At 37.7% G+C, this 71,256-nt stretch overlaps 3 protein-coding genes, 1 long non-coding RNA gene and 1 pseudogene across 5 annotated transcripts; all 5 read right to left on the reverse strand.

Moving 5' to 3' along the window:
- Positions 1–8,789: 8,789 nt before the first annotated feature.
- Positions 8,790–15,064, reverse strand: LOC137025299 (zinc finger protein 569-like). Its single transcript, XM_067393305.1, has 2 exons — positions 14,930–15,064; positions 8,790–10,413 (listed from the first exon to the last, which is right to left on the reverse strand). Exons 1-2 carry the CDS (start codon positions 15,012–15,014, stop codon positions 8,903–8,905), a joined length of 1,596 nt encoding a protein of 531 aa, XP_067249406.1. The 5' UTR covers positions 15,015–15,064; the 3' UTR covers positions 8,790–8,902.
- A 4,294-nt stretch (positions 15,065–19,358) lies between these two features.
- LOC137025013 (tripartite motif-containing protein 16-like protein) lies at positions 19,359–34,520 on the reverse strand (annotated as a pseudogene).
- A 150-nt stretch (positions 34,521–34,670) lies between these two features.
- Positions 34,671–44,383, reverse strand: LOC137025014 (tripartite motif-containing protein 16-like). 2 transcript variants are annotated; one of them, XM_067393021.1, is made up of 7 exons: positions 44,347–44,383; positions 43,384–44,249; positions 42,852–42,947; positions 42,532–42,765; positions 41,628–41,787; positions 41,427–41,474; positions 34,671–40,283 (listed from the first exon to the last, which is right to left on the reverse strand). In XM_067393021.1, exons 2-7 carry the CDS (start codon positions 43,954–43,956, stop codon positions 39,751–39,753), a joined length of 1,644 nt encoding a protein of 547 aa, XP_067249122.1. In that variant the 5' UTR covers positions 43,957–44,249; positions 44,347–44,383; the 3' UTR covers positions 34,671–39,750. The 2 variants fall into 2 exon arrangements, with proteins under 2 accessions (XP_067249122.1, XP_067249123.1); XM_067393022.1 differs by having other exon boundaries at positions 42,532–42,753; positions 43,384–44,356.
- Positions 44,384–50,407: 6,024 nt separating this feature from the next.
- On the reverse strand, positions 50,408–58,404 carry LOC137025038 (gastrula zinc finger protein XlCGF57.1-like). Its single transcript, XM_067393057.1, has 3 exons — positions 58,376–58,404; positions 56,135–56,289; positions 50,408–54,120 (listed from the first exon to the last, which is right to left on the reverse strand). Exons 2-3 carry the CDS (start codon positions 56,217–56,219, stop codon positions 53,405–53,407), a joined length of 801 nt encoding a protein of 266 aa, XP_067249158.1. The 5' UTR covers positions 56,220–56,289; positions 58,376–58,404; the 3' UTR covers positions 50,408–53,404.
- A 3,767-nt stretch (positions 58,405–62,171) lies between these two features.
- On the reverse strand, positions 62,172–68,141 carry LOC137025055 (uncharacterized). The gene is made up of 4 exons (XR_010895823.1): positions 68,091–68,141; positions 64,745–64,872; positions 62,993–63,083; positions 62,172–62,438 (listed from the first exon to the last, which is right to left on the reverse strand). It is a non-coding gene; the product is annotated as an uncharacterized lncRNA (long non-coding RNA).
- Between the last annotated feature and the right edge of the window lie 3,115 nt (positions 68,142–71,256).

Here is a 71,256-nt window from a genome sequence, read left to right on the forward strand (position 1 = left end):
TATTCAACAACATTCAACGAGTTAGTCTGTCCACATTGGCTCGCATTCTCAAGCGAAACCAAATCAGATGAAACAACTTTATAAGGTGCCATTTGAGAGAAACTCTCAAAGAAACAAAGAGTTCAGACGAGCATATGTGGATGTAAGTACTATATTGACTGCAGTACACTACACACAACATTGTTTCCCAGTGTACTGGATAACACCATATTGAGTGATTTTTGTTCTTTGTTTTCAGGGAGTACTGGAAATGGATGCTCATGCAATCCCACATGAGTTCATCTTTATAGATGAGGCTGGGTTCAACCTAGCAAAGACCAGAAGAAGAGGGAGAAACCTCATTGGCCACAGAGCCATTATAGATGTTCCTGGCCAACGTGGTGGGAACATCACAATGTGCGCTGCCATCTCCAATATGCATGGTGTCCTCCACCGTCATGCCAAACTTGGACCATACAACACAGCCCATATTCTCACATTTCTGGACAGACTTCACAACATTCTCATACCACCAGAGCGTATGAATGATGCAGACCATCAAAGAAACCGGTACGTTGTAGTATGGGACAACGTGAGCTTTCATCGTGCAGCCCCAGTCCAAAACTGGTTTGCTGACCATCCAACATTTCTCGTGCAATACCTCCCACCATACTCACCATTTCTGAACCCCATAGAAGAATTCTTTTCGGCATGGCGGTGGAAGGTATACGACCGGCAGCCCTTTGTGCGCATGCCTCTTGTGCAGGCCATGGAAGAGGCATGTGGTGAGATTGATGTGGGTGCAATTCAGGGATGGATAAGGCACTCAAGGCGCTTCTTCCCTCGATGTCTGGCAAGGGAAGATATTGCCTGTGATGTTGACGAGGCGTTGTGGCCAGACCCGGCTGTGCGGCAAGATGCTGCCTAATTATTTTTCTTGCCTCTTTTTTTTACTGTAATATATTTTTTTTCAGAAATTTTCTTTTTCAGTTTACTGTTTTTTGAAAGAATATTTTTGTTCAGTCCCATGTAAATATACCTGCTGTGCATATGTTGCACTGACTTGTTTACTGTAGTGAAGGAAAAAAAATAAAAATGTTGCAACAGCATGTGTGTGTATCTGCAAATATTTCTGTGCATGTGAACAATCTGATACATATTTTAGTATTATGGCAAAGCATACTAAAGATGGGGGTGCTTTTCATTATGCCCAACAGTGTGTAGGTGGTTAGGCAAAAATCTGGTAATATGAATGAAGTGTGTGCCATTTCATGCAAAAGTTTGATTTTGATAATGTTATGTGTAGTTTCGGTTGCAGTGCTTCATTTTGCAGGATATATGAGGTATTTTGCAGTTTGGGTGTGTGGTTTTGTGAATTGTGTTAAGTGTTTTGATAAAACCAGACTAGTTTGAAAAATTGTGTGTTAGCAATTGGAAAAAACTGTAATAAAAACATGTTGGTTTCCATTCATTAATCGTCTGTGTTCGTTAGACTCGCTGAATCGAATCACTGAATCATTTCAACTGACTCGGAGCTTCAAAAGCTCCGTTTCTCCATCACTACTCGCCAGTGATCAAATTCGTGTTAGTTTTAAAGAGATTGGCGATAATAGGAAGATAATTGAGGCGCAATTTTTCTGTTACTCATGTTTTTATTTATCATTTATTTGAGTTTCCAAAAGCTCCGTTTCTCCATCACTACTGCGCTTTACTCACATGCTTTAACGGTTAGTTAATGGTTAAGCAGAACAACGCAACATTCAGTGATATACAATTAATTTCATAGCCCTCATTAAGCTATAAAACAGTCTGCAGTGTTTTTATCGACATAAACACAACAAACGCTATAAAACACAAACCTTTCTTCAGCCGAATCACAACAAATGCAGGAGCGTTGCGCAGCCTTATGACGTCACACCAACATACCAAAATAAAAGTGCACACCGGTCAAAATTTTGAAAGGAGCCTCTTATGCTCATCAAACCTACATTTATTTTATCAAAAATACGTAGTATAGTGAATATTATTACAATTTACAATAATGGTTTTCTATTTTAATATACCTTAAAATGTAATTTATTCCTGTGATCAAAGCTGAATTTCAGCATCATCACTCCAGTCTTCAGTGCCACATGATCCTTCAGAAATAATTCTAATATGCTGATTTTATACTAAGTTATTATCAATGTTTGAAACAGTTGTGCTGCTTAATATTTTTGGGGTAAACTGTGATCCTTTTTTTAGTATAAAACAAAATTTTTTTAAAGGGATAGTTCACCCAAAAATGAAAATTTGATGTTTATCTGCTTACCCCCTGCGCATCCAAGATGTAGGTGACTTTGTTTCTTCAGTAGAACACAAATGATGATTTTTAACACCAACTGTCAGTCAAATAATGCTAGTGGATGGGAACTTCTACTATAAGAGTAAATAAAACTTGCATAGACAAGTCCAAATTAAACCCTGCGGCTTGTGACGACACATTGATGTCCTAAGACACGAAACGATTGGTTTGTGTGATAAACCGAACAGTATTAATATCATTTTTTTAACTCTAATACACCACTATGTCCAACCGCGTTCAGCACTCATTAGTAAGGTCTGATCGCGCTCTGACAGCGGCAGTGACGTCTCGCTCTCATTGAAGTATATGCGCGAGACATCACTGCCGCTGTCAGAGCGCGATCAGACCTCACTAAGTGAATGCTGAACGCGGTTGGACATAGTGGTGTATTAGAGTTAAAAAATGATATAAATACTGTTCGGTTTCTCACACAAACCAATCGTTTCGTGTCTGAGGACATCAATGTGTCGTCACGATCCGCAGGGTTTAATTTGGACTTGTCTATGCAAGTTTTATTTACTCTTATAGTAGAAGTTCCCATTCACACGCATTATTTGAATGACAGACGGCAGTGGTTGGAGTTAAAAATCATCATTTGTGTTCTACTGAAGAAACAAAGACACCTACATCTTGGATGCGCAGGGGGTAAGCAGATAAACATCAAATTTTCATTTTTTTCCTTTGGAAATCAGGGTCCCAGAGTCTGGAGGAAGAGAGGAGAGGCACACAATCCACGTTGCTTGTGAAGAGGAAGATGCGATATGCCAGACCCAACAATGCAGAAGAGCTGAAGGCCACTATCAGAGCAACCTGGGCTCTCATAACACCTGAGCAGTGCCACAGACTGATCGACTCCATGCCACGCCGCATTGCTGCAGTAATTCAGGCAAAAGGAGCCCCAACTAAGTATTGAGTGCTGTACATGCTCATACTTTTCATGTTCATACTTTTCAGTTGGCCAAGATTTCTAAAAATCCTTTCTTGTATTGGTCTTAAGTAATATTCTAATTTTCTGAGATACTGAATTTGGATTTTCCTTAGTTGTCAGTTATAATCATCAAAATTAAAAGAAATAAACATTTGAAATATATCAGTCTGTGTGTAATGAATGACTATAATATACAAGTTTCACTTTTTGAATGGAATTAGTGAAATAAATCAACTTTTTGATGATATTCTAATTATATGACCAGCACCTGTATAATTATCGCCTCATTACCCTACAACTTACCTTAAATCTCCTCCGGTAAAAACAGATAAACTTTGTTCTTCTTTATATCCTCCTCCTTTGTCTCTGTAACAGATATCTGTTGTACATACTCCACAGCTCCTCAAGCATTGACCGAAATAATACAAGTAAACACATTTTCTTTTCAAATCACTTTCCATTTTGGGATATCGCATTAAAAAAAAGTGCTGGATGGAAACGCCAAGATTAGTCTCTAGAGGATGCAGCCAACGAAATGAATTGAAATGAAAAGGAGACAACCATTATTTTTCACATATTTGACTTTATTACAGCTCCTCTTTGCAAGCACTATTTTTTTACTATGGTAATACAATCAATAATCTATCACAATATCATAGGCAATTGTCCTAAGAGGCGGTGAACAGTTTTACAAAAACAAGAGCTCATAAAAGCGACAGAAAACACTACATAAATACTGTAATGTTAGTTAGCAGGCTAGCAGAGAACTAAAAATAATAAGACCTACTTATAAGTTGTAATCCATAAAAAAATGATTATCCCAACAAAATGGGAATGGCTACATCTTTCAGAAGCTTTTGTGTGAAGCCTGCATTGTACTCTCTTAAGTTCTGGAAGCTGTCCTCCATAAAATTCAGCGCATAACTCGTCCCACACTGTTTGTCACAGACCCATGAATGGGGCGTCAAATCGTGTGGCCTTTTGAGGAGAGTGGGCTAAGCAACCACCCCAATCACCTAGGAACCACCCAGAACAAACAAGCACTGGCCTAGCAACAACTCAGCAATGACACAGAACACCCTAGCAACCACTCAGAACAACCTAGCAACTGAATGCTGAGTTTTGCAAGCACCACTCACATTTCCTTCAGGAAATGTACATTCTATGCCAGTTCCCAACATGGAGGACTGGAGGGCCATCACTGACCAGTTCCATGTGTGCTGGAATTTTACCAATTGTCTTGGTGGCATCGATGGGAAACATGTGGTCTTACAAGCACATACAAATTCTTGTTCCCTGTTTTTAAACTACAAATCCACCTACTCAATGGTTTTCTTGACTATTGTCGATGACGACTATATGTTTAGGGTTGTAGATGTTGGGGGATATCTCAACATCAGTGACAGTGGGAACCTCTGGTATTCAGCATTTGGAAAATGTGCTCAGAGATGGAATGCTTGATTTACCACCAGATGCTGCTGTCCCAGGAGCAGAGCAATCTGTTTGTGAGGGATGAGGGTTTCATGCTGATGACAAACCTCTTGCGGCCATACCCTGGACATCACATCCCACCAAAGAGATGGGTGTTCAATTACCATCTCAGCCAGGCTAGGCTGATAGTTGAGTTAGCCTTTGGCATCCTCTCTGCTCTTTGACACAGCTGTATATCCGCCATCGCAACAAGTCCAGAGGTTTCAGTACGTGTTGAACAACTTCCTGTGCAGCCATCCAACATACTGTGCTTTTTTTAAACAGGAGGGTGCAGTGCCATGAAGGCCGAGTACATAGAGTATGCCAAAGATCTTTGCAGCGCCACAAAACCCAAAAGCTCTTTTAAGAGCTACCATATTTGTCTTAAAAGTATACATTCCAATTATGTCATTAAAATGTTTATGTTTTATATTTCATTATCATCCATGTGTCATGATAATACTACTAGTGTTGACATGAGTGGAATATCATGAGATAAGTAAAAACAGCATCCATAGGTAAACACTTAAGTGTTTATATTAATGTAGACATACTACTGCATGAAATCACAACCATAAAAACCTTAGTGTTATATGATACTGACATTCTATATTATATAATACTGATATTCTATATGAGAAAACAGTACAGCCACAAGATTATTTTAATATTTGTATTTATGTAGTGATTTGTGTGCAATAATGAGTGTAAAACGTTAAATGTAGATTGGGATGTGTAGAAAAAGAGAATAATGACAACAACAACAACAAAAAAATAATAATCATAGAAGACCCTCAGCAGCCTCCTGTTCAGTCTGAAAGACCAGCTGATGAATTTCAAAATGCAGCCTTGCCCTCCTTAACACAGAAACTCTGTGAATCGAGGGCAAGAGGCTTTGAAAGAAGATCTCGTCTTCATCTGCTGCTGGTGTTGGTGAAGGTGGTGGTGGACGTGGGAGTGTGGTCAGCTGTGTCAGTGGCTCGATTGCTGCCAATAGTCCTCTCTCAAAAGAAGACATATCTTGTCCCTTTCTCTTCGTCAACAGTTTCCTCCTGCTCTGTCTGTCTGCCTGCCTGTCGCATTGCCCTCCTCATCTCTTCTGCCTCTGCTTGGAGGGACTTGCTGGATGATGGCCTGGCTCTGATGGAGAACTGATGGACAGAAGAGGTGCTATCTATCTATCCATCTATCCATCCATCTGTACTGTAACCAAGAGCACTTGTTTTGCTTTATTAAGAAAGTTGTTTAAGTAGACACCACACTTGTCCTACACCTTCCCTATTCTACTTATAGAAGGAACGCGGCGCCAGTTCCATTTTTTTCCGTAAGTTTCATAGGGAAGGTGTAGGACATTTAGCGTAAGCTTTTTAAAGAATGCGGAATCGCATTCTGGTTGAAACACTTGTGATGCGATCATTTGTGTAAAGCATATACATTTTCATTTTTCTAAAGAAAATGACCGATCGTTTCACTAGATCAGACCCTTATTCCTCGTCTGTTATCGTTTAAAGCCCTTTGAAGCTGCACTGAAACTGTCATTTTGACCTTCAACCGTTTGGAGGCCATTGAAGTCCACTATAACGAGAATAATCCTGGAATGTTTTTATCAAAAACCTTAATTTCTTTTCGACTGAAGAAAGAACGACATGGACATCTTGGATGACATGGGGGTGAGTGAATTATCAGGAAAATTTTATTTGAATGTGGACTAATCCTTTAAAGGTGCCCACAAACGTTTTTTTACAAGATGTAATATAAGTCTAAGGTGTCTCCTGAATATGTCTGTGAAGTTTCAGATCAAAATACCCCATAGATTTTTTTTAATTAATTTTTTTAACTGCCTATTTTGGGGCATCATTAACTATGCACTGATTTCACTCGACGCCGCCCCTTTAAGACGCGAGCTTCCTGCCACACGAGCTGTCAACTATATTACAGCGCATTTACAAAGTTCACACAGCTAATATAACCCTCAAATGGATCTTTACAAGATGTTCGTCATGCATGCTGTATGCATGCTTCGAATTATGTGAGTAAAGTATTTATTTTGATGTTAAAAGTTTAATTCTGAGTGAATCTGAGGCTGGGCTCCGTGGCTAACGGCTAATCCTACACTGTTGGAGAGATTTATAAAGAATGAAGTTGTGTTTATACATTATACAGACTGCAAGTGTTTAAAAAATGAAAATAACGACAGTCTTGTCTCCGTGAATACAGTAAGAAACGATGGTAACTTTTACCTCATTTAACAGTACATTTTCAACATGCTAACGAAACATTTAGAAAGACAATTTACAAATATCACTAAAAATATCATGATATCATGGATCATGTCAGTTATTATTGCTCCATCTGCCATTTTTCGCTGTTGTTCTTGCTTGCCTAGTCTGATGATTCGGCTGTGTGCAGATCCAGACGTTAACTGGCTGCCCTTGTGTAATGCCTTTGATAATTGTTGGGAACGTGGGCTGGCATTATGCAAATATTGGGGGCGTACACCCCGACTGTTACGTAACAGTCGGTGTTATGTTGAGATTCGCCTGTTCTTCGGAGGTCTTTTAAACAAATGAGATTTATATAAGAAGGAGGAAACAATGGAGTTTGAGACTCACTGTATGTCTTTTCCATGTACTGAACTCTTGTTATTTAACTATGCTGAGGTAAATTCAATTTTTGAGTCAAGGGCACCTTTAACACTGACACCCTGTGTGATTGCACCGTAACCCATAGGTTTGCTTTTTCTTCGTTTTGGTAGCCAGTATTCAATTCTCTAAGAAATCACATCTGTAGATATACCACCATCACCTATTATTAACCTTTTTTGGCTGCCCACTCATTACTGGTTGATTAATTTGTAACTCTTTATTTTTTTGCTTATTATTATTAGTAATTTAACCCTCTTTTTCATTGTCTTATTTTGTAATGTGACCTCGACCAATTAAACAGGCTAAATTAATCAGAAAAGATTTCCATGTGAAAGAAGGCAGAGCTTCCGCACACACCTACCTGTTACGTAATCGCCACGGACCAATGGTAGTACAAAGGTGTTTATCGGCCAGAGCAAACTTTTACTGAATGTTTGCTTTTGCAAGCTGTTTTGAACTCCCAAAACGAACTCCAAATGAAATTCGTTTCGGCTTGATTTTGTTCTAACTAACATCACATCAGTTCACTTGATTTCGCTTGTATATCTAGGCCTTTAGAGTAAATTAAACACCACTTTAGGGCTGCAACAAATTATTATTTTGATAATCTAGTGATTATTGGAACGATTAATCGACTAATCGTCGGTTACACTGATTAATCAGTATGCTTTGTTTGATTATTCAACTAGCAATTAGTTAAAATATTGAGTTATACTTTAATAAATAAAACAAGGAAATCTCTTCATCTTTTGAAAGTGTATTTTTAATGAATTTGTTAAAAAAAAATGTTAAAATGACTGGTACTGTGTTTTATTAATTCTGGGAACTTTTTAATAAGTAAAAATGTGCAATATGTGCAATATTATGCATATTCTTTTGAAAATGCTCCTCTCTAGGGAAAAAAAAATCTTTTTTCTTCTTTTTTTATAACTATCGAGTTTATGGTCATTGAATGGCTTTCCGGAAGTAAATGCAACATTTTGTGACATTTGAAAAAGCTGTTTTAATGACGTTTATCTTCGGTAGAAACTCTGATTAAGTAATAACATTAGAAATGGATTAATTTCAGTAAGTTGTACTGTATGTTTCTACATACTTTATGATGTTCATTCATGTTTATTTCGTGCTGTAATAGCAGAGAGGAAGAGACAATAGGTTCACTACCCGCTTGACCTGAGGTGCTACAGTGATCTGTCACACCACATTAAAGAGAGCCAAAACCACATGTATTGTTTGAATCCCATAGTATAATTGACAGAATTTAAAAGCTGAGACTTTGCTCCTGATGGCACTGGGGATATTCACCAAGATTGCTGCTAAGGTATTTTGAACTTTTAACCTCTAATAAAGAATGAAAAAGAACACTGCCTGAGTCTATCAGGATGCTAATGTGAACCTCAAGGTCTCTTTATTTCTGCACGTCTTTCCACAATAATGGCAAATTAAAGCCTTCTTTCTGGTGTGAGGTATTACATTATTCATAAGGTGAATTCTGTCAGTGAAACTCATTCCACACTGATGACATAAGAGCTCTTTTCATACATGAATCTTCATGTGGTACTTAAGGGTTACTTTATTTCTGTAAGTCTTTCCACAGTGACAGCATTTAAAAGGCTTCTCTCCAGTGTGGACTCTCATGTGCCTGTGAAGGGCTCCTTTATGGATGAAACTTTTTCCACATTGTTTGCAGCTAAAGGGTTTCACTCCAGAGTGAATTCTCAAGTGGACTTTAAGGTATTCCTTTTGACTGAAACTCTTTCCACACTGTTGGCAATTGTAAGGCTTCTGTTCGGTGTGAATTTGTATGTGTCTGTCAAAGCTTTCTTTCCTATTGAAACTCTTTCCACACTGTTGGCAGGTAAAAGGCTTCTCTCCAGTGTGAACTCCCATGTGCCTGTTAAGGGTTCCTTGATGGCTGAAACTTTTTCCACACTGTTTACAGCTAAAGGGCTTTTCTCCAGTGTGGATTCTCATGTGGTATTTAAAGTGTCCTATTTGACTGAATCTCTTTCCACATTGAACGCACTTATAGGGTCTCTCTCCGGTGTGAATTCTCAAGTGGAGTATAAGGTGTCCTTTCTGACTGAAACTCTTTTCACACTGAGTGCACTTGTAAGGCTTCTCTCCGGTGTGAATTCTCATGTGTCTGTTCAGACTTGTTCTTTGAGCAAATCTGTTTCCACACTGCTGGCAGATGAAAGGGCTCTCTCCAGTGTGAACTCTCTTGCGGACTTTTAAGTTCCCGTCTTGAACAATAGCCTTTCCATGCTGAGGGTGTGTATAAGGCTTCTCTCCAGTGTGAGTTCTCAAGTGCCCTTGAAGGAGTACTCTTTGGATAAAACTTTTTCCACACTGTTTGCAGGAGTAGGGTTTCTCTCCAGTGTGAATTCTGAAGTGGATTTTAAAGTGCCCTTTTTGACGGAAACTCTTTCCACACTGAGGGCAAGTGTAAGGCTTCTGTTTGGTGTGAATTTTTATGTGTGTGTTAAAGCTTCCTCTCCTACTGAAACTCTTTCCACACTGTTGGCAGGTGTGAGGCTTCTCTCCAGTGTGAATTCTTATGTGGGCGTTAAGGTTTCCTTTTTTACTGAAACTCTTTCCACACTGTTGGCAGGTAAATTGACTCTTAGACCCAGTATTTTGAGCTGCTTTTTGTGAGGAAGTATTTTCAGTCTGTGCACAACTCAACGATTTTTTTCTAGAGTGAATTTTCAAGTGGATATTAAAGTGTCCTTTTTGACTGAAACTCTTTCCACACTGAGGGCAAGTGTAAGGTTTCTGTCCAGTGTGTATTTTCATGTGCCTGTTAAAGCTTCCTTTCCTATTGAAACTATTTCCACACTGTTGGCAGGTGTGAGGTTTCTCTCCAGTGTGAACTCTCATGTGGACGTTAAGGTTTCCTTTTTTATTGAAACTCTTTCCACACTGTTGGCAGCTGAAGTGACTCCTAGACCCAGTCTTTTGAGCTCTTTTTTGTGAGGAAGTCTTTTCAGTCTGTGAGCAACTGAAAGATTTTTCTACAGTCTCCTCTTTCACTGCCATCAGGTCTAAAAAAGAGAAGTTAACCACACTGTAATGGCACAAAGCATCAAACATCAAAACCATTATACATGTAAAGCATCAAAACCAACACACAACAAGGCCGCAGTTACACTGCATGGTTCAAGGACCCATTTTTTCCTCTCATGTAGCACAGATCGGATATGACCCACGAACGTGTAAGGAGGAAAAAAAGCGCAAGAATTCCAATATTCTCTGATCGGCTTCAGGTCTCATTCATTTGTGGAAATAAATCTGGTATGAATCGAATACGTGCATTAGCGTCTGCCATGTAAGCAGACAGATTGAATATTTCCCTGTCAATGCAAGTCGTACATCATTGAAAAAGTGACTTTTTTGAAATACCTCATGGTACAGATATATCTATAACAAATGAAACATCTAATTGACTAGCAAAGTATTATTTTTGTTCGTTTGTGTTAAATAAAGGGCAATCTGGCACTGAAATGTGTTGCTTTTGAAATCATGCATGCTTGTTGTCTCTGTTATCGGTGATGGCGGCTCGTACACAGACGCACGCTTTAGTCCAGTTGTGAAGACTATCCCTATTCGTTCCAGTGAAAACAAAAAAATAAAATACAACATGTCCTTGCCCTTGATATAGAATCATTAATGAATGCATTTGGCTTTAAAGGTCCTGTTTTTCGTGTTTTTTTGAAGCTTTGATTGTGTTTATAGTGTGCAATATAACATGTGTTCATGTTTCGCGTGTAAAAAAACACAGTATTTTTCACATAATTTACTTGTCTGTATACCGCTATTTCCACTGTCATAAAAACAGGCTGATGACTTCCTTGTTCTATGAAGTCCCTCCTTCAGAAATACGTAACGAGTTCTGATTGTGCCAGCGGTTCCTGTGTTGTGATTCGACAGCAGCTTAGCTTACCGGTTGTGGTCCATAAACAACACCTTCTCCAGACAAAGAGGGAACTGCTCCATCTTTCAAGAATAATCTTTGTGTGAATCCGGCATTAAACTGATTAAGATTGAGGAAGCTGTCCTCAGCAAAATTTGCTGCAATTTTCGGGAACCGAGTTAAACATAAATTGTAACCATTGATCTCTAAGTACAGCGTCCCTGGGAAGGCCAAACAAAGGTGATTAAACTGCAGGATGAAAACAACAGCGTTTCGACGAAATGGCGACAAACACACTCTACAAACGCAACTCTTGCTCTTCTCCGTGGGAGCGCAACAAGACCACGCCCCTTTTTTGTGTATTCCTGTGGGCGGAGGTTAGTCAAAAAACTGTTTTAGTGACGTCATTAAAGAAGGAAGTAGAGGGATGTAGTCCAAACTGGCCGTTCGATGTAGGCGACTTCTGTTAAATAAAATATCTTGCTTGGCATTGAACTTTGAGCTTTAACATTTTACAGATTTTATTTATACTCTAACAACAACATTACACACTAACTAAAGTTTGAAACATGGGATCACAAAGAACGGGACCTTTAAGGAGTAAAAAAAAAACTATATGAAGGCGGATTTGACCCCAGAGCCTCTGACATGCTTAACAAAAGTTCTACCACCGGACTAGGTATTATTCTAGGTGCAAGTTGGTATTATTCCTCTTGCATGCATCTGTTTACATAACTGTTGTGAAGAAATTTGTAGTATATTATTATTTTGATTTAAGGATGAAACTGATGCATTAAAATGCTTCTGTGAATTCAATGTCAATAAATTAAACTCAGTGTACTATTGAAATTGATTTCTTGATATCACAATGCCTTTTTTTCTTTCACTAAGTGTTGTGTAAATACTGATATTGGATACGGGTCACTTTTAAAAGATATAAGCAGGTCATCAAAAATATATAGGTTATATAGTAAAAATAAAAAAAGGAATTGGCTATCAAGATTTGCAGTGTAAATTCGGCTCTAGATCATTGTTTCTCAACTCCAGTCCTCGGGACCCACTGCTCTGCACATTTTGTATGTCTCTCTTATCTGACACACTCAATTCAGTTCATGCAGACTCTCATAATGAGCTGATGATCTAAATCAGGTGTGTTAAATAAGGGATACATACAAAATGTGCAGAGCAGTGGGTCCCGAGGACTGGAGTTGAGAAACAATGATCTAGAGCCGAATTTACACTGCAAATTATTATAAATCTATTATAAGAGGTGTTACATGTGATCTGAGTAGCTTTTTCAATATTGAATCATGAAACAACAAAGAGCTATCCTTAACTACAACTGGAGTCTTATGGATTTATGCATGAATAACAGCAGCCTTAAATACATGTTTGCTGGTTAATGCATTAATTAAAATTAAAGGATTAGTTCACTTTCATATAAAATTTTCCTGATAATTTTCTCACCCCCATGTCATCCGAGATGTTCATGTCTTTCTTTCTTCAATCGAAAAGAAATTAAGGTTTTTGATGAAAACATTCCAGGATTATTCTCCTTATTGTGGACTTTTCCAAACGGTTGAAGGTCAAAATTACAGTTTCAGTGCAGCTTCAAAGGGCTTTAAACGATACCAAACGAGGAATAAGTGTCTTATCTAGTGAAATGATCGGTCATTAAAAAAAAAAAAATAGAATAGGGAAGGCCTAGGACATACAGCATAAGCTTTTTGAAGAATACATAAAGAGAATAATCCTGGAATGTTTTCATCAAAAACCTACATTTCTTTTTGACTGAAGAAAGAAAGACATGAACATCTTGGATGACATGGGGGTGAGTAAATTATCAGGAAAATTGTATTTAAAGGTGAACTAATCCTTTAATGGGCAAACCAATCAAACTCCATGTTTGATTAGACCGATCTATGTACTTTTTACACTATAATCACCTTTAATTCAAAGTTAGGGTATTTCTTATTTTTACAGACTACCCCCATTGTTAATTAAAGGGATAGTTCAGCCAAAAATGAAAATTTGATGTCTATCTGCTTACCCCCTGCGCATCCAAGATGTAGGTGACTTTGTTTCTTCAGTCGAACACAAATGATGATTTTTAACTGCAATCGTTGCAGTCTGTCAATTTTATAATGCCAGTGGATGGGAACTCGAAGAATAAGAGTCTAAAACACTTCCATAGACAAATCCAAATTAAACCCTGCGGCTCGTGACACTGATGTTCTAAGACACGAAACGATCGGTTTGTGCGAGAAACCGAACAGAATTTATATAATTTTTCACCTCTAAAACACCATTATGTTTATCGCGCTCTGACAATGGCAGTGATGTCTCGCGCATATACGTCAATGAGTGTCAGACACCACTGCCGTTGTCAGACCGCGATCAGACATCACTAAACGAGTGCTGAACGCAGTTGGTCATAGTGGTGTTTTAGAGGTAAAAAATGATATAAATACTGTTCGGTTTCTCACACAAACCGATCGTTTGGATGCGTTGGGGGTAAACGGATACATATCAAATTTTCATTTTTTGGTGAACTATCCCTTTAAAAGTGCCATAGAATGGAAAATTGTATTGTATTGGAAATTTTTGGCATTTTCGCAGATTTGTGTGAATGTGGATAATTTTGACAATGGTGTTGTCTGTATGCTGAAAACTCAAAGGAAAAACGTATCCATTTTAAGCATATTGTTGTCGTGTAAACGTACCCTCACTCAATGAACTTGATTATCTCGGATTGGCTATTGTGAACTGAACTGCAACTACAGATGGAACAGCTATCAATTTATTTTAAATGCATGTTTTGATTTTCTGTAACATGCTTTGATTTACGATGGGCAGCACAATCCACTCCACCTCGGCATGCTGTAAATATTTTATTCATACAGTGAAGACTATAACGTTTTATTTTTAGATTTGATTATTCAAGTTTTACTTGAACACTGCTGTTAAATATACCTATTTTACCTTAAAATATTAAAGCAGTTTATATCATTTGCATCTTTCTTGGATTGCATTTGTCCATGCTGGTGTCCTCATTACCATTTGCAATAAAATAAACATTTATTTTAATTTTTTTTTCTTTGAATCATGTGATTTCAAAGGAGGATGTGATTTAGTGCAAGAATATGAATGCAGTATTGAAACAAAATGTATTTTTTGTACAAAATAAGCACAACTTACATGAATATTTCATGTTCCAAGTTAAGGACATTCAGCAGCATTTAAAGCACAATGTAATTTAAATAATAATATTCTTTACAAGTAAATATATTGGTTATTGAGGCACATAAAATAGAAAAGAATGGTATCAAATTTGAGGCCATAGAGTCAAACACTGAACTGGAGCCAAAACACAACAGTACAAACACTTCAAAGGGTCTCAGTTCAGGTCTTTTTAAAGAGGACACAGTGTGAAAACACTGCCTGTGTTAGATCACCTAATGAGGGTTACACATTCTGACTACTGAGGTTAAGTTCAGTTGTGTATGCACATCCTTTGGATTACTTTAAATAATCATGTGTAACTCTTTCCTCGCAGGTTTTTTTTTTTTAGGTTGCCAGTCAGCGACAAAATTTTTGATCATTTTCAGGATTAAATGACTGAGCTCAGCTTTGAGAATGAAACCAACCTATTTGTTCCTCAGTATCTTCTTGTTTCAGACTGAATACTTCTGCAATCTTGATGTCTTCACTCTCCTGTTTAATAAACTCCATCTTTATAATAGTGTGTCACATGGATCTCAGTCGCTTCACCAGGAGTTGTTTGTCCTGTTTAAGATGAGAATAATTAACAGAAAGAAAAATAAATCCACACTAAATCTCTGGGTGTGTCTCAATCAGCTCTAGTTCAGTAGTTCAGTGCACTGGTGAGAGAGTCAGACTGAGAGTTAATGCACTTAAATCACCTGATTAGACTAAAAACACTTAAAAGTTACTTGCAAATAAAAATGAATAGCAGAATACTAATGATACCAACTCTTTATATGATTTACATTTGGTCTTTGATCATTTGTTAATTATATTTAATGCAACACTTTCATTATAACATTAGCAGTTGGTTTGTCTGAGTTGTGCATTTACACTGTTTTGACCAGCACGTCACGCCAGCGCGCGGTGATTCGAGCGAATCGATTCACTGAATCATTTTTGCTCCGTTTCTCCATCACTTCTCGCCAGTGACTGAACTCGTGTTTATGATAAACTCATTCACGATATAGGGGCGAAATGAGACGCACCTTTTCTGTTACGCATGAGAGGACGCGATTTACTTGACAACATTAATGTTCATTTATGTTAGATAAAGTATTACAATGTTAAATTCAACAATTAAGCAATCTTACATTGTTAGTAAAACATTAAACATACCCCAACTGTTTGTATCGTTATAAACACCGTAAAAAGCATAAAGACACAAACCTTTCTTCAGCCGAAATCATAACATATGCAGGATCGCGCGCGCAGCCGTATGACCTCATGTTGGAAGACAAAATAAAAGTCCTGGCCTCAATGTGCATCCTATATAATGTATGACATTAGTAATATTCAATACTATTTAGGGTGGATAGTATGCACACTCTGCTCTTCTTCTTCTGTTATTTAAATGGCAGTTGACAACTATAAGGTGAATTTTCCGCCACCTACTTAATTGAAGTATGGAGCACAACTTGGTTGCAGACACAAAATTTTTTAAAAATTCCTCTTCAGTTCTATAATTTGTCCCTTCTCCTAATATTTCCTTAATTGCTTACACACCTTTCCTTTAGTGTCTGAACTAATTTAAGTTGTTCTCCATTATCACTGTTTCTGAGAATCCACATTTATCACAATTACCAGTTTCCCTTCATTTAAAAAAATGCCTTTCTTACTTAAGAGTTGTCTTATTTCCAGTCCAGATATCTTAAATCAAGAAGCATTTTCCAGACAAGTAAAAATTGTCTTGTTTTCAGAAAGAAAGAGTCTAAATTAAGTGAGTTTTTGCTTAAAACAAGCAAAATAATCTGCCAATGGGGTAAACTAAATAATCTAGTTTTCGGTGTGAAAAGATAATTTTGCTTACCTCATTGGCAGATTATTTTGCTTATTTTAAAGGTGCCCTAGAATGAAAAATTGTATTTACCTTGGAATAGTTGAATAACAAGAGTTCAGTACATGGAAATGACATACAGTGAGCCTCAAACACCGTTGTTTCCTCCTTCATATGTAAATCCTGTGCGTGCAAAAGACCTCTGAAGAACAGGCGAATCTCAACATAACACCGACTGTGACGCAACAGTTGGGATCATTAATATGTACGCCCCCAATATTTGCATATGCCAGCCCATGTACAAGGCATTAGACAAGCCAGTATTAACGTCTGGATCTGCACAGGTGAATCATCAGACTAGGTAAGCAAGCAAGAACAATAGTGAAAAATGGCAGATGGAGCAATAATAACTGACAAGATCCATGATATCATGATATTTTTAGTGATATTTGTAAATTGTCTTTCTAAATGTTTCGTTAGCATGTTGCTAATGTAATGTTAAATGTGGTTAAAGTTACCATCGTTTCTTACTGTATTCACAGAGACAAGAGAGTCGTTGCTATTTTCATTTTTAACCCGAAAACGCTTGTAGTCTGTATAATTCATAAACGCATCTTCATTCTTATGGAGTCTCTCCAATAGTGTGTAGCTTTAGCCACGTTAGCCGTGCAGCACACTATCAAACTCATTCAGAATCGAATTTTAATAAACATCCACAAAATGCATGCCATACTTATGTGATCTGATATGCTGCATCACAGTTTGTAAAAATCCATTTGAGAGTTATATTGTGAACTTCTGTAGTATTTATGCAATGTTTAATTTAGTTGTGAGCTTGGGGGCGGGGAGCACGAGCATTTAAAGGTGTACACACACCAAATCAGAGCATTCTTCCTCCCACCCCAAAATAGGCAGTTAAAATGTTGGTATTATAAAAAATCTATGGGGTATTTTGAGCTGAAACTTCACAGACACATTCTGGGCACACCTTAGACTTATTTTATATCTTGTGAAGTGACCATTCTGTGGCACCTTTAAGTAAAAACTCACTTAATTTTTTCTTATTTTTTTCTGAAAACAAGACAATAATTTTTACTTGTCTAGAAAAAGCTTCTTGATTCAAGAATTGATAGATATTTGGACTGGAAACAAGACAAAAACTCTAATTAAGAATGTATGTTAAAGAACCACTCCACTTTTTTTGAAAGAAGGCTCATTTTCCAACTCCTCTAGAGTTAAACAGTTGAGTTTTACCGTTTTCGAATCCATTCAGCTGATCTCCGGGTCTGGAGGTACCACTTTTAGCATAGCTTAGCATAGTTCATTGAATCTGATTAGACCGTTAGCATCTCGCTCAAAAATGACCAAAGAGTTTCAATATTTTTCCTATTTAAATCTTGACTCTTCTGTAGTTACATCGTGTACTAAGACTGACGGAAAATGAAAAGTTGTGATTTTCTAGGCCAATATGGCCAGGAACTATACTCTCATTCTGGTGTAATAATTAAGGAACTTTGCTGCCGTATCATGAGTGCAGCAGGTGCAATGATATTACGCAGTATATAAGAGCCATTATTTGAATAATTCAATTTGATATTAAAGGTGCCCTTGATTCAAAAATTGAATTTACCTCGGCATAGTTAAATAACAAGAGTTCAGTACATGGAAAAGACATACAGTGAGTCTCAAACTCCATTGTTTCCTCCTTCTTTTATAAATCTCATTTGTTTAAAAGACTTCCGGAAAACACTCGGATTTCAACATAACACCGACTGTTACGTAACAGTCGGGGGCTCCACCCCAATATTTGCATAATGCCAGTGTTCAAATGCATTACACAAGGACAGCCAGTAATGTCTGGATCTGCACAGATGAATCATCAGACTAGGTAAGCAAGAACAACAGCGAAAAATGACAGATGGAGCAATAATAACTGACATGATCCATGATATCATGATATTTTTAGTTATATTTGTAAATTGACTTTCTAAATGTTTCGTTAGCATGTTGCTAATGTAGGCTACTGTTGGTTAAAGTTACACCGTTTATTACTGTATTCACGGAGACAAGAGCGTCGCTATTTTTAGCGTCGCTAATTATTTTTAAACACTTGCAGTCTGTATAATTCATAAACACAACTTCATTCTTTATAAATCTCTCCAACAGTGTAGCATTAGCCATTAGCCACGGAACACAGCCTCAAACTCACTCAAAATAAAACGTTGACATCCAAATATCACATAATTCGAAGCATGCATGCAGCATGCATGACGAACATCTTGTAAAGATCCATTTGAGGGTTATATTAGTTGTGTGAACTTTGTAAATGCGCTGTAATATAGTCAACAACTCATGTGGCAGGAAACACGCTCGCTCTTAAAGGGGCGGCGTCAGTGAAAATCAGTGCATTGTTAATGATGCCCCAAAATAGGCAGTTAAAAAAATTAATAAAAAAAAAACCTATGGGGTATTTTGAGCTGAAACTTCACAGACACATTCAGGAGACACCTTAGACTTATATTACATCTTTTAAAAACATGTTCAAGGGGACCTTTAAAGTTAGAAATGCATGAATAAGATACATTTTTATGTGTTTGGACATATATGTATATTCGTTAAACACCCCCATGTTTATTCTGTAATGGTTTGCTCCGTTTTATTATTGGACTGCCTTGGCGCCCTTTGTGAGAAAGAAAGAAAGACGGAGCTACACAGTTTTTTGAACGGAGTTTATTTTATTTCTGTTTTATTGTACAAGAACATTCAGTAAACCATTGAAATCTGAACGAAGACCCGAGTCAATTCTTTGCCTGAGAACAACGAAGATTATTGCTACTACACAGTATATATATAATTGTGTTCATCAGAAAGAAGAAAGTCATACACACCTAGATCCCTTGAGGGTGAGTAAAGCTTGAGGTCATTTTCATTTTAAAGTGAACTAATCATTTACCGTTTATCGTTAATATAATTATATTAATATTTATCCTGCCAGACCACCTTCTGCATTCTGTAAGTTGTAGGACGTAGCGTAAGCATTTTGAACTGCGAGAGTTTTACACTTTCTTAGTAAGTTGAATACGGAAGGTGGTGTAGGGAATTTCACAGTTAAAAACCCAAAGACCAGAAATGATGAATGAAGACCCGGAGTCAGAGTTTGAAAAAATAAATTGAAGAAAATTTTACTGAAGAATAGTTTGCAGTTTCATCAGCAGAAGCTAGCTTCAAAAACATCACAAGGAGTTCTTCGGCCACTCTGCGTACACATTCAATACAGAAGCAATTATACTCTAACAGAGTCCACTAACTACATTATTACTTTGTTTAAACGGTTCTGATTGGCTAAGAAAAAAAGACAAAATCTTCCACACAGTCATCAGGACCTGTACAGAACACTTAACAAACATTCACAGATACACATGATTCACAGCTTCTTCAAGGTTGAAGTTGGCCCAGGCTTTAACTATAAACAAGAAAGATTCCCAAAACATACTGATAAGTTGTACTTTTCTCTCAGTGAGAGATACAGACAATATTCATCATTGTTCTCTAGTGTTTAAAGACAGATATCTGACCTTAGAACTTGTTAAATATGAATATTTTTCTTACACAAATGCATCGCTTCGCTTCAGAAGGCTTTTTTTCACCCCTGGAGTCGTGTGGAGTACGTTTATGGTGGATGGATGCACTTTTTTGAGCTTCAAACTGGTGTTTTCCATGCACTGCCATTATAAAGCTTAGAAGCATCAGAGTGATTATTAATATAACTCAGATTGTATTCATCTTTTAACTTCTGTTCTCTGTGTGTTGAAGGGGTCTGGTAGTGACTTAGTCGCATTTAAGTTTGGTCAAGTCATTTTTGTAATAGTGTTCAGTGTGTTATCAAAAGGTGTGATGAAGTTATGAAATGGCCATAAGGTTTCTTGTTAGAAGAGTTTGCTGCCAATACAGTAAATGGTATCACTATACCATAGTGAGTTATAGTAATGTGGCAATCTCTACCATGGTAATCTGTGTACAGTATGGCATACATACCGACTGTAATGTAAAGTGCTGTATTTGATGCCATTTGTCTCTCTTCTTCTGATGTATTTCTGATCAATCTGATGTTATAGTCATTGACTGTTTCCCTGCCAAATTACATATCTCTCTGTCACACATACATACACACACACACACACACACACACACACACACACACACACACACACACACACTGATCTCACGGTCTATATGAGGATTCATTACACACATTTATTATTCATGTTATTTCACTGACAGAAGTTCAGCTGTAGTATTAATGTAATGAAGAGAAAATAAGAGACTCTATAACATCTCACTGTTACTGATTCATCATGAGCTCAAAGCATTATGGGTAGAATCTCTCTACAGTCTATTCTGATTCATCAACACAGTTTCACTGATCCATTATAAACATAAAACCCAGGATAGAGCGGTTGAGTGAATGTGGTCTGGACTGTGTGGATGAGGCTCATTGTGTCTCCAGAGACGCTGTAGAAGGACAGAGTTCCTGCACTGTGATCCACATACACTCCTATTCTCCTGCTGATAGACTCTACTGGGAGTTTAGTGTCTATGTTATTGTGCCAGAATGAGTAACTGGAGGAAGAGCAGAACAAACTCCAGGACTGATTATTACCTCCAAACAAACACTCAATACCCAATCCCTTCCTGCTGATGCTCTTATATGACACTGATATAAACACATTAATCCCACTCCACTCAATCTCCCAGTAACAGCGTCCACACACACTCTCTCTACACAACACCTGAAACCAGTGAGCAAATCTGTCTGGATGATCAGGATATGGCTGAAGCTCTGGGTAAGTGTAAGTAATCACTCTGTTCCTCTCAGACAGATGGAGGTGTTTATTCACTGTGTTCAGATCCAGATTGAGCTGATGGGAATCTGATGGAGATAAAACACATCAGAATCAGGATCAATCTGATCTTTTAATATTTCTGAACTCTTCATGATCAATATATCATCAGTGTCTCAGTACAGTTTATCAGATATCCTGTGAAAATCATCATTTTCATCAGTGGCTCTCAACCTTTTTTGGGCCGGTCTAATCAGTCTTCTCTGAATATTAATGTTGGTTATTATTCTGTGTTTTTAATAATTTAAAGGCCTATTATTATATTTACAACATTCAAATGTTTGAGGTCAGTGTGATTCTTTTTTTTTTTTTTACTTTAATTCAACAAGAGTCCATTGATTCATTAATGAATGTAATAATTTGATGTACAAGTTTTTAAACATTGTAGGTCTTGTATTGTTGGTGATTTTCAGTGCTGTAGATTTTGGCAATTTTGAGCTTTGTTTAAATTTCTATCTGTTTCCCCAAAGATTAAAGACACTTGATACAAAATCCTATTTAGGATAAATCCATAGTGGAATTTTTTTCCAGAAGATCTTTCAGTTTCTTACTTTTCTGAAACTCTTGAAGAGCTTTTTTTCTACTGTGATTTTACCTCTAATATTGTCTGTTTAATATCTAATATTGAATTTTTTAATTGGCTTTCAGTGAAAAATAATCATATTTATTCATTAGTTTTAGAAGATATCCTGTTTTTGAAGAACATATTGAATCCCCAGTTTAGTGTCCTGATTCACATCTTTGTTAAAGTTCATTTCATTTCATATCTTTTTATTTCATACTTCCAGTGCCAGTTCACACTTCTCTATTTTTACCTTTAGCGTTCCTTGTGTACCGGCACTTCCGACATGTGTTATATTGTGTCTGAATGCTAAACGCAGAAGTTGTTTTCACTGGAAGTTCAGCAGCTGCACTACAGAAAGCTGACAGAAACACTGAAGTAAATAGTTGTTGCTCTGGAAATGAAAAAGTCTATTCTGGTTACAATGGAGTAAACTGGCAGGTCCCACTCTGACCTGAACGGCGTTACATGTCGTGTCACCACAAAAGCACATACAACCCATTATAATCAAGACACGTATCAACTGTAAACGGATGCTACGCTCAATTTCTGACGCAATTGATCCGAGCACTTAAATGTGGTTATATTGTTACAGACGATTTTCTTTTGCAAGCAATTAAAAGTTTGTAAATCTTGTAAATCTTTGGCATTTACACGCCTTTAACAAACACCTTCCAAGAACACCTCAACATCCCCCGATGTTCTCTGAACGCCCCGTTGAGAAACACTGATTAACATGATCAACTCTAAAACTCTTCTGTCATGTTTTCTTTCTCCTTCTACAGGAAGAACATGAACACACTCAGTGAGTTTCTCTGCTTGTTTTCTTAGTGACTTACATTGTAGGAAGTCGTTCCTGGTTCTGGGAACAATGTTGGTGAAAGTGACTGTGGAAATCAACAGACATGAAGAGTGTGATTATCATGTCAAGAGAAAATGACCCCTGCATCCGTTCCTAAGACATTTCTAATATGATCTTCTACATGATATGAGATGATGGAGGATCATTTCTGAGAGCAGATGAATCTCCAGGACTTTACCTCTGTCAGAGATCTTCTTCAGCTCCTCTTTGCAGAAATCCTCCAGTTTGTCTCTCAGCTGACGGACAGATTCTCTCACAACATCAAAAGAGGAGAGAGAACTGAAGGGATCGTCATTTACGTCTGTAGATTCAGGAGGAGCTGAGAGAGACTGTAAACTCTACAGAAAACAGAAATCAAAGCTCATCACCTCCACACTTCAGCCAATAACCTGCACTACTGTCATTATATCATATTGAAGACTTCAGATGCAAAAGCCTCTAAGTGCCATCTGAAATGTTCTTCTAAAATGAGCATTTTTATCAAGCTTGTATGTTTAGGGTCAGTAATTTCACTCTAATGGCAATGAAAAGGTTTTATTTAACTTGACTATTGTTTAAAAATTACTGTATTGTTTGCTTAAAATTAACCCAAAATATGTTGGAGATTAACAATTAATAAATGTTTATTTTTTATTATTGTTGCTTCTAGTCATTATTTGTCTGATTTTTCATTTCCAACCTATTTTAATTTCATTTTAAGCCAGCCATACGATCATTTTTAACTAATAGTTGAGTTAAATAAAACTGCCCAGTATGTTGAGTAAACATTTAACCCAACCTCTGGGTTAAAACAACACAATCACAGGGTTTGTCCATTTTCAACCCAACTTGGGTTGCTTTTAACCCAGCATTTTTAGAGTGTATATATGTTAGAGGTACAAATTATTGTGCCACTTACACTGTATGTGAACTTTCTAGGAAACGCTTGATGATCAAACATCTGCCAATAACATAAATGTAACAGATCAAGAGCATCAATGGAGTCACATGACAGGGTTGAGTAGATTTGATCAGGAAAAACAGCTGAAATGCATCAAGTAGATTGACCATTATTTATAACTTTTGAGCAGTTAGTGGCTCTGAAATTCACAAGGACTCTTAGGACACGATCCCAAGGTCAGGTTTTGTGGTTTAAATACGCTAAAGCAGAGGTAAAATACAACCTCACTTCCTGTTTGAGGACTAAATATTTAAATATTAGTGAAGTTTTGAACTGTTGATGTCTGGAAGCTCAATATATCTTTCAGAAAAAAGAGATTTCCAGAGCTGAACTGCATTTGTAAGTGCATCTCTTTCAAAAGAAGAAGATCAGATGAGAGTCTGACTGATGATTATATAATAACCGAACACACAGATAAACACTTCAGTCAACGGCTCATTCTGCTCTCATGAAATGTTTCTCTGTGAGTCTCTTGCTCAAGTCCACTATGATCCTGTTCTTCTAGATCTCTGTTACCTGCAGGAAATGGATGTGATCCTGTGTGTGTGAAAGCTGCTCCAGCTCAGCGTCTCTCCTCCTCAGATCATTGATCTCCTGCTCCAGTCGCTCCAGTCGTCCTTCAGCTCGACTCACTGCAGTCTTTTCCTGATCTCTGATCCGCTGTGTGAACTCAGAGCGGCTTCTCTCAATGGAGTGGATGAGCTCAGTGAAGATCCTCTCACTGTCCTCCACTGCTGTCTGTGCAGAGCGCTGTTAGGACACACGTCACAATCACACAGTGGCTTCAGTGAGTCTGACTGAGACTTCTCAAACTTCTCTTCTTCTCCAGACTCACCTTATGAGACTCCACAGCCTCTCTCAGCTGCTGAAGATCTTTCTCTCTCTGCTGGATTCTCTGCTGGAACGACCTCTGCGTCTCCTTCAGCTGGTGCTAAAGGACAAACCAATGACAGGAGAAACATCACATAAATCACCAAGTCAACAGGTATGAATCCAGTATCAGTGAAGTGTTGAGATTGAGGGTTAAAGATCTAAGATAAGATTATAGATTCATTCATAAGTGTCAGCATTATTTAATCAAACTCTAGTTTTATAGGGATAGTTCACCCAAAAATGTAAATTCTTTTATTGTTACTCATCCAGATGTCTTTCCAAACTTGTATGATTTTCTCTTGCCAAACACAAAAGAGATGTCTGTCGGTGCGTTCCAAATGGGATATATCACCCTCCGAGGGGCACTTTGGAGTGAAAATAATCATGGCCGCCATATTGAAGGGTCGTTCCAAACCGAAGTGCTCAAAACTAACCACTTTAAAGGGCCCTTCGGAATGAAGGATTTCGAAGGGTACAACTAATGGACACTTCGGGCCCCCATGATCCTTTGTACAGGGAAGTTGTTTGACGTCACAGTCAGAATGGGTACAGGAGTGTAGCGAATTACACGTATTTAATCAATTAGCTCAAATCATGGGTAAAAAATATATAATTATATCATAACACATTATGACTAATTGTAATATAGATCGACCAAAGAGGGAATTATGCACATATACTGTGAATGAATTACAACAGATTATAATTAATTACAAATATGATTAGTTCTAGTTCACTAGTGGTTTGAGAAAGACTATCCTAGTTTGTCCAGCAAACCATCAATTTTCTCATAGACTATTATAAAAGGAAATTAGTCTCTGGCCATGAGAATAACTTCCTATTATAGCATGAAAGCATAAAGCAGTGTTGCAGAATCAAACATAGAAGTGACTTGGTTTTCTGAATGAGCAGCAGAACAATTGAGCGTGAATATAATGTATTTAATATATGAAACTACAAATACAAAGGTTATACGGCTAAATATACATAAATAATACACGTCTATAGAAAACGAAAGTAAAATCAAGAAAAACAGAGGTGATCAAAGAAATGGCAAATTACAAACAGTTAAAACCTTTGAGAGCCAGCAAGGAAACTCAGTTTACAGAGAGCTTAAAGTACAGATGAAATCAAAATCGACCCTATTTACTTTGTTAGTGCATATTACTAGTCTTGTGGTGAACAATTAATCCGTGCAAGTTAAAACACAGAAAAAAATTGTTTGACGCAGTAATCTTTAATCTAAATCTGAAATGTTACTTCTGGTCTGGAATGGCGTTCATTCTCTGATAACGTCAGTTTGACGGCTTGGGTTGAAAATGCGTAAACCACTCCGTTGCAACCGTTAGTCTGCTATGAGCGAGAGATGGAGAGGAGGAGCGCTAAAGTAAAACTCTGCCCTCTATTCAATATTCTGTTTCACTTAGAAATACATCACAACACTGGAGAAAAGAAGTTTGCAACTTCCGGTTCACGCGGACTTTAAAGCACGTGGAAAGAAGTTGTTACTTGCATAAGTTCAGGTGCTGTCTGTCTGTAGGAGATTCAGCATGCTTGGTTTGGCAATTGGTCCTTTTCCAGGAGGGCCTTCTCCAGTGGGATTGTCAAACAAGGTTTTAACCCCTTAACTGTCACCGTCCCACAGGTGGGACGTTTGCCATTACATATTTAAAACAGTAATATTCTATACTAAACCTAAACTAATCTTGACAAACTATATATCATTTGAAAGCTTAGAATCTCTAGTTTACATATTTGGTGACTGATTTCCAAAATAAATTACAGAGGAGCAGTAATTTATCAATTTGCAACAAGCATATTTTCATACTCATAAGGCATGTTCAGACCTTTATTTTGAAATTGCGATGAACATGAAAAATCATTAAAGATTGGTTGAAACATGTTTGTTTTCATGCCAAGAGTTCAAAAGACAACATCCATTCAATTTTTTGAGAAAAAAAGGTCTGAAAATATTTTTAATAGAAAAAAAAAAACACATTTATGTTTGTGGCGGCGATCTATAACCTACATACATGTTATTTTTATGTTTATTAGAGGCTGAATTCATATCAAATTCTGCCAAACTTCCCATACTACTTCTATATAGGATGTCTACTTCATAAATTGTATGAAAATAATGGAAATATATGGTTCAGATCACTCAAACCATATATGGAAATGGAGGCGCCTTTATATGGTCACCAATGGAGCTTGGTTGTCATCTAGTGAAAAAGTGTGGTACTGCGCCCAAACAAAATCTTACTGAAAGCTCATTTTTTGAGATATCAACCTGAAATTTGGAACACAACTTGTTCAGATTTTTGGCTTTGATTTCCTAGCAGCTTTAGAGTAAAACTTGTTTTGTAAAATATATATTTTATATAAAATATAAAATATTATATTTTTACATTTTACATTTTCATAAACTTAAACTTCTATAACTTTTTTTCTGTTTCACTTACATAAGTTATTTCACATCTACAATAATCTGCCAAATTTCATCTTTAAAACAAGACCAGCCTTATGTCTATACTCCAAAGTATTCTTGAATTACAACCATTTAAGTTTGGATAGTGCATTTTCTTGTCTAAAAAAAAAAAAAGTGGGGGTGACAGTTAAGGGGTTAACTTAAGAGTAAAATAACCGGAAAAGAAATTAGAGAGAGTCTGTCTCCTAGGTGATGGAGGATGACGAAGACTTGATGAAAGAGAAACTTGTGCGACGAAGAGACACGTGTCATTGTGTTTTAAGAACAACAAACCAGTCTTTGTCTCCATTTATGACCTCATTTGCATGGTTTATGAAGTGTCAGATCTGAGTACATTTTCTTCAAAGTATCATTAAAAATAGAACAATGAATTTTTGAGTAATGTGACATACATTGTCAAATAAGGCATAAAGAGAGCTTTACAAAGAGACCAAACGTGTCAGACGTCAAAGACGTAAAAGGGGAGATACAGTTTATACATATACTATCGTTTAGAATGAAACTAACACAACTACAGTCATAGCTAAGCTTATACACTAGGGATACATACATGCAACTTGAAATACAACAACGGGCACAGTCATATTTTGAGGATAAATGTACACATAGTCTCTATGTGGTGTTGTCATGTCTTGTTTTGTTTTGGTTCATGTTCATGGTTTTTGGTTCATTTTCATAGTTATGCTTTGTTTCTTTGCCATGTGTTTTGTATCATGTGATTCCATTGCCCTCATGTGTTCATGTCATGTGCTTCCCCTGTCTCATGTGTCATGTTCTGATTGGTTGTTATTGTCATGTGATTTCAGTTCTGTCTTGCCATTGATCCTTTGTCTTCATTGTTCACAGGTGTTCCTTGTTTGTCATTAGTCCCTTTGTATAAATAGCCCTCATGTTTCATTGTTCTCTTGTCTAGCTTTGTTTTATGTAACCCGCTTTTGGTGAGTGTCAGTATCTGTTTTCTAGTCACGTCACGTCTTTGTTTTTGTTCCTGTTTATGTCTGTATTTTGGGTTCTCACTACACTCACCTCCAGTAGACTCCTCCGTTACAGGTGTGTATTGGGGTTTGGCTGGTGCCTCTGACCACATGGCCCTTAGCCCCACCAGGGTGACTCTTTGAAGTCCCTGGAGCTGGTGAGGGTATTTTCTGTTTTGCTTCACTGAGGTAACAAAGATGCCAATGGGTCGATTTGGTCCCAGACTTGCCGAAGCCGATTCGTGATTTACATGCACAGTTCAGGAGGCTAAAAGCATTCTGAAAATTCTAAAGTTGGTTGGCTAAACTGATCTTGTACAGACGTTACAGGAGGCTCAGAGTTCGATTTTACCTATAAATGTATATATAGTATTTTTCTATACTACTGTAATATTTATACGAGTTAGATTTAGTGCATTATTATGATCAAAACAGCAGCTCTTTTTATCAGTCCATTCAAATGTTACAAATACATAGACACAATATACATTATGGTGCGATAAACCTAAATAAATAAATATATAAACTAACATTAAACAAAGGGCGCAGCTTGCACAATCTACTCCTCCTTGATTGTCTCGTTAAGATGACGCAGAAGTGCGTTCCAAAAAAAGAGTTGTTTTTTTTGATCCCTACACCCTTCATCCCTTCGAAGCTCTCACTCCGGAGGGTAAACCCTTTGAAGGGATTAGGGCAGTGATTCTCAAAGTGTGGTACGCAGAGGAATCACTGAATTAAATATGAATTGGCTGTGATGGGAAGTTGGAGGTGGATAAATTATGAAAAATTCAACGAAACTGCTATCGTGGCTTCAATCTGGTAAGAGAAGTGTGGATCAGGAGGAGAAAGTGTCAAGCATATGAACTGAAGAGAACAAAAGTGAACAGAGCACAGGTGCTAACAGTGGCTTTGATAGCACTAGTGATGTCACCGGAGTGTCTGCTAGCAGCAGCAAACGTTACAAAACAGTGAGAAATTATGACTCAAACGACATCAAATTTGGATTTATTTGTAGCGGGAGAGAGAACGAGCCCAGGCCGCAGTGTGTGTTATGTGGCAAAGTTCTTAGCAATGAATGTATGAAACCATCGCATCTCAAACGACATCTAACAACCAAACACACGGCACTTCAATAATAATTGGACTCAACATTTTTCATGTTTATTTAATCTTTTTACACATTTTACTCAGAAAATCATCTGAACGACGGCTTCCTTTTGTCAAGACTTGTTATTGAGTAATGTTTAGTCTGCTGGGTACAAAGTTCATACCTGTTTCTCTGTCGTCTGTGCTGCAGCTGATACAGTGTCATGTTTTTTATGTTCATCCATCGTACACAGCACACATATACACTTCTGATCAGTGCGGCAGAAAACCTCAAGGATCTTGTCGTGTTTCGGGCAGATCATCTCCTGCAGTCGTCCAGTGGCTTCAGTCAGATTGTGTCTCTTTCCTTTAAAGAAACTCTCATGTTGTTCAAGGTGATTCTGACAGTAAGAGTTCAGACACACCAGACAGGACTTGATGGTGTTTTCTTCCAGTACAGACGTCACACTGCACATCTCCAGCTCCAGCGTAAGAGTCAGCAGGAAGTTTAATCTTCTTCAGTTTCTCCACCATTTCAGCCAGAATGGTGTTTTTAGCTAAAGCAGGTCTTGGACTGAAGGTCTGTCTGCACTGAGGGCAGCTGTAGACTCCCTTCTCATCCTCCTGATCCCAGCAGCCTGTAATACAGATCTTACAGTAACTGTGTCCACAGTGGATCGTCACTGGATCCTTCAGGAGTTCCAGACACACTGAACACATGAACTGATTCTGATCCACTGAAATTCTGGCTTCTGCCATTTTACAGCATGAATACAGAGACACAAACACACAACAGCTCAACTACACTTCAGTTTCACTTTCTCTGAAGTCATGTGATTCCTGTTTCCTGGTTCTGTGTTTGAGTGACGTGTGCAAATCAGGTGTGTCTGTAAAGCAGCTTCCTCATTCCTGTTCCTAAAGAGCCTCATTCCTGCTAAGTTTTTAGTTTTCATGTGTGTTCCATATGGAAACAGGAAAATGCTGGCAGCTGTGGTTACCAGAGAATTCCTGTAAAAAATACAGCAGCACAGTAGATAACTTTACTGACAAAATATGTAAATTAATTTACAGTAAATGAAATCACAGCTGAATCACATTAAAAAACTGTTAAGTCTACAAAAAAAAAATTGTTAATCTCGCATAACTGTGTTGTATATAAATATACTATTTCCTGTATTTTTTACATGTAATAATTGCTTATTGTGCATCAATAAATGATAAAATTAACAGGGAAATATCAAACAAAACTCTAAAACAACAGTAAAACTTTGCATTTTAAATGGAGATGTTCTGTATATTATACATAAAATCTAATCATAATATGCTGCATTTTTTATGATTTAATAATGAAGTTATTGTGGGAAATCTCAAAAATACATCTTGAGAAAAGACAAAAGAGCAAAATATCACTTGAGAAATTTATTTAACAGCCATTGTTAATAGTTGTAAACAATTGGATGAATTTTTATTCAAACAATGTTTTCAAAGTTTGGAACAAATTTTATGTGCCAGGCACACAACAACAACCCACACTCTCCCTGTCTGGAATGTTCCACAGTATGGCATAAAACAACTGAACGCATTTATTTCAACATACTTGTATACAACATGCAAAGAAGCTACATGTAATGGTTCTTTAAACTATAACTAAATCCAAGTTGAAATATTCCAGAACATTAGCCTCTTTAAATCTGGACATTTTTCTGTCACAAAGTTTAAGTGCCAGGCGCACAACAACAACCCAATTCACAACAACCTTGTCTGGAATGTTCCACAGTATGGCATAAAACTTATCTATCTCCATGGAGACAATCAGGTGATGCCAAAAGGCTAAGCTCCAGGTCAGATCTGTGGAGAGGAAAGCCCCCTCACAGTAAGAATGCACGTTTGTTAAGGTATTTTTTGCAATAAAAACAGTTCTAATGGAATAAATCCAAGATAGACAAGTTTTATACCATACATTTCCGCAAAGCAAGAGCATCTTCATGAAACAAGCAGGTGGCGGACTCTCTACCAGAAAAAGTTAGTGCACATTTAAGACTTTAAAACAAAAATTATAAAGTGCCTTAATAAACAGAATACAAATTGTGGATTTAACAAAGCGAAAACTAACAGTACCTCTTCTCAAACAGTCAGAGTCCACAGAAAGAGTCCATTTTTAGGCTTAACACCACTCGTGATCGGAGAGTTCCTGTATCGCAAATAGATTAGAAAATGTAGGTATACAGCAATACATAGATCAAACTTATTATAATGCAGTGCAAATATATACTGATGGTTCAAAAGACCCAGAATTTGGGAAAACAGCAGTAGCAGTATATATTCCACTTTTTAACATTAGAATGTCAAAAAGAACTTCAGATCATATTTCGGTATTCACTGCAGAAATAATAGCAATATGTCTAGCACTTCAGTGGATAGAAGAAATACAACCAACAAGGGCAGTGATTTGTACAGATTCTCTATCAGCTTTAAATAGCTTGGAAAGTGGAACATCATCAGCAAGGCAAGACATGATAAACGAAGTAATGCAGAGTCTCTACAGAACAAGACAGTATGGAATTCTGGTAAATCTTGTATGGGTTCCATCGCACATGGGTGTGAAAGGAAACGAGGAGGCTGACAATCTGGCTAAACAGGCATTAAATCATTCACAAATTGACGTTGAAGTGGCATTAAGTAAAACAGAAATTAAAGTGATAATAGCGAAACAAATACAGGAAATTTGGCAGAAGGAATGGAATGAAGGAAGGTAGACATTTTTACTGCATTCAAGAAAAAGTTGGTTCTGAGAGAAGAAGATTCGGAAACAGGAAAGAGGACGTTTTAGTCACAAGAATGCGTATTGGACATTGTTTATTAAATCAGTGCTTACAAAGAATTGGTAAACATGAGAATGGACAGTGTGATAAATGTGGGTTAGCTGAAACTGTAAAACGTGCTTATAGAACGCGAAGCTTATGAAAGAGAGCGGTCCCAGCTAAGACACGCCTTAAGAAATATAGATATCAATGAGCTGACACTTCAGGTTCTCCTAGGAGAAGGTACCAAACAATCAAGAATTTATCATGAGTTATTTATATTTTTAAAGGAAACAGGATTATTTAATAGAATGTAAAACTCCCTTCTGTGTAAACTCTTATATGTATATATATATATATATATATATATATATATATATATATATATATATATATATATATATAATTTATTTATTTTTTATTTTTTTTATTTTATTTTTTTTGAAAGAGTAGATCTAGATTAAACTTCCTTTCCAGTATGCGCTTCACACTCCATTTCAGTAGGTGGCGGGAATGCACCTTTTAAGTTGGTTTGCCAACCGCCATAAAATCCTAGAAGAAGAAGAAGAAGAAGAAGAAGAAGAAGAAGAAGAGTTCCTGTATCAGGGTGAGGACTCGAGGGTTCACGTTGAGACGACGCTTGGAGTTTTTATTCTCTACTTTGGTTCCTTTTTCTGGGTTTATTGAGAAAAAACACCTGTAGAATTAAAGCATTTTAAAGCATGTAGGGCTGCACGATTAATCGCATGAGATTGTCATGCGTGTCTCGTCAGTAAAACCGATTCTGTGATTAGCGGTAAATGTCCATCACCTGCTTTCAATATCGCGTTCATAACCGCATGCGATTCATCTGCGATTATGAACGCAATATTGCGTAGCTTGTCTGCGAACTACGGCTCTGTATATTAAGTGCCGCTCCATTTGAAAGCAGGTGATGGACATTTACCGCTAATCGCAGAACCGGCTTTACTGACGAGACACGCATGACAATCTCATGCGATTAATCGTGCAGCCCTACATATTAAGCATTTTAATTGTTCAGTTATAAAAATAAAAATAAAAATAAAAGACTACAAGAAACAATATACACACTACCAGTCAAAAGTTTGAAAAGTGTACCATTTTGATTGTTTGTTGAATGAAGTCTCTTCTGCTCACAAAGGCTGCATTTATTTGATCCAAAATACAGCAAAAACAGTATTATGAAATATTTTTACAATTTAAAATAACTTTTTTTATTTCAATATATTTTAAAATGCCATTTATTTATGTGATTCAAAGCTGAATTTTCAGCATCATTACTCCAGTCTTTAGAGTCACATGATCCTTCAGAAATCATTCAAATATGCTGATTTGCTGCATATTAGAACATTTATTATTATCAATGATGAAAACAGTTGTGTACAATATTTCAGTATTATTTAATGAATAGAAAGTTCAAAAGAACAACATTTATCTGAAAGAAAGCTTTTGCAACATTTTAAATGTCTATATGGTCATTTGATTAATTTAATGCATCCTTGCTGAATATATGTATTAATTTAAGTTCTTTCCTAAAAAAAAAAAAAAAAAAAAAAAAAAAATCTTACTGACCCAAAACTTTTGAACGGTAGTACAATGTTACAAAAGCTTTATTTCAGGTAAATACTCTTCTTTTGAACTTTATATTCATCGAAGAATCCTAAAAAAAAATGTTTTCAACACTGATAATAATCAAACATTTCTTGAGCATCAAATCATCATATTAGAATGATTCCTTAAGGATCATGTGACACTGAATTTAGAGCATTTTAGTGATGCTCAAAATTCAGCTTTGCATCACAGGAATAAATTACACTTTAAAATATATTAAAATAGAAAACAGTTATTTAACATTTTAATAATATTTCACAATATAACAGCTTTTTTTGTATTTTTAATAACATAAATGCAGCCTTGGTGAGCAGAAGAGACTTTCAAAAACAAAAATAGTTTCCAAACTTTTGACACGCACATATATAAAAACAGTCCGAGCCCTGCCGAGACCGGACCAAGACAGAGACTCAAACCACACCCAGAGGCAAGGCAGAGAGTCAGCCCCAGACTAAGACTGGGCTTGAGTCCGGTTCTTAGTCTGGGTCTGCCTCTCGGTCTTGAGTCCCAGCCTTAGTTAAGGTCCGGATTAAAACCGGGACATTGGAGCCGGACTCCAGGTCCCAGAGACCCAGGTCTGAGAAATGAGTAAGCCATGTTTACTCACCTTTGAAGAAACTCCAGAGTTGAAGCCAGCTCACATGGATAATGAATATTATAACAGTAGTAACAGCATGAGGCACAATGCAGAAATGAAGGAGGAGATGTTTGTGTTGATAAGGTTCCGATCCAGACTCAGCATGTACCTTGTGGAGGAATAGCAGGACTGTCCTATGAACAAATTATTTAACAGGTTATATTAATAAGCGCTGACAAATTCTATAAACGGTGCAATTAAAAAAAAAAAGAGAGAGAGAGATATGAAACAGACTTACCACAGACAATAACAGTGGGTGTCAGAGGCACTTGCTCCAGTTGGACCTCTTCTGCCAGACATGTATCTTCTACATGGAAGAACATGGACTCCTTCTTGTCAAAGTAGCCGAGTAGAAGCAGGATCATCTCTATCACATCATCTGAACAGCCACTCTGCAGTCCCCGCATCCTCTGAAGCCTTGCAGAATTCTGAAGGAACTTCTTGCTCTTGTTGACACAAACTGTGGTCATGTAGTTGAGAAGCCTTGGTCTGCAGTATCATAATTGAAATTACTTTGCAAAAATAATAAAGAAGCACATGACTGCAAGAATGAAAAGATTGTTTTTTCACATTTTTTAAATGTGATATAAATACTGTTCGTTTGCAGTGCTTTATTTATTGGTGTCATAATCCTTATAATCATAATTTATAAATATATATCATTGCTGTTTTTGTATTGTTGCTGTTGCACAGAACTCGAGCTCAGCAGCACAAACCATGTTTAATGTGTTTATTTTAGTGGATCTTTAGAGAATGATGAGGGCATGTCATGCAAAAATACTTTAACAAATGAAGGAGAGGAATATGTTTGTGTTTATCTTGCAATTTATTAAATCTCTCAAATAAGTATGGTGAAATTGGTAGATGAAATCACATAGCCTACTGTATAGTAGGTATTACATTTGAACTGAAACTTACTTGGAGACCGCTAAAAAATGACATTCTATATAGTATGAGTGTGTGTAGTATGAATAAAAATATGACGCCTCATGGGATAGTAAAACATCCATCGTATGCACACTTCAGAATCACGCCGGAAGAAGTAGGTCATCCAGGAACTTTTCACCTACTGTTTTATGAATACTGTGGATTCAGATGTACTACTCTTGTCACATACTGTTTTCCAGTCCAAATATCTTAAATCAAGAAGCATTTTTCAGACAAGTAAAAATTGTCTTATCAAAAAAAAAAATTAAGACGTAAAATTAAGAATTACATGGAAATGACATAAAGTGAGCCAAGAGTGCTGAAGGGCTGAGCGCAGGTGGAAAAAGGATGGGCTCCAAGTCTCCTACCAAATTTTAAAAGACTGCTTAGTTGCCTATCAAAAATCTGTTTTTGAGGTAAAATCAAAAAATGCAAATAGCCCAAATGTACTCTTCAAAACCATAAATTCGGTTCTTAACCTGGTTGCTTTTTCAGTTCCTGTTGTCAATCTTGTGACGTGCACACAATGTTCTGAATTTTTAATTCAGAAAATACAGGATATTGGATCACACCTCCCTCCACCTGACATAGACCACTGTAGTATCTGTAGTGGATCAGAATTTAGCAGGCGCACCATAAACTGTGTTTAAGCCTTAACTCACTGAACTTTGGTTTGTAAATCTCGCATTGGCTCCGGCCTGGCGAACATTTACAGACCTCCTGGACACGTTTTATGGCTTTGTGATAGATCCCCGAACATCTTCCTTGCGACTTCAAACAATCATGGTCAGCTCGGATCGAATTACCGTGAGCCATGTGGCGACATGGCATTCAAATTCCAACACGCACACAAGCATGAGGACTCTATATACAAATATGACTGTGCCAAAATGTACCTGTCGTGTATGTCAAGTGCATGTATGTTTTCTTAGTGTTTAGACTTAGCTTAAATGATTGTAGTTGTGCTAGTGTCATTTCTAACGATTACTTTTGACTGTAAACTATAACTTCTTTTATATACTTTTCTTACATGTCGAGTTTGGCCTCGTTGCAAAGCTCTTTCTCTCCCTTATTCAATGTATGTAACTGTACGGTAAAATGCATTGTTCTATTTTTAATGGTACTATGAAGAAAGTACCCACCGTTTCTGATACCTCATAAATTATGAAAATCAAGCCGCAAGACAAGACAAAGAAAAGTTTATCCGCCGAAATTGCAACGCTATTATTGGCGGACGTTCCCCAGGAGGTGGTCTGGTCTGTTGTCTTTAAAATACAATGACACGCGTCTCTTTGTTGCACAAGTTTTCTGTCGTCAAGACTGCATCACCTCCATCACCTAGGAGACGGACTCTCTTCTTTATTTTCCAGTTATCTTACGCTCAAGTTAAACCCTTGCTTTGGAAAACCCGCCTTTCGGAAAGGACCAATAGCTCCAAGCCAACGCACTGAAACTCTACAAAGAGAGGTCTATTTAGAGAGGTTATAGATACAATCAGCCCCACCCACTTAACTGTAATAAACAGCTCCTTAATAAACAGGGTATTTACAGAAAGTTTTAGACATGCTGTCGTACAGCCTTTATTGAAAGGACCTCATCTTGACCCTGCTGTGCATAACAACTACAGGCCTATCTCCAAACTTTGTTTCATTTTAAAGGTTTTGGAGAAAGTTGCACTTTTACAGTTTACTTCATACCTGGATACTTTTAATATTCTAGACCCATTTCAATCTGGTTTTAGAGCCTTGCATAGCACTGAATCAGCATTGCTGAAAGTCACGAATGATATTTGCTGTCTATCGATTCTGGGCCTTCTGCTATCTTGATTCTTTTAGATTTGAGTGCCACATTTGACACTATCGATCAGGACATTCTTTTGAAACGTCTTCAGTGTGTTTTTGGAGTCCAGGGCCTAGCTTTACAGTGGTTCGCCTCATACTTAAAGGGTGGACTTTGTCTGTAAATATCGGGTCATTCACTTCACCCAACGTGCCTATCTATTGTGGTGTTCCACAGGGATCCATTTTTGGCCCTCTTTCATTCTCCTTCTATGTGCTCCCTTTAAGCTCAATATTCCAGAAATATAACATAAATTATCACTGTTATGCTGACGACCTCCAACAATATCTTCCAATCAAACAAGGAAATGACCTTTCATTAGATCATCTCTTCTCATGCCTCAATGAAGTCAAGTCCTGGATGACAAATAACTCACTGCAACTGAAAGAAAATAAAACCGAAGTGCTTCTACTGGGTCCTGCTGCTACCAACAACTCCGTTAAAACACAGTTAGGTTCTTTAAATAACAATCTGCACAATCATGGAAAAAGTCTACTAAAAAGTGTCTATTTTGACCCTCTTCTCCAATTTGACAAGCACATAAATGCAGTTGTAAAGAATAGCTTTTTCAACTTAGCAAAAGTGAAACACTTTCTTTCTAGTAAAGACCTTGAAATTGAGATCCATGAACTAATTTCTTCTCGACTGGACTACTGCAACTCTCTTTATGTTGGCCTACCTCAATTTACACTGACTCGGTTACAGATGGTTCAGAGCTCGGCAGCCAGATTGCTGACAGGAACTAGAAAAAGGGATCATATCTCCCCTGTCCTTGCCTCATTGCATTGGCTCCCCATAAAATTTAGAGTCGACTTTAAGATCCTTCTTTTCATATACAAAGCATTGCACAACTTGGCCCCGGATTATATTTCTGATCTTATTAAGCCATACACAGCTGTTAGGTCATTAAGATCTTGTGATCAGTTACTTTTATCTGTCCCTCGTTCTCGTTGCAAATCAAAAGGTGATTGTGCTTTCTCTGTAGCCCCCCAAAGCTCTGGAAGAGTCTACCTTTGTGTATCAGGGCCTCTCCATCACTGGATGTTTTTAAAACCAGTTTAAAGACTTATTTTCACTCTTTAGCATTCGAGTGATGTTGTGCATACCAGCCCATGTTCAAGGCATTAGACAAGCCAGTATTAATGTCTGGAGCTGCACAGCCGAATCATCAAAAATTATGCAGGTATTGTGAAGCAATGACATATAGTGAAAATGGCAGATGGATCGATAATAATAACTGTTCATTATACATGATATTTTTAGTGATATTTGTAAATTGTCTTTCTAAATGTTTCGTTAGCATGTTGCTAATGTACTATTAAATGTGGTTAAAGTTACCATCGTTTCTTACTGTATTCACAGAGACCAAAGCCATGTCGTTATTTTCATTATTAAACACTTGTAGTCTGCATAATTCATAAACGCATCTTCATTCTTATGGAGTCTCTCTAACAGTGTGTAGCTTTAGCCCCATTAGCTGTGCAGCACACTATCAAACTCAATCAGAATTGAATTTTAACAAACATCCACAAAATACATGGCATACTTATGTGATCTGATATGCTGTATCACAAACAGTTTGTAAAGATCCATTTTGAGATATATTTGCTGTGTGAACTTCAGTATTATTTATGCAATGTTTAATGGAGTCTAGAGCTTGGGGGCGGGGAGCAAGAGCATTTAAAGGTGTAAACACACCAAATCAGAGCATTTTTAATCCCACCCCAAAATAGGCAGTTAAACATGGTATAATAAAAAATCAGACACAGTCACATTCTGGGCTTACCTTTGGCCATTTCACATTCAATACAGCAGCAATTATACTCTAACAGAGTCCACTAACTACATTAAACGGTTCTGATTGGCTAAGAAAAAAAGACAAAATTAGTAATCTTCCACACATGGTCATCAGGACCTGTACTGAACACTTAACACACATTCACAAATACACATGATTCACAGCATCTTCAAGGCTGACGTTGGCCCAGGCTTTAACTATAAACAAGAAAGATTCCCAAAACATACTGATAAGTTGTACTTTTCTCTCAGTGAGAGGTACAGACAATATTCATCATTATTCTCTAGTGTTTAAAGCCAGATATCGGATCTTATAACTTGTTAAATATTAATATTTTTCTTACACAAACGCTTTGCTCCAGAAGGCCTTTTTCACCCCTGGAGTCGTGTGGAGTACGTTTATGGATGGATGGATGCACTTTTTTGAGCTTCAAACAGGTTGAAACAGGTTTCTGTGCACTGCCATTATAAAGCTTAGAATCATCAGAGTGATTATTAATATAACTCAGATTGTATTCGTCTTTTAACTTCTGTTCTCTGTGTGTTGAAGGGGTCTGGTAGTGACTTTGTCACATTTAAGTTTGGTCAAGTAATTTTTGTAAAAGCATTCAGTGTGTTATCAAAAGTTGTGATGAAGTTATGAAATGGCCATGAGGTTTCTTGCTAGAAGAGTTTGCTGCCAATACAGTAAATGGTATCACTATACCATAGTGATTTATAGTAATGTGGCAATCTCTACCATGGTAATCTGTGTACAGTATGGCATACATATCGACTGTAATGTAAAGTGCTGTATTTGATGCCATTTGTCTCTCTTCTTCTGATGTATCTCTGATCAATCTGATGTTATAGTCATTGACTGTTTCCCTGCCAAATTACATATCTCTCTCTCTCTCACACACACACACACACACACACTGATCTCACTGTCTATCTGAGGATTTATTACACACATTTATTCTGACATGTTATTTCACTGACAGAAGTTCAGCTGTAGTATTAATGTAATGAAGAGAAAATAAGAGACTCTATAACATCTCACTGTTACTGATTCATCATGAGCTCAAAGCATTATGGGTAGAATCTCTCTAAAGTCTATTCTGATTCATCAACACAGTTTCACCCGTCCTTTATAACCAACAGTAAACCCAGGATAGAGCGGTTGAGTGAATGTGGTCTGGACTGTGTGGATGAGGCTCATTGTGTCTCCAGAGACGCTGTAGAAGGACAGAGTTCCTGCACTGTGATCCACATACACTCCTATTCTACTGCTGATGGACTTTACTGGGAGTTCAGTCTCTATGTTATTGTGCCAGAATGAGTAACTGGAGGAAGAGCAATTCAAACTCCAGGACTGATCATTATATCCAAACACACACTCAATACCCCGTCCCTTCCTGCTGATGCTCTTATATGACACTGATATATACACATAATTATTCCCACTCCACTCAATCTCCCAGTAACAGCGTCCACACACACTCTCTCTACACAACACCTGAAACCAGTGAGCAAATCTGTCTGGATGATCAGGATATGGCTGGACTTTGAAAATATCAGTGAATGTAATCACTCTGTTCCTCTCAGACAGACAGAGGTGTTCATTCACTGTGTTCAGATCCAGATTGAGCTGATGGGAATCTGATGGAGAAAAAACACATCAGGATCAAGAATTATCAATCTGATCTTTTAATGTTTCTGAACTCTTCATGATCAATATATCATCAGTGTCTCAGTACAGTTTATCAGATATCCTGTGAAAATCATCATCATTTTCATCAGTGGATCTCACTGATTTTCAGTGCTGTAGATTTTGGCAATCTTGAGCTTTCTTTAAATTTCTATCTGTTTCCCCAAAGATTAAAGACACTTGATACAAAATCCAGTTTAGGATAAATCCATAATGGAATTTTCCCAGAAGATCTTTCAGTTTCTTACTTTTCTGAAACTCTTGAAGAGCTTTTTTTTTCTACTGTGATTTTACCTCTAATATTGTCTGTTTAATATCTAATATTGAATTTTTTAATTGTCTTTCAGTGAAAAATAATCATATTTATTCATTAGTTTTTGAAGAATATATTTAATTCCCAGTTCCTGATTCACATCTTTGTTAAAGTTCATTCCATTTTCAATCTTTCTATTTCATACTTCCAGTGCCAGTTCAGACTTCTCTATTTTTACCTTTAGCGTTCCTTGTGTACCGGCACTTCCGACATGTGTTATATTGTGTCTGAATGCTAAACGCAGAAGTTGTTTTCACTGGAAGTTCAGCAGCTGCACTACAGAAAGCTGACAGAAACACTGAAGTAAATAGTTGTTGCTCTTGAAATGAAAAAGTCTATTCTGGTTACAATGGAGTAAACTGGCAGGTCAAACTCTGACCTGAACGGCGTTACATGTCGTGTCACCACAAAAGCACATACAACCCATTATAATCAATGATTCTGTCTACAATAGACACGCACCAACCGTAAACGGATGCTAAGCTCAATTTCTGATGCAATTGATCTGAGCACTTAGAATGTGGTTATATTGTTACAGAAAATTTTCTTTTGCAAGTGATTACAAGTTTGTAAATCTTGTATATCTTTGGCATTTACACGCCTTTAACAAAAACCTCCCAAAAACACCTCAACATCCCCCGATGTTCTCTGAACGCCCCATTGAGAAACACTGATTAACATGATCAATTATTAAACTTGTAAATCATGTTTTCTTTCTCCTTCTACAGGAAGAACATGAACACACTCAGTGAGTTTTCTGCTTGTTTTCTTAGTGACTTACACTGTAGGAAGTCGTTCCTGGTTCTGGGAACAATGTTGGTGAAAGTGACTGTGGAAATCAACAGACATGAAGAGTGTGATTATCATGTCAAGAGAAAATGATCCCTGCATCCGTTCCTAAGACATTTCTAATATGATCTTCTACATGGTATGAGATGATGGAGGATCATTTCTGAGAGCAGATGAATCTCCAGGACTTTACCTCTGTCAGAGATCTTCTTCAGCTCCTCTTTGCAGAAATCCTCCAGTTTGTCTCTCAGCTGACGGACAGATTCTCTCACAACATCAAAGGAGAAGAGAGAACTGAAGGGATCGTCATTCACGTCTGTAGATTCAGGAGGAGCTGAGAGAGACTGGAAACTCTACAGAAAACAGAAATCAAAGCTCATCACCTCCACACTTCAGCCAATAACCTGCACTACTGTCAGATTTGAGCAGCTCTTGTTGATCTTTAGTAACTCTCCTCAATCCAGGACTTTCACAGCATCAGATTCATTCTTCTCATGTTCATTATATCATGTTAGAGCTGTAAGTTCTAGTGTTTGACTCTTACACTGTATGTGAACTTTCTAGGAAAACACTTGATCAAACATCTGACAATAACATAAATGTCACAGATCAATTGAGTCACATGACAGGGTTGAATAGATTTGATCAGGAAAAGCAGTTCAAAGGCAACAAGTAGATTAATCATTATTTATAACTTTTGAGTAGTTTGTGGCTCTTAAATTCACAAGGACTCTTAGGACACAATCCCAAGCTCAGGTTTTGTGTGGTTTTTAAATAGGTTAAAGCTACTAAATATACTAAATATTTAAAATATACTAAATATTTAAAATATTAGAAGTTTTGAAATGTCGTCATCAGAAAGCTCAATATATCTTCCAGAAAAATGTTTCCCAAGAGATTTCCAGAGCTGAACTGCATTTGTAAGTGTGTCTCTTTCAAAAGAAGAAGATCAGATGAGAGTCTGACTGATGATTATATAATAACCGAACACACAGATCAACACTTCAGTCAACGGCTCATTCTGCTCTCATGAAATGTTTCTCTGTGAGTCTCTTGCTCAAGTCCACTATGATCCTGTTCTTCTAGATCTCTGTTACCTGCAGGAAATGGATGTGATCCTGTGTGTGTGAAAGCTGCTCCAGCTCAGCGTCTCTCCTCCTCAGATCATTGATCTCCTGCTCCAGTCGCTCCAGTCGTCCTTCAGCTCGACTCGCTGCAGTCTTTTCCTGATCTCTGATCCGCTGTGTGAACTCAGAGCGGCTTCTCTCAATGGAGCGGATGAGCTTAGTGAAGATCCTCTCACTGTCCTCCACTGCTGTCTGTGCAGAGCGCTGTTAGGACACACATCACAATCACACAGTGGCTTCAGTGAGTCCTGACTGAGACTTCTCAAACTTCTCTTCTTCTCCAGACTCACCTTATGAGACTCCACAGCCTCTCTCAGTTGCTGAAGATCTTTCTCTCTCTGCTGGATCCTCTGCTGGAAACACCTCTGCGTCTCCTTCAGCTGGTGCTAAAGGACAAACCAATAACAGGAGAAACATCACATAAATCATCAAGTCAACAGGTATGAATCCAGATTATTATTATTATTATAGATTTAGGCTATTATGTATGTTTATGAAGGATTACAGGTAGAAATAATTGTTTTCATAATACATCACTGTGAAATTCATAGTTCTGTTCATATTTTGAAATATCTGTACTGCTTAAGGTCTTATTAAACATTTATCTCTCAGCATACAGCATGTCTATTGTGTAAACATTTTGCATGATGAACAATTTTTCTCATGTTTAATAATAAATGGACTCGACCCTTTTCATGTTTATTTAATCTTTTTACTTTATAGTTTTACACATTTTACTCAGAAAATCATCTGAACGACGGCTTCCTTTTGTAAAGACTTGTTATTGAGTAATGTTTAGTTTGCTGGGTACAAAGTTCATACCTGTTTCTCTGTCCTCTGTGCTGCAGCTGATACAGTGTCGTGGTTTTTATGTTCATCTATTATACACAGCACACATATACACTTCTGATCGGTGCGGCAGAAAACTTCAAGGATCTTGTCGTGTTTCTGGCAGATCATCTCCTGCAGTCGTCCAGTGGCTTCAGTCACTTTATGTGGCTTACGAGAGTGAAATTCCTCATGACGGTCAAAATGAATTTGACAGTAAGACTCCAGACACACCAGACAGGACTTGACGGCTTTGTGTTTTCTTCCAGTACAGACGTCACACTGCACATCTCCAGCTCCAGCGTAACAGTCAGCAGGAAGTTTAATCTTCTTCAGTTTCTCCACCATTTCAGCCAGAATGGTGTTTTTAGCTAAAGCAGGTCTTGGACTGAAGGTCTGTCTGCACTGAGGACAGCTGTAGACTCTCTTCTCATCCTCCTGATCCCAGCAGCCTGTAATACAGATCTTACAGTAACTGTGTCCACAGGGAATGGTCACTGGATCCTTCAGGATATCCAGACACACTGAACACATGAACTCATCCTGAGAAAATCTGGCTTCTGCCATTTTACTGCATGAACACAGAGACACAAACACACAACAGCTCAACTACACTTCAGTTTTACTTTCTCTGAGCTCATGTGATCCCTGTTTCCTGGTTCTGTGTTTAAGTGATGTGTGCAAAACAGGCGTGTCTGTAAAGCAGCTTCCTCATTCCTGGTCCTGAACAGCCTCATTCCTGCTAGTTTTCTTTGTGTTCCCACCAGGGCTTGACATTAACTTTTCTGCTCACCAGCCACTGTGGCTAGTGGTTTTCCAAAGTTACTAGCCACTCAGCATTTTCACTGGCCACAATTTTGCTGTTGGGAAATTACATTTTATATGATTAAAGATGACTTTGTCATGCTTAAATTACTTTGAGTCATTTTACTTGATTTAAAACCCTTTCAAACTTACACATGCAGATTGAAGACCCAAATCAAGACTACGTTGTATATCAGCTGGTAGGTACAGTTATTTTTGTTAAGCTATATAAAAAGAACAAAGAAGCAAATTACAAATAGTAATTTTTTAAAAAATCTTTTAATGCTGACACATAGGTTTTTTTTATCATGTATACATTTATTTAACATCTTTTGTTGTTTGATTAACATTAATGACAAACAGGTATTTATTTGGGGGCTGCTGAATGCATGGACATAATATACTGACACATATTCAGTTTTTTACCCACGTTTACGTCCACTTAAGCCATAACCGACTGTATTCACGTGAGATACTCCACACAATGACCATTTTGACATCTGTGTGTGCGTGTATTTGACTATTCATGCGCAAGAAGATCTGATCGCGCTTCTGTTGTGTGTCATTCAGCGTGATTCCGCCTATCCCACCTTCACTAACAGCAAGTTAATCGATAAAGAATTGTGATTGAATCGTAATTTTGTGATACGACGAGCTTGGCTACCTTTCATTTGGCTGTAGGCTGAAATTATATTCAACCCGCCGAAGTGGCTAGTGGGAGTGGTTGTTTTACCCACCATAGCTGAAATCTTCCAGCATTTGGCGGGTTGGTGGGTGTTAATGTCAAGCCCTCTTTCCACTCGTATTGGGCCTCATTTATCAATCTAACTTAGAAACGAACACAGAATTTATTTTATAACAGGTTTACACTGTAAACCTAAATAAGTTGGACTAACTCAAAAAAATCTGAGATAATCAGTTACATCAATATTTTTGAGTTATGATGTTCCCAGTTTCATAAAGACTAATTTTAAATAAATTAGCTTCACTGGCATCAGCTGAAGAACTTGTTCCTCCAAATTGGTTATTTTCAGAGTTGGGCAAGTTGCTTCCAAAATGTAATACATTAAATATTACTAGTTACTGTCATTTGAAAGTAACTAGTTACATTACAATATTACTGTGTCTGAATTGTAATGTGTTACACTACTTTTGCATTACTTTTGAGTTACTTTCACCAAAATGACCACAGAAGTTTAGCGGCATAAAATGTAGTTTATTGCTGTTCATTATACATCCAGTAGATGGTGATGTGGTACTGCATAATCACTGTGTAGGCCAGAGATCCTCCATGGGGGCTTGGAGATAACTTAAAATTAATTTTAATATATAAATATAATTCATTAATTGTATTATTAATACGTTAAATTAAATATGCATATTCTGCAATTGTTTTGGAGCAGCCGTTTCTCATCATGCTGTGTAAAATACAGACTGAACGGCAGCTCAAAACACCCAATCAGTAACATAGTACATGCAAACTACATCTCTCAGTTGGATTAACAAGTTGAAATTGTAACAAGTATAATATTACCCAAATTGTATTAGCAATGCATTATATTACTGTGTTACAGCAAAAAGTAATTATATTACTGTAATATAATTACTTTTGTAATGAGTAAGGTTATTTTCAAACCATTATTGTAAGTGAATCTTAGTGCTTCTGAGCTTAGAAATATCTCTTCAATGTCTTGTGCATCAGAGGTGGATAGGTTCATTTTTTGTGTAATGTGTTTTTAGTAATGAATCTTGATATGATGGAATTTGAGACTGTAAGAGAAATTATATTACAATCCTTTTCTATTTTTTTTATACCATTGCACTTTGTAATATAGTTTGTGGTGTGAACAGTGAAATTGCTGTTTTGGAATAAACTACTCGTGTTTCCGGACACTGTTTTTTGATGTTTATTCGGGCTCCTGTTGATTTTAACTCTCTTGGGTCTGAGGGTGTTTTTGGGCCTTGGTGAATTGTTGACATGCCCTGTGTCACAGACATGCCAGGCTCTTCACTTCACCAAACACATCGCACTCCCTCTCCTGAGTATTGATCAGCAACACCTGACACTCATCAGCACTCATTAACACTGCAGCATAAAAACACGCCAGAACACTCAGTCACTGTCCGGTCTCGTTAAGACATACTTCCAGTTATGCTTACCTTACGGACTACTTACCTGTCTCCATTGCCTTCCAAGATCCCTCGTGTTCTCCGTGTCTTCAGTGAGTGCCTCCTGGTATCCTCCATTCCTCGTCTGTCAGCCATCCTTGTAACCTGGAGAGAAGATCAAGTTCAGTATCACTGTCTTGATAGTTATCTGCTATGAACTTTATCTGCATGGACTTACCTGCACTCTGCCATAACTCTCTGGTTGTTCAATAAACATCACATACACTTTTACCTGTGTCTCCGTCCCCTTCTTTGTGTAACACCCTGACATTTGGTCTTTTTTCAGTTGCTTATAAACATTTTATTGGCTAAATTATGATTACACTGTATACACATTTAACTCTTTTTTTCATTAGCCACACATAAGTCACTGAAATAAGGCCATATAACAAATAATAAACATTTGTTAACAAGACTTTTGAGAACTAGATCTTGTAGTCTAGAGTTATTCAAGATGGTGTGAAAATCATCTTTCCTGCACAGGTTCGTGATTGTCTACATAGATGACATTCTCATCTACTCCCAGAGCCTGGCCGAACATCGCCAACACGTTGCAGAGGTCCTCCAACGCCTGAGGGACTTCAACCTGTTCCTGAAAGCAGAGAAATGTACTTTCCATCAGCCCTCAGTGCAGTTCTTGGGATACAACATTGACCACAGTGGCGTCCGCATGGACGAGAGGAAGGTATCAGCAATTAAGGATTGGCCCCTTCCCACAACTGTCAAAGAACTACAAAGATTCCTAGGATTCGCCAATTTCTATCGAAGATTCATCAAGAGTTACAGTACCATCACTTCTCCACTCACCAACCTACTCCGTGGAGAGCCCAAGTCTCTGTCCTGTAACCCTGCAGCAAAGAAAGCCTTCGAGGACCTCAAGACCGCCTATACGACCGCTCCCCTCCTTGTTCATCCTGATCCAGAACTTCCCTTCGTGGTCAAGATCGATGCATCCACCACAGGAGTGGGAGCAGTCCTGTCCCAGCAGCAGGGGAAACCAAGTAGACTCCATCCATGTGCCGCCTTCTCCCGCAAACTCAACCCGGCGGAGATTAATTATGACATCGGCAACCGGGAGCTACTCGCCATCAAGCTCGCCCTGGAGGAGTGGAGGCATTGGCTCGAAGGAGCCCGTCATCCCTTTCTGGTGTTAACCGATCATAAGAATTTGGAGTACCTGCGTGAGGCAAAAAGATTGAATCCACGTCAAGCAAGATGGGCATTGTTCTTTACGCGATTCAACTTCACCATTTCCTATCGTCCTGGTTCCAAGAATGTCAAAGCCGATGCTCTATCACGTATCCACAGTCCCGAGGAAAGTTCTGAAGATCCTGAGTCCATTCTTCCAGAGAGCCTCATTGTCAGCCCCATAACCTGGTCAGAAGAAACGCTACCCGAGTCCAATGCCTCCACCAACACTCCACCGGGTTGCCCCCCTAGGTCTGCTATACATCCCACGGACACGATGCATTCCCATCATCCACTCCCCTCACGCGTCGCTGGGCACTGGCCACCCAGGGGTCAATGAAACCCTCTCACTGCTAAAACAGCGCTTCTGGTGGCCCAACATGGCAGCGGATATCAGGAGGTACGTTAAGGGGTGCAGGGAATGTGCCATATCTAAGAGCCCCCATCATCTTCCCTCCGGAAAGCTACAACTTCTGCCCATTCCAACTTGCCCGTGGTCACATCTAGGAGTGGATTTCATCACAGATCTCCCTGTCTCCAATGGACATACCTTCATAATGGTTGTGGTTGACAGATTCTCCAAGTCATGCCGATTGATTCCTCTCCCAGAACTTCCTACAGCAATGGCCACAGCCGAACTCCTCTTCAATCATGTTTTCAGGTACTTTGGATTGCCTGAGGATATAGTGTCTGACAGAGGACCACAATTCACCTCCCATGTCTGGAAATTGTTCTTCAAACTCCTAGATGTGACCATCAGCCTCTCGTCCGGATACCATCCCCAGACGAACAGGCAGACGGAGCAGAAGATAAAGGAGATTGGCCGTTTCCTGCGTACCTTCTGTCATGGCCATTAGGACTCCTGGAACCAGTTCCTGGGCTGGGCCGAGTACGCCCAGAATTCCCTCCATCAACCCACCACTGGTCTCACCCCTTTCCAGTGCGTACTCGGCTATCAGCCCCCACTGTTCCCCTGGGATGGGGAACCATCAGATGTCCCGGCAGTGGATTACTGGTTCCGGGAGAGCGAGAGGGTCTGGGACTCGGCGCATCTCCAACTCCAGCGGGCCCTCAGGAGATGCAGGTTAACAGCGGATCTTCGACGTTCCCAAGCAACTGTATATCAGTCTGGAGATAAGGTCTGGTTATCCACTAGAGACATCTGGATGCGACTTCCCTGCAGAAAGCTGAGTCCCAGACTCATTGGCCCCTACACCATCCTCAGACAGATCAACCCAGTCACATACCAGTTGCAACTACCGCCTTAATTCAGAATCCACCCCACATTCCATGTGTCCTTGTTAAAACCTCACCATCCTTCTGTTATTCCCTCCACAAAGCCTGGCGATGCAGAAGAACCCCCCCTTTCTATCATCGTGGAGGACGGAGCAGCTTATCTGGTCAAGGAGATCTTGGACTCCCGTCGCCATGGTGGTCACTTGGAATATCTTGTTGACTGGGAAGGATATGGCCCCGAGGAAAGATCATGGGTTCCCAGAGTTGACATTCTTGATCCGAGCCTTCTGGAAGACTTCCATGCCAGACATCCCAACAGACCAGCTCCAAGAGGCAGAGGCCGACCACCACGTCGGCGGGATCCTCGGTCCTAAGGAGCGGACCATGGAGGGGGGGTAATGTCACAGACACGCCAGGCTCTGCACCCAGCCAATCACGTCGCACTCCCTCACCAGAGTACTGATCACACGCACCGGACACTCATCACCATTCCAATCAGCAGCACTATAAAAGACACTCACAGTCACTCAGTCATTGTCCGGTCTCGTTAACGCATACTAACCTGAATGCTTACCTTACGGACTACTTAGCTGTCTCCAGTGTGTCTCCCAGATCCTCTGTGTTCTCCAGTCCTCCGTGAGTGTCTCTGTGTAGCGTTTGCTCCACGTCTGTCTGCCTTCATCGAACCTGGAGAGAAGATCAAGTCAAGTATCACTGTCTTGATATATCATCTGCCTAGAACTTCATCTGCTTTCACTCACCTGCTCACTGCTCTGGTTGTCTCAATAAATGTCGTAAACTGTACCTGTGTCTCCGTCTCTGTCTGTAACACTTGAGGCAAAACAATGGTTCAAACATATTTTAAGATATGTCAGTGCAAGTTACTTTCAGTTAAACAGCTTCAACATGCATTTAAAGTCTAGGACTAGCTTAAACCTTGTCTGTGAAACCGGGGGTAAGAGATTGTAAGTTAATCAGGATTTGGGAAGCAAACCCAAAACTCTGTCGCTTATTACTCTAATACAATTAAATTTTGATTTTCAGCCTGGAATAATTGTGTGGGAAGCAGGACGAGGCAGAGGGGTGTGAGAACGGAGTGAAGCTGGTGGCATGAATGGTAATGAGCGTCACCTGTGTACCACACAGGTCTCGTTTCTCAAGTTGGAGCTTTGGAAGCATAAAGGGAGGAGTGATGACATGACGGATGAGAGAGGACCAGGTCTGGACTGTACGTTGTGTTTTATTTATGTTTGTGCAATTAAGATTCTTTGAAGACATGCTAACATCACTGCTGAGCAGCGGCAGACAGTTTGGGGAGCACAACACTTGTTAGTGTTTTCTTTAAATTTGAAACTGTTGATTTTGAAAGGTTTTGATATACTCAGACCAACAAACTCAAAAGAGAAAAAAAAAGGTATGGTGCATGTAAGGGTACGTTTAAGAAATAAATTGTTGAAGGGGGGTCCTGGGGTATCCTCCACCTGGAAAACATTTTTGTGATTTTAACATGTAAACAAAGAAAAGAATTCTGGTGCACTCTTGACAAAAAACAACAAAACAAAAAAAAACAACATTTGCTTTAAGTTAAAAAACAAACATTTATTGACACTAGGGCTGGGCATTGACACAAATTGCACAAATGCATTAGATTTTGATTCAGAAGCTTGCGTTCTGATTTCGATTTGATTACCTTCAATTCCAATATTGATTCATTTGGGGCCTATCAGGTAAGTTACATTACATGGCACATTTTCTAGAAAAAAAAATCTCTCTCTCTCTCAACTAATGCTGTAAAAATAGAGGGAACCACAGTTTGTACATCATTATAATATTAAAGGTTAAAATTGATTTGTAACAAATTACACATGAGAAATTTTTATAATAACATACAATTATATTTCTACTCATTTTTTATATAGGCCTTTTATGTAAGCTAAATATGACAGCAAATATGACATTTGTTAAAACAAGCTGTTTTATTGACACCTTTCTGCAATTGAAACACTGTCTGATCAATTAAATGTGACATGATGAGGATTTCGGTAAGTTGTACTGTTTCTTTCAACATACCTTCAGATGTTCATTCATGTATATTTCATGTTATAACTAGTAAAGTGGAAGAGATTGTCAGTTAATGTGCGCTCTACATGATCCGAAGCTCTACAGTGATCTGTCACACCACAGAGTACCAAGAAAGACTGCGACACCTGGAGGAGATGTCCATGGTCTCACTTCAGTCTATGGGAAAGTAGCCCCTTTTCAATTCTTGTGAGGGTTATTGTGCTTGCAAAGAGAATTTGCAACTAGTTTGCAGGAATATATACTTCAAGAGAAATCAAAGAACAAACTCGTGTCATGTCATTTCAGAAAAAAAGCAGCCCATTAATAGGTTGGGCTCCAAATTCTTTGATGAAACAGACACTTTTTCCTGTTTAATACTGTAAAGCTACTTGCTTAAAAACAACAACAACAACAACAACAACAACAACAACAACAAAAAACAATTGTATAAATTACTTTATAAATAAACAGAACTTGGCTTGACTGTTGTGTTGAATTGCAGATCTGGTGTAAAAATCCACATTGATATGATCAGATGCTTACACAAATGTTGTTTTCTCATTGGGTTTTTATTATTGAAAAACTTAGTAGCATACATTTACATATTCATCTAAATGCCACTTGGGATGTTTGCTAAGTCCGGTGCTCAAATATTTTGAACCTTTTTAACCCTTAAGCAGGGCACACATTTAACGATTGTAAGGCCGATTATGAATGTAATTTGATACTTACGACTGATCATGTCCAATCGCGCCGAGTCAGAGCCAGTTGCGTTCAGTCGGTGTTTACAGTTGGTGCTTAAAATTGTGCAGTGTGCTGCATCTAACGATTCTAGTCTTAGAATTTTAGAAACAGTCATTGCCAGTCCTCCTCACAAAGATTCTTCACAAATTTGATAATTCCCACTTCTTAAGTAGTGATTACGAGCAAATCACATTCAAGTTTCGAACTGGGGGGCGTTCAATTTTTTTCAAGGAAAGTCATCTTTACAATAGCGCTGAGAGCACGTGAAGGCAGCATAATATTTGCGACCAATGACGTCTCTGTTTCCTTGGAGACTGTGTCAGGCGATTGTAAACAAGCGGCGAAATGGCGTCAAAAAACGTTTGCAACATAAAAACACATTGGACAACAGGTATGGAAGAAAAACTGGTTGAGTACGAATGTCTATACAACATATCTTCGAAGGAATACCATAATAGAAGTGATAAGGAAAGAAGCTGGTCGTGTCAGGTAACGTACAGGGCCGGATTATCCATAGACGGGATTGGGCGAGTGTCCTGGGGCACCAGCCAATAGGGGGGCAACAAGTGATAAAGATAATGACTAGACTTTTTTTTTTTTTTTTAATCATGTTTTGTATATATATTATTTATCTGATACGGACGCAAAATTAACAGTTAATGATACAGTATATACAGAGAGAATATAAAGAGCCCTGCCCCTTTGATCGCGAAAGTGAAAGTGCCCTTTGAGGTCGCATTGTGGTAGTATAGCAGTGTTTCTCAACCCTGGTCCTGGAGGACCCCCAACACTGCAGGTTTTGTCTTTCTCCCCAATTAAACACACCTGATTCAACTCATCAGCCAATTAGAAGAAACTCCACTACCTGAAATGAGTGTGTCAGACAGAGGAGACTTGTGCAGTGTTGGGGGGCCCTCCAGGACAGGGTTGAGAAACACTGTAGTATAACGTTACTTCTGTGGTTATTTAATGGTCTGTACACAAGTCGAACAAGCTTCATTGATGATCGCAGCTTGCTTAACAACGGCCGACACCACCGGAGTGCAAGCCCTAAAAATAGATTAATTTAACAAAGTTTACTCACCTCAAATTCTCTCTGTAGAGAACAAAGTCCATGGTGCCTCACCAGCCAAGACCTCACACATATCCTGCGTGTTTTTCCTCTTTTTTTGTTATTTTCCGTACAAATATAGCTGCAGATGAAGAGCGCCAGCTGTTTGTTTACATCCATTTTCAAGATCCCGCGCACAGTGTGTTGCTTAGCAGCGGTCTCAATCGTAAACGTTTGTGTTCTTCTCCGACTGTCAACGATTAAAATCGGCTCCAGTCGAAGGAAACAATCGGTATGTGTGTTCAGTTAAGTCTTAGAATGTTACAGCTAATCGTTAGGTGTGTCCCCGGCTTTAAGCGAAGAACCAAAAACAACTTATGTGAACCTCAAGGTTTTCTTTATTATTATTATTATTATTATTATTATTATTATTATTCTTTATTATAGTCTTTCCACAGTGATGACACATGAAAGGCTTCTCTCTGCTGTGAGTTATTATGATTCCTAAGCTGATTCATGTCTGTGAAACTGACTCCACAAACAGTTCTCTCATACATGAATACTCATGTGGTACTTTAAGGTTTCTACACTGACCACATATAAATGGCTTCTCGCCAGTGAATTCTCAAGTGGTCTTTAAAGTGACTTTTCTGATTGAAACTCCTTCCATACTGTTTGCAGGTGTAAGACTTTTCTTCATTGTGAATTCTCATGTGCCTATTAAGGCTTCCTTTAATGGTCATGTGGGCATTAAGGTTTCTTTTATTCTTTTATCGGTTGAATCATTTTCCACACAGTTGGTAGGTGAAAAGGCTTCTCTCCATTGTGAATTCTCATGTGCCTATTAAAGCTTCCTTTATAAGTGAATCTGTTTCCACACTGTTGGCACATGTAAGGTTTCTCTCCAGTGTGAACTCTCATATGGACTAGAAGGCTTCCATGTTTAGTGAAACTCTTTTCACACTGTTGGCAGGTGTAAGGCTTCTCTCCAGTGTGAACTCCCATGTGGACTACAAGTTTTCCATGTTCATTGAAACTCTTTCCACACTGAAGGCATGTGTAAGGCTTCTCTCCATTGTGAGTTCTCCTGTGCCTGTTCAGGATTCCTATTTGGTTGAAACTTTTTCCACATTGTTGGCAGGAGAAAGGCTTCTCTCCAGTGTGAATTCTTATGTGGTCTTCAAAGTGTCCTTTCTGTTTGAAACTCTTTCCACACTGAGGGCATGTGTAATGCTTCTCAGTGTGATTTTTCATGTGGAATTTTAAGTTTCCTTCTTTTTTGAAACTCTTTCCACATTGTTGGCAGATGAAATTACTTCTAGTCCCTGTCTTTTGCCCCTTTTTTTGTGATGAAGTTTCTTTAGTCTGTAAGCAAATAAGAGATTTTTCTCCAGTAATAAAATCACAGTGATTGTCATATTGATCTTTCTCTTCCATTTCATTCATTACTTCACTCTCCTCTTTCAGTACCATCAGGTCTAAAGTGAAAAAAGACAAACAAGTAAACCTCAGTTTATTGGCACAAAACAAGACATCAAAACATTTGACATGTAAACCAACTGCAAGAGAGCGCAGCAGAACAAAACAAGAGAAAAACAATCAATATACATAACACAATTTAATATTTAAAATATAATTTAAAGTATAAAAAAAGTTAATGTTTAAGTATTATTAAAAATAATTTAGCAGAAAACACGTATCTGAGAAGTATTTCAATCAGGATTTAAACCCTATAATTTCATAGAAACTGCTTGTTGAAGTTAAAAATGACCTGATCTTACCATCTGATTGTGTATCAACTAGGGCTGGACAATAATTTAATATCGATATATCGCGATATAATTAGTTTCAATAATGGTTATATGATTTGTAAATGCATTGCCGTTATCTGAAGCAGTTCCACCTGATAGAACATTCTGAGAGTCAGAAGATGAGGCACTAGGGGTGTAACGATATATCGCACTACGAAATATCGTGATGCAAAAATGTTACGATATGTATCGTAGAATGATGCCGTTACTTTTACGATATGACTGCAGTCTAATCTTATTGATTGAGCTGCTGACGTGATCTACTCTGCAACATGGAGGTGGCAGTGAGAGAAGCCGGGTTGTCACCGCATATCAAGGGTGTGTCTCAATCAGCTCTCTAGTTCAGTAAGTGTTTTGCGCACACATCGAATCTTGCAAGCAGGTGTGAATGTTTCTCGCGTCAGTCTATTGCTTGGTCGCGTGAGAAAAGTCATGGCTTTCTTTCACCGCAGTGCCACAGCAACAGCTGTGCTCACAGAAAAGCAAAAGATGCTTGCGATGCTTTGCTTTAAGAAGTTCTGACATATTGTGTCTTTTCCGTGTGCAAGTCAGTTATTTCAAATGTAGCTGCGCGGCATAATGGAAGCAACGCGGTCGCGATGTGCATGCGGTGCATTGTCCAGGCGCATCGAGATGAAAAATTCTCAACTTTTCAGAATGCCACAATATGACAGACATCAATATTTTTAGACTCGATATGTGAACGGTCCCTTAGGATTCTTAATCCTAAGTTCATGTGAAATGTGAAACATTTTTTTTCCAGTGACAGACAGACCTATTTAGCTGTTAATGTGAATATAGAAGGTTTTTATTAAACCTTGAAATGTGATCTTGTATGTACAACAAAGAAAGTTATTAAAATTTGTTAATGTTTCAATTTGTTCAAAATATTGTGATACATACCGTATCGTGTCCTGAGCATGTCGTTAAACCCCTATGAGGCACCATAAAAGATTAAACTTTTATTTTTTAAACCTTCTGAAGCAAAGTAATGGGTTTGTGTAAAAGAAATATTATGTTAAAGTTATGAAGTAAAATATCTAGCTTCCGCTAGACCACCTTCCGTATTTAAGTTACACTTTTTCCGTGAGTTGAATAGAAAAGGCATAGGACATAGCGTAAGATTTTTGAACTGCAAAAGTTTTACTTTCTTTGTAACGAAAATGAGGGCAGTCTGGCAGAAGCTAGATATTTTACTTCATGGATGCACTTTCTTCAGCTCATACTAGTGACCCCCATTCACTGCCATTATAAAGCTTGGATGCGTCAAGATATTTATTAATATAACTCCAATTGTGTTCATCAGAAAGACGAAAGTCATATACAGCTAGGATGGCTTGATGGTGAGTAAAGCTTGGGCTAATTTTCATTTAAAAGTGAACTAATCATTTAAAACGCCATCTTATATTCAGAACAATACAGTGCATAATTTTTTTTTTATTATTATTCTAGCTTCATGCATTTTTTAAACAACACTTTAATGTGTGTTTCATTAATAAAAAGCAACTGTTTTGAACTATTTAACATTTTTGTCAAAGACTACTACTCGATCATATTCAGAACTATGATAAAAACGGACAGATTGGGTAGATGGGTATCACTCAAAATATCATTCATTTCTGTAGAGCTGGACATTAATGTGGATCAAATGACTGAGTTCAGCTTTGAGAATGAAACCAACCTGTTCGTTCCTCAGTATCTTCATGTTTCACTCTGAATGTTTCTTCAATCTTCATGTCTTCACTCTCCTCTTTAATAAACACCATCTTTATAATAATGTGTCACATGGATCTCAGTCGATTCACCAGGAGTTTTTCTGTGTTTGGTCCCTCTGTCCTGTTTAAGTTGAGAATAATTAACAGATAGAAAAATAAATCCAAACTGAATCTCTGGGTGCGTCTCAATCCGCTCTAGTTCAGTAGTTCAGCGTACTGGTGAGAGAGTCAGTCTGGGGTGTGTTTCGCAAAGCGTACTATGGTCGCAAGTTCCATCGTTACCAATAGAGTTCAATGGGACTTACAACCATAGTTGGCTAACGATGCTTTCGGGAAACGCACCCCAGAGTGAGAGTTAATGGACTTAAATTATCTGATTAAAAAATATATATTAAAAAAAAAATTATACAGAAAGTTCCTATTTATTATAATTATATTTCACATTCAATTATTTGTACATCACATTTAATAGATTACACTTTCAATAAAAACATTAGCAGTTGGTTTGTAAAAGTTGTCATCACATTAGTGTTTGTTGTTCTTGTTCATTTACACTGTTTGAGCAGCTGGTGGCGTCAGTGAGAGGTGAAACTTTCTCTCTCTCATCTCTTCTTTCTAGTACCTGGGGGTATTCCAGAAAGCAGGTTATGTGACATACCTGGTATGTTTAAGAGTAAGTAAGCGGATAACCTCAACTTTCGGTTCCAAAACGGAGGTAGCTTTCAGGTTATGTAAGTAGCCATAGCAACTTGCTTTCTGAACATAACAACTCAGAGTTCAGGGTATATGTGACTGTAAGTTAACTTTGCTTTCTGGAATACCCCCCTGAATTCATGTTTATGATAAACTGATTCACGTTACGAAATGAGACGCTCCTTTTCTGTTACTCATGAATGGATGTGATTTACTCCCAAAAAGATCGTCGACACATTTCAAATGATATTCATCTTGTTTTAGATCTTTTAGATTACTCAGAGTTGGTCAATGATGATGCACTTATTTTGTTTTTAGATTTTTACAAGGCATTTGATACAGTTAAACATGCCTTTATGTATGATGCTTTAAGACGATTTGGCTTATGTCCAAAATTTGTGAAAACTGTACAGACCCTGTATAAAGACATCAATAGTAATGTATCCTTGTCTAATGGAACTTCTCCATGTTTTGTCATTGGGAGAGGCATCAGGCAAGGATTTTTGTTAGTTGCAGAGCTTCTTAAACTTTATATAGTGCACTGTTCGAATATTGAGGGCATCCAAATAACAGACTGCACTATTTTAATCAGTCAGCTGGAAAATGATACATGGATCTTCCTCAAGGATAAAAGACAGGTCCCTGTTATACTAGAGACATTTAAACTTTTTTCAGATGCTTCTGGCCTCTCTGTTAATCAGAGTAAATCAGAGATTATGACAATTCATCATTCTAATATTCCAGCTGTATGTGGAATTAAGGTAAAACAAACGGTTAGATATTTTGGTATTATAATAAATGTTTATATGAAAGCGTTGAAAATAATTTACATAAAGCAAAATTTGGAGAAATAGAACTGAAAGTGTAAAATATTCAGAGAGTGGACTTAACGTTCTTGATTTCAGCACTCTTAATATAATTTTTAAAATCAATTGGATAAAACAATGCTTAGCCCAGAATTCTATATGGTTTTATATCCCCAATCTGCTCTTTGAAAAAAAATATATGGTGGATTAAAATTTTTACTATTGTGTGACTTCAAATGTAGTAAACTTCCCATCAAATTATATAATTTTCACAAGCAATCTCTAGATGTATTTATTTTGCAATTGTAAATATTCAGAATATTCAGAAGACTTTTGGAAGCAGGTTTCTATGATGGTTTTGATACATTCTACAAAATCATTAAAATAGATACCAGCTCTGTTATAACTGAAAACACATTAAAATTGATTCTTCTTCTTGGGAAGTTTCATATACATAAAACTAAAGTAATGTCTATTACACCATAATTTATTTTTTCTGTAAAGACCCTAAAATATTTTATGACTCATTGAACTCAATTAATAGAAATAAGAAGTGTATAAAAACATCTTCTCATTTTCATGCTCTATCCTGTATCATGTAAGATCTGTTTTGTGTATTCCCGATTTTTGTTTGGTTGTTTGTTTGTTATTTATGTTAAATGTCATTGTATGTTTTTCTGAAAGTATGAATAAAAGACCAAAACAAACCTTTCCTCAGCTGAATCACAACAGATGCAGGAGTGCAGCGCAGTCTTATGACCTCACACCACCAGACCAAAATAAAAGTCCCATTCACATGCTGCTGTGAATATATACTGTATAAAATATATTCAAGAGGATATTAAGAACTAACAATGAAAGAGTGTGAGAATTTGTCCAGTAGGCAAAACTGTAATGTTTAGGTGCAGAAACCATTTATACCAGATATTACATTATTAATATGCAAATATCTACAAATGTGGTTTACGTGTTTAAAATACATGTTAAAAACTGTATATGACTTAAAGCAGAGTTCATATTATGTGTCATTTTGGGGTGGGTGATATGACCAAAAACTTATTCTGAGATATAAGACATTTTAATTCAAATAACAATATATATATATATATATATATATATATATATATATATATATATATATATATATATATATATATATATATTGATATGTATGTATAGAACAAAGAACAAAGAAGCGAATTACACACAATAGTACAAATGTAACCAATCCCACTCGCTCCGAGCGCAGTCATTAGTGTCAGTCACTAGCGCCTCTTGAGGTTTACATGCACAGGTCTTACTGCCTCACGTCCGTTACACAAATACAACAGATCAAAGACAGAAATGATTTAAGTTTGTCAGGTACAGTAGGTTTCTTTAACATAGTAAGAAATACTGACAGAGGTCATAATTGAATGGGATTGGCTCATCTTTCAGGAAGGTCAAAGGTCATCGTATAGATCACATGGGTTGCTCATCTAATGAGTGTTTGACATCCTCTATTGAAACATTACACTTCATCAAAGGATACTTTGTGATTTTATGAGAATATATGTACACAATTGAAAACATGCTGAAATGTTTGAAAAAAATGTTGTGATATTAATACTAAGAGTTTTGAAAATGTACCAATTGCTTGTGAAAATTGTGCCAAAGGAATTTAAAAAACTAATTTTTTTATGGTGTTCTTTGGTCACTCAGTCAATGTCTTGTTTTTAGCAATTTAGTTTTAGCAGTTAGCAATGGAGATGGCTGAGCAGGACATCGGTACAGCAGAGGATGTTATGTTCTATGCAGACCTGCTTCTGGCTCAAATGAAAGTGACTATCTTTAGTTATACAGCAGTCTGCTCATTTTACAAATAAATGGCATTCATACAGTGAGTTAATGGGAGAAAACCCACTGCTGTTGTGTTGGTTGTTGTGTTTACATGTAATGTTGACTATCTGTCATGCAGAGAAAAGCAAGATGAGAAAAATAATTTTTTTTCGTTCTTTCTTTTTGACTGAATTACCAAACCAAAATAGAGCAAAATAAAGGTGGCTGCCATTTCAGTTCAGCGGAAATGTGTATTTGCATTTTGCATGGGAATAGAAAATCAGATTCATATCCAATCAGCTGAGACTCTATGTGGCCAAGTGTAAATATCAATATCAAAACCATAATAGTTTAATATCAAAACCATAAACTGATTCACAAAAAAAAAAAAAAAAAAAATTAGCAAATTAAATGATTAAAATGTGCATGGGCCAGACACAGTAGAGAATGCAAACAATGCCACTGACAACATCATTGTAGGAAAAAGTTTCATTGATCCAGCCTGCCTTGGATTTTTTTATACTGACGTACCAATGCTACATTGACACAGTAAATTAAACATACCCTTTTACATACCTTTCACATACATACTTCTTTTAATTTTGGCATTTGTTAAAGGGTTCATGAATTGAAAAATCAAAATTTTCTTGAGCTTTTAGAAGTTAGAAGTTTTAGAACTGAAAGCTTCCTTTTTTTTTTTTGTTTACTTTCCAGTTTACTATTTAGGTAAGTTAACCTGAAACTACACGAAAAAACGTGAAATAACTATTTACTTGTTATTGATATTATGCCACAGTGGTTCCCAACCATGTTCCTGGAGGCCCAACACTGCACATTTTCGATGGCTGTGTCCGAAATCACTCCCTATACCCTTAAATAGGGCACTATTTGAGGGGACAGCCATTTGTAGTGGTGTCCGAAACCATAGTGGACGATGTTGAGTGCAGTCATTTAATCCCACAATGCACCGCAATAACGAGTGTACAGCCGATGCACGCTCAACAGCTTGAGAATACCCATAATGCACTATGAGAGTCGTGTGCTGAATGAATTCAGGAGATGGCGCCCGCAGCACTTTTTTACGTGGTAACGTTCATTTTCAACACTAGATCATAATCAACGCTATTAAAGTTACTTAATAACTTGCAGCAAATCAATTAACCTGAATTTATGAGTGTGTATTTGGATGTCACCTGATTATAACGTTGAAATTACTTGTCATAATGTTAATAAGCTAGGGTTTAAATTCGTATTAGCTAAAATTACAAATGTTATTACTTTAACGAAAGCTGTTAATACACTAATGTAAATTTTGTAATTCCCCACACTGTGTTGATTCACTGCCTTCGACACTGCTTTGTGATATTGTCTTGAATATGACTTTAGTGAAGGCTTAATGACTATATATTTTTTACAAGATGTTTATTTTCTTTTAGTGACCCCATTTGAGGTTATCATGGTCACGAGTTGTGACCCATCCACCATGTCTGCAGCTTAAACTGTAAGTACTAGTCTTGGCTACTTGACATTTGACAGCTGATCTTACAATGTCCGTATTAAAAGAACAATCAAATAATAGACTGCCATCTATATTTTAAAGCTGCCATAGAACACATTTTCACAAGATGTAATATAAGTCTAAGGTGTCCCCTGAATGTGTCTGTGAAGTTTCAGCTCAAAATACCCCATAGATTTTTTTTTAATTAATTTTTTTAACTGCCTATTTTGGGGCATCATTAAATATTCGCCGATTCAGGCTGCTTCCCCTTTAAATTCTCCTGCTCCCCGCCCCCAGAGCTCGCGCTTGCCTTAAACAACATAAACAAAGTTCACACAGCTAATATAACCCTCAAATGGATCTTTACAAGATGTTCGTCATGCATGCTGCATGCTACATCAGATCATGTGAGTACAGTATTTATTTGGATGTTTACATTTGATTCTGAATGAATTTGAGGCTGTGCTCCGTGGCTAAAGCTAACATTACACACTGTTGGAGAGATTTATAAAGAATGAAGTTGTGTTTATGAATTATACAGACTGCAAGTGTTTAAAAATGAAAATAGCGACGACTCTGTGAATACAGTAAGAAACGATGGTAACTTTAACTACATTTAACAGTACATTAGCAACATGCTAACAAAACATTTAGAAAGACAATTTACAAATATCACTAAAAATATCATGATATCATGGATCATGTCAGTTATTATTGCTCCATCTGCCATTTTTAGCTATTGTCCTTGCTTGCTTACCTAGTCTGATGATTCAGCTGTGCACAGATCCAGACGTTAATACTGGCTTGAATGCCTTGAACATGGGCTGGTATATGCAAATATTGGGGTCATACATATTAATGATCCCGACTGTTACGTAACAGTCGGTGTTATGTTGAGATTCACCTGTTCTTCGGAGGTCTTTTAAACAAATGAGTTTTACATAAGGAGGAGGAAACAATGGAGTTTGAGACTCACTGTATGTCATTTCCATGTACTGAACTCTTGTTATTTAACTATGCCAAGATAAATTCAATTTTTAATTCTATGGCACCTTTAAGGTGTTGCTCGCTTTATCTGTGTTCTCCCACATGTGACAGCATTGTCAACATAAAAAAATGATCTAACTTTCATGGTTAAATTCTTAATTTTCATTACCAAAAGCATTTATTAAACTCATTTTCCTTCCATAGACACAGTGTGGATCATAGGTAATAGCTGTGTCAGGCATGGTGCCCAGAGAGCTTCAGCAACCATGCCATGTAAACTCAGTCTGCCAGGCATCCGTGTCTGCTGGTTCGACTGGGGTGGACTGAGGTGGAGAGGACTTCTCCCCTTCTTCTCCCACTCCCTGTGAGGAAGAGCAGCACCAGATGTCCTCTTCATCCACTGCGGTGGAAATTATATGGGGAGGTCAGCAGCATGCCCAGAGGTGCTGGTGGAAGGCTGGTGTGAATCTGGTGAAAATTGACAAGTCTAGGAAGTTTGTTAACAGTATTGTAGCTTAAATGGTGGCATGATTGAGCACCGTCACAGTAGCTAACTGCCCTAGGGGTCACATCCTATTGCAGTGAACTGCTTACAGTTGGCAGTGTCACTGCTTTTGTTAAGCCTAAATATAGCCCTGACTATCATGTTGAGTTACGTCCACCCTTTATCCCCACCACCACCACCATCGCCTAACCTTCCCATGGACTCTGCAGCAATATCAACCTGAAGACTGAATGAAGCATGGCTGTCTACTTGTAGCACTTTTAAATAAATTAAATAGATTCAGTCTTACACTGTTGTTTGAACTCTTTTTACGGCATGCATTGATTTTTTTTTTTTGTTTGTTTGTTTCATTGCTTTATAAATTAATTTAGAATAATGTTTTGATCATTTTTAAGTGTGATAAATAAATAAATCAGATTTTTGAAGTGACAAGAAGTTCTTAAAAGTTAGTTGCCACAAACACCACTTTAAACGGATAGTTCAACCAAAAATGAAAATTCTGTCATCATTTACTCACTTTTAAGATGTTCCCAACCTGTATGAGTTTCTTTGTTCAGCTGAACACCAAGCAGATCTCAGCAGCCATTGACTACCATAGTATTTTTTTCCTACAAACAAAAATGCATAAAGGTTTGGAACGACTTGAGGTTGAGTAAATGATGACAGAATTTTCATTTTTGGGTGTACTATCCCAAAAAATAAGAAAAAGAGCTGAACTTTAACTTCAGATATGGGGTGATTAATCCGTAGTGTTCATGTGGAAGTGTGTGGAAAACAGTATAAGGTGGAGAACAAGTTAAACAAAAGGCAAAGCAAAGCAATAGGGTACAGGCGACAACAGAGAAGATAAAGATCTATGATGGAAGCTGGGATCAGAACACACATCTGCACTGTAAAAAGTCATTCTGTGGGTTTGTAGATTTCATTAAATTTAATATGTAAACTTTAACAAAATTAACTTCTTGTTTTTTTTTTTTTTTGAGTTTTTTACTAGTCTAAAATTAAGAAACTCTTAGAAAACAGTAAAAACATTAAGTTTACATGTGATTCATTTAAAATACTTAATTTATTATTCCAGTATCCAAATATGATACTAAATCCCACAGAAAAAAATTGTAACATGCTGCCTTTTAATTGGATCATTTCACATTATAAAGACAAACTTCAGCAAACTTTAGTTTTTTTAATATGCTTTGAGACAAACCATGTGCAAATTCATAAGTCACCATTGCTGAGTATTTTATGTTTGAAACTACAGTAAACCAAAAACCTGCGGTTTGAAATTGGTGGTGTTTGTGATGTCATAGACGACCTTGTAACCAATCACAACAACGTGCCGGCAGGCTTTGGCATATCATTAAAGACAAACTTTAGCTGAACAAAGGTTAGGCTAATTCAAAATGTTTTCAGACAGAAAAATAACACAAGCAAGAACAAATTTTAAACCAAGCACGGCAATTTTCATTTTACAATGATTTCTCTCTGTGAGCGCATGCGTTTTTGTGTATGAGAGAGCTCGCACTGCAGCACTGAGACAATGGTACTTTTAAATGCTTAAAGTAACTAATGTGCTAGTTTTCATACAAAATAAGTAGGCTGTGTAACATAATTAGGTACTTTAGTTAGTATTAACACAAAAACGCAACACATGTAGGCTATATGTTTCTCAACACTGATAATACCCTAGGGGTGTCTCCGACTACAGATTTACATGCTGGGGGGTGCTTGAAAAATAGCTGTCCACTAGATAGTGCGCACAAACTCTTTCCACCCTTGGCCTAAGCTTGGCCACCCCGCTCACAACGGCTGTTTCTGTCTCATTTTATTTATTTAAACACAGAACCGTCTCTTTAACACCACAAAAAATGTGAGACTTTTCAGACGCGCGCTCCAATTTTGCCTCAGCGCCATGCAGGCGCAAGTCAAACGCGCGGAAAGGATACATGTGCCGAATGAGCTTCAGCAGAACAATGGTGAACTGTATTCAGTTGTGTTGTAGGCACAGTCCAGTAGGCAACATTATAGTCAGACTAATTTTTTCTTAAAATAATAAAGATTTCTGTGCCACCCCAGACTGGTTGCTGGCCCCTGCCTAGCCACCCCTATGAAAAAATCCTGGCTCCACCAATCAGTGTTTGTCATTGTTGAGGAGTAGGACATGAGCTGTTGGCACAACTTGCATCTTAGGCTGAAGCTAAAAAGAGAGAATGTCAAAGACATTACATACTATATCAAAAAGACAATAGAGATGGTAGAAAGGACTATTAACCTTTTCCACTGTTTGAAAGATGAATTTGTGGAGGACATCCAGAAGTATCTGATCTCAGGAAATCTTTCAGCACAGAATCTCTCCTCTGGTGTTTGTGCTGCTGATGTCAGAAGAGACTTAAAGACCCCCTGTGGTAAAAATCAAGTTTTTAATGTTGTTTATATGTCTATGTAGTGTTTTTAATAGCTTTAAGACAAACCATGTGCAAATTCATAAGTCAGCACCATTGCTGAGTATTTTATGTTTGAATCTGCAGTAAACCAAAAACCTGCGGTTTGATATCAGTGGTGTTTGTGACGTCACAGACGACCTTGTAACCAATCACAACAATGTGCCGGCAGGCTTTGGCATATCATTAACTATGACTGCTCTGAAGCAGGAAAGTCTCAAGAGAAGCCAGTTTATGCCGGTATATTTTCTGTTGATATGAAAAATTGTGTAGATTTATCAATATAGCGAGTCTATTACAATTTTATGATGAACTATAAGCCTTTCTCCACTGACGTTCTGAGTTGTTCAAAGCGTTTGTAAGGATACTGATTGTTAGAAGGCAGCTGTCTGACTCTATCTGAGACGAAGAACAGGAACGTGTGTGTAACATTAGCAACACATTATTAGCTGTTTGATAACGTAGTCAAGCAAAAGGCTAATTATATTAATTCATATTAATTAATGACAGAACCGTTGCAAGGTCTGTGCCAAGTGTGCGAGCGAGACTGTCCTCCAAAAAAACCAACCCTATAGGTCGTTTTTCAAGTACCTTATTACGACCTATATTTACTTTTTTAAGTCATGCGCCCTGTGGTGGCGTAAAAATAATGACAGTGTTGTGTTATGTCTGTCGTCATGAAATGACGTATGACTGTCATTACCAATCAAATTGCGTGTTCATTTACAGGTGCTGGTCATATAATTAGAATATCATCAAAAAGTTTATTTATTTCACTAATTTCATTCAAAAAGTGAAACTTGTATATTATATTCATGATATATTTCAAATGTTTATTTCTTTTAATTTTGATGATTATAACTGACAACTAAGGAAAATCCCAAATTCAGTATCTCAGAAAATTAGAATATTGTGAAAAGGTTCAATATTGAAGACACCTGGTGCCACACTCTAATCAGCTAATTAACTCAAAACACCTGCAAAGGCCTTTAAATGGTCTCTCAGTCTAGTTCTGTAGGCTACACAATCATGGGGAAGACCGCTGACTTGACAGTTGTCCAAAAGACGACCATTGACACCTTGCACAAGGAGAGCAAGACACAAAAGGTCATTGCAAAAGAGGCTGGCTGTTCACAGAGCTCTGTGTCCAAGCACATTAATAGAGAGGCGAAGGGAAGGAAATGAGATGTGGTAGAAAAATGTGTACAAGCAATAGGGATAACCGCACCCTGGAGAGGATTGTGAAACAAAACCCATTCAAAATGTGGGGGAGATTCACAAAGAGTGGACTGCAGCTGGAGTCAGTGCTTCAAGAACCACTACGCACAGACATATGCAAGACATGGGTTTCAACTGTCGCATTCCTTGTGTCAAGCCACTCTTGAACAACAGACAGCGTCAGAAGCGGCTAAAGACAAAAAGGACTGGACTGCTGCTGAGTGGTCCAAAGTTATGTTCTCTGATGAAAGTAAATTTTGCATTTCCTTTGGAAATCAGGGTCCCAGAGTCTGGAGGAAGAGAGGAGAGGCACACAATCCACGTTGCTTGAGGTCCAGTGTAAAGTTTCCACTGTCAGTGATGGTTTGGGGTGCCATGTCATCTGCTGGTGTTGGTCCACTGTGTTTTCTGAGGTCCAAGGTCAACGCAGCCGTATACCAGGAAGTTTTAGAGCACTTCATGCTTCCTTCTGCTGACCAACTTTATGGAGATGCAGATTTCATTTTCCAACAGGACTTGGCACCTGCACACAGTGCCAAAGCTACCAGTACCTGGTTTAAGGACCATGGTATCCCTGTTCTTAATTGGCCAGCAAACTCGCCTGACCTTAACCCCATAGAAAATCTATGGGGTATTGTGAAGAGGAAGATGCGATATGCCAGACCCAACAATGCAGAAGAGCTGAAGGCCACTATCAGAGCAACCTGGGCTCTCATAACACCTGAGCAGTGCCACAGACTGATCGACTCCATGCCACGCCGCATTGCTGCAGTAATTCAGGCAAAAGGAGCCCCAATTAAGTATTGAGTGCTGTACATGCTCATACTTTTCAGTTGGCCAAGATTTCTAAAAATCCTTTCTTTGTATTGGTCTTAAGTAATATTCTAATTTTCTGAGATACTGAATTTGGGATTTTTCTTAGTTGTCAGTTATAATCATCAAAATTAAAAGAAATAAACATTTGAAATATATCAGTCTGTGTGTAATGAATGAATATAATATACAAGTTTCACTTTTTGAATGGAATTAGTGAAATAAATCAACTTTTTGATGATATTCTAATTATATGACCAGCACCTTTAAATGCAATGTGTGGACTTTTTATACCATTTCTCCTATTTCCATTTAGCAAAACTATTGTTTTTATTAACGACTACACCCACCCCACCCCTAAACCTAACCTTAGTGATTTATAGTGCATATACACTTGTGTTCCCTGGGATCAAACCCACGATCGCATGATCACATGATTGTATATTGCTATTGCAATGCTCTACCAGTTGAGCTATGCGAAACCCGAAATATGAAGCAGATAAAAGGGAACAATGCATTAAAATGAAAGTGTCCTGTTGTCAATAGGGGCGCAATTTTAGCAAACGCTCCTATGGGTCGTATTTCAGGGAAGTGACCTATATGGTCGTATTGGTTGGAGAACATGTTGGTGTGAGCGCATAGCGGCTCGCGCCAAAGTAAAGTGACAGAAAAAAAGCCAATAAAGTTCATATTTTTGTCCTTCAAAATATTTTAATACTATAAAACATAGCTAAAACAATATTGCCATAAATCCATAAATGGGTCAGAAATATCAGTGAAATACAAAGGAATCAGGAGGAAAGGAGAAAGAAACTGTCAGTTTGGATACAGCAACAAATCCTGGAGTTTGTTCTGCACTGCTAATGGATTCACTGTCTGGCACAATAATAACAGAACTGCCATATCTACCCCTTCACACACCTCTGTCGGTACTCTGTCCTTCTACAGTGTCTCTGACACCCAAACACTCACACACTTACACACATTCACTGAACCCCGTGTAAGTTTACACAATATTAAGCATATGTGCAACTCAATTTAAATGCAGAATATGGAGGCAAAGAACCACCTGACATAGACAAGATTAAAAAAAAAAAATTAAATCACAGAGTCATCAAATCATCATTGTTGTGAAACGATCATCACCTGGTTGTGGCTGGAGTCCCAGTCTATGGTAGCTGAGTCGAGAGACTCCTGATTTCAACCATCTGTAAGAAACTGTGTGCAGCATATTGAGAAAACAAGAACATTCCCAAAGTCTTAGATAACGTATGTAAACTTCTATTTATGACTCAGCACAAATGAAAGTGTTGATCATTAGTAGATGCAGCATATTGAGAAAACAAAAACTTTCACAACCTCAGCCTTGCATCTGTGAGGATTCTGCACGTCTCCACTGATTTTGAACATTTAGTCACTGACGTTCTTCCTTACTCATATTTGCTCGAGAGGCATGGATGTCTTGCGATTCCTTATTTAATTTAACCTTTACTTTATGAGTTAAATTAATTTGCTCTGTGTTTTCTCCACATTAGCCCTTGGAGTCTTTAGTGAACTGACCTATACTATTGTAACACCGTAAATATGTGAATGATTATGAGTAATTGCTGGTTTGTTTATTAAAACATATTTACGTGTTTACATGTAAATGAACAGCTGAAATTGTAAAGACCTAATGTTTTTGGAAGTAGATTAATGGTTTTAATGTTAAAAACAAATGTAATTAAAATGTAATACAAATGTATTAAAAATAAAAATACCTCATTTAAAATTTATCAAAATAAAATATATTTGGTATTTTATTTTGATAAATTTTAAATGAGGTATATATATAAAATACCAAATACTGTGGGGAAAAATGTACACTACAAAACTTTGTCTTAAAAATTGTACAATTTCATGAATAAATAAATAAATAAGCATTTTCACTGGATCAGCAACTACACAGCTTCTAAATAAAGCAACTAGCAGCATTTCATCAATGTTTCTTGGTCATCTCTTGGACTGCACTTCAGCACAATGATGACCCACAAAACTCCTTTTTTTGAGTACATTTGTGAAATTTCTTTACTTCATTACTCACACATGTTGTTCCACACCCGTAAGACATCTACATCGGTCATCTACGGAATACAAATTAAGACTTTTTTAGATGAAATCCGAGAGGTATACGACTCATCCATAGACAGCAATTTAACCAACACTTTCAAGATCCAGAAAGGTACATTGTTAAAACAGTCGAGGTGACTGCAGTGGTTCAACCTTAATGTTATGAAGCGACAAAAATATTTTTGGTGCGCAAAAACAAAACAAAAATAACTACTTTATTCAACAATATCATCTCTTCTTGTAATGATGGGTCGACAGAATGGGGATCCATTTGCAGCTTTATTTAACAAAGGTATACAAACAGGTGGGACTTTGGGCAAGAGCATAAACAGGGACAGGCAAGGGTCGAGACAGGCGGCTTTACAATCAGAGTCCAGATAACAGGCAGTGTTCAAGGCAGGCGGCAAGGTTCAACAGAGGTAAACAGTCCAGTCAGTAACAATAGGCAGTACACAGGGAAAAACGCTTAGAAATGATCACCTTGGCAAATCAAGACTTCGCGAGGTATGTATGCATGTGAGAGTGTTATATAGTGTGAGAGTGATTGAGTTCAGGTGTGTGTGCAATCAGTCCCAGGAATGAGGGCCCATGGGAAATGTAGTCCGAATCAATGAAGTTCAATATTCAGGTGATGGCTCCCTCCGGCGGTCCGGAGGACGAGCCGAAGGAGCCCCATTCATGACACTTCTGTAGCATCTGAATTGATCAAACACAATTGTAAAGGTTACTCTACCAACCCTTCACCCATGCAGGCCCCGTAATGTCTGGCTCCCCAAATGAGCGCTATCACCCTTCTGCTTCAATCACACACTTCAAAGACACTTAGCACAATGATTTTTATCAAAACAAGAACCAGACATGCACATATAGAAATGGAATCCTTTCCACTAATTCATTCCCAAATTTGCTTAAATGAAGGAACATGCATTTGCCAGTACATTTTGTGTATTATTACTGTTTGTATATTGTTATTTTGTATATTGTATAGTGTTATGCATACCCGAGGACAGAACTGTTAGGTAATGTTGAAGCAAATGAGCTCAAAGGGGAAATATTCATAACTTTTATGATTAATTTTGAATATTCAAAACAGTTAATCAGATAATAACATTACAATCAATCAATCAGTTTATCCTGTAAACACTCGGTATTGATTATTAATTCTAAGAAAAGGGTATTTTTCACGGCCACAAAAAAATTATTCTTTCTTAGAATTGACAGCGCTTAGAGCGTGTAACACCACGAGATAATTTAAGTGACATTTATTTTCAGGCAGGGTGTCAGGACCAAATATGTATTGTGCACAAATTTTTACTAACTAAATCATGAACTAATCTTACAAACACAATCACACTTACATAGATAAGATGGAAAGTGACAGAATGAAGCCAGAAATGGCGACAGGGAATGAAGCTATGGAAAAGAGTAATTTAACCAGGAAAAGAACCACCAGTATCTGATTTCAAAACACCTCGTTAAAAGGGTTTTACTGCTTATTCTAAAACCTCTGTTTCATGAAAAGATTCAGTACTTGCATGCCTTGCAGTAGCAGCAGTCTGTTGTTCTGAACAAGTTCTTGGTGATTCCGTGAATCGATGGTATTAAAGTTGCAATACATTTCTCCTGTGTTGAATTGAAGAAATGATGACAAAATTGCATGGTTAGTTTGACTCATGTAGTGGTGAAGAGTTCTCTCTCTTCTAGTTAAGCACATGGCAGGGTGCAGGTCGAGGCCTGTGAGGCACCCAGCAGATGCGGAATGTCGGTCGGAGGAGGCAAGAGAGAGATAGAGGACAGAACTTTGTGGGGACTTTTAACCTCTGGTGTTGGCCTCTCCTCCTAGGGGTCAGTGGGCCAATCATACTCAAGCTTTCAGAGGGAAAATTAACGATCCTTTGTCTTGAGCAGATCGTTTGCATATGTAACTGGATTGGTTACAGATGAAGAAACTATTGAAGTTTCTTGTAATACCAAATTATAATGTAAATTATCAACTAGGGAAAAAAAATGGAATTTATAGATACTAAACATGCAACCCATGTGATCTTAGTTGACCCTAGTATGCAGATCTGAAACATTAATGCAAATGAGTTTGAATTAATACATAGGCCAAACCCTATTCATGAAAATCATGAGATGGGAAAATTTGGAGAATTCAGTGAGAGTCAACACTCCCTTCAAATTCCTTTGTAACATAAAAACT

The sequence above is a fragment of the Chanodichthys erythropterus genome, chromosome 8 (assembly GCF_024489055.1).
Source record: "Chanodichthys erythropterus isolate Z2021 chromosome 8, ASM2448905v1, whole genome shotgun sequence".
Lineage (NCBI taxonomy): Eukaryota > Metazoa > Chordata > Actinopteri > Cypriniformes > Xenocyprididae > Chanodichthys > Chanodichthys erythropterus.

What these genes read in the sequence shown, in the direction of transcription:
- LOC137025299 (XM_067393305.1), bottom strand. Translation starts at nt 15,014, where the DNA reads ATGGAGTTTATTAAACAGGAGAGTGAAGACATCAAGATTGCAGAAGTA. An exon ending in AGATACTGAGGAACAAATAG is followed by an intron (nt 10,414 to 14,929) that starts GTTGGTTTCATT and finishes TCTCTTTTTTAG; the next exon opens with ACCTGATGGCAGTGAAAGAG.
- LOC137025014 (XM_067393021.1), bottom strand. Translation starts at nt 43,956, where the DNA reads ATGGCAGAAGCCAGATTTTCTCAGGATGAGTTCATGTGTTCAGTGTGT. An exon ending in AGGCTGTGGAGTCTCATAAG is followed by an intron (nt 42,766 to 42,851) that starts GTGAGTCTGGAG and finishes GTGTCCTAACAG; the next exon opens with CGCTCTGCACAGACAGCAGT. An exon ending in GAAGAAGATCTCTGACAGAG is followed by an intron (nt 41,475 to 41,627) that starts GTAAAGTCCTGG and finishes TGATTTCCACAG; the next exon opens with TCACTTTCACCAACATTGTT.
- LOC137025038 (XM_067393057.1), bottom strand. Translation starts at nt 56,219, where the DNA reads ATGGTGTTTATTAAAGAGGAGAGTGAAGACATGAAGATTGAAGAAACA. An exon ending in AGATACTGAGGAACGAACAG is followed by an intron (nt 54,121 to 56,134) that starts GTTGGTTTCATT and finishes TTTTCACTTTAG; the next exon opens with ACCTGATGGTACTGAAAGAG.